Here is a 72089-nt window from a genome sequence, read left to right on the forward strand (position 1 = left end):
TTTCTGGTGCTTTTCAATAGTTTTAGGATCTTCGCAGAGTTTCTCGTTGCTGAAATGGCTGTAATTTGTTACATATGTTTCCCTCATCTTCATTGCTTGATTATTGCGCGCGAGAAATTGTCACTCATAGTCGTTGAATGTCACTCATAATTACACTGAAATTATGAAACTGTCACACATAAGCAATCTGAAACCTTGGCAGCTATGCACTGTGTCACTTTTCTCTCTGGTCTCAGACTGTCAGACCCAGCCTGGTGGTGCAGCCCTGTGCTGCTGTGGCAGTCGAATTGTGGGGCCTGGCCACAGCATGTAGTTGCAAGCACAAATTGAAGTAAGTTCATTTGTAGTAAGAGTAGGAATGAGTGCTATATGATAAGTAAAGCACTCTGAATTAGATATTCTGTATAGTCTTGTTATCTTTCATGTGAACATTTGCTGTTGTAAAGTGTACAGATAACTTTGGATCTAGCTATTGCTATATAATAGTCTCAAATAAACACGTGAAGGTTGCTGTGCTACTGTCTGTGTGTTGCCCGTTCCGTGTGAGGAAGCGCACACTGCTGCTGCCTCCAACACATGGATGTGGCTGTAACGCCACATCCTCTCCCATAGGTGGCACTATTATTCAATTTAGGCAGAAGACTGCACAATTATGTTACGTAATTACCTCTTAAAGTATCCCCCAAACAAAATACAAGTTAAAGGAGTAATTATTTTAACATGGATTTGTCTCTGAATCTCCCTCTTATTTGTTTCCAAATGTTGACAAATATGCTGTGGATGAAATAGAAGTGGAGGTTGTCAGACTCCATTCGGGAAGGAGGGAGGGGGCTTGAGGGCTATGGGGTAAACGGGCGCTTCTAGCCATTACGTTTGGGAGTTGCTTAAAATACAAATTAGAGGGAGCAGTAATTAGCACATTATACTATTTATGCCTTTCTCAATCTCTGTTTTTTCTACTACTGTAGCGTTAACAGTGCCAGTTACAAGTTGCAATGTCACAGTGGTGAGGGGTCATGAAAATGAGTAGCATTAACACAGGTGCCCAGTTAACCCCCTTCCACTATCTGTATATTGAAAAGAATTTAGAATCATCTCTTAAGAGGTTTCTGATTATTATTTCTGCATAATTTGAGAGTTGCGAGTTTGGGCTAGTTTTTGGGCTGAAACTGGTCTGATTGGGCTTATTTTGGGCTTATATTTGAGCGGCTTTGGGCTTGGGACGGGTCTAAAAATCTGGCAACACTGACCACGTGCTGGGGGCACACTCCGACCACTACTTTGACCTATGGTGGTCGGCACTGATTGACTTTACCCTCGCCTGGACTACAGCGAGGACTTCAGCACACCAGAATTGGAAAGACAAAATCTGAGGAATCCTATGTGTATGCTAAACTAGCGCAGCACCCCCGTGGCATACTTGTTTCTCCCTGCCCTTAGAGGAGCGTGGACTTCACTCATGATAGTGGTTTTCTCCTTTTCAGTAACTTTGGACTTCAGGGTGGGCTAATATGGACTCTCCTGTCCCTTGTCTCAAAGCGGAGGGTTTACACTTATTTCTCGAGTCAAGTAAATGTATGACTCGCTTCACTCAGGTCAAGCGTTTTCCTCCTTCCCTCTCTCGTCCCTCAATGTTGAACAGGGACACCACGAAGGCTTTCAGATTGAGGGACATCACGTATAACATGGCTGTTGTCCCGCAGTATTTTAAACGTCACACAACCTTTATGTAGAGGCTAGAACCAGACGGTTGATCACACTTGTTGTGGCCACTATGAGAACATTCCAACAGTGAGTTACATTTGGCATTTCTTTTGCATGTGATATCTAAGCATTTTTGAGAATTCAGAGTATGTGACAGACGGGCACAGTGTTTCACTCCCTGGCAGGCAGAAACGTACCTCAATGCTACATGTAAGCAGCTTTTCTAATAGACACAAGTTGAAGCATCTTACCACTATGCAGATAGTCTTTAAGGATTGCACAAACTGGTGATGGTAAACCTATGCCATCAATGGCTTCACAGAATACATGCCAGGTCCTACTGTTTGTTATGGTTTCTTTTTCAGTGGGGTGCTCCAGGATGTACCTAGTGGTTTGAGGTTGGATACCACTGACTCCTTGAGGAGGTAAGGTATCCATCACACAATATAGATATTTGCTAAGTTGAACTACTGTTTTTGAATAGTTGTATGATATACTGAACATTACAAAATCTCAAGCATATGGAACTGACAATAGTCAAGATCACTATATACATAGTTGTGCACCCCTTTTAAACTGAACAAACATTGTGTGAGCATGAAATGATTTCTTGTTGTTTTCTCTCTTTTTTCTTGTATTTCTTTAGAATGACAGTGGACCACCACATATTTGGGCCACCATCTGGGCCTTTCGATCCTTGATGGGCAAGTACAAATAATAATTTGTTTGCTTTGTATGAGCACATTCAACAGAGTGACTAATAAAACAATGGCCCGCTAATGGGCAGAAACATGTTGACCACCAAGAGGGAAATATTTGTTGAAAACCCCCAGTCCTCTTTTAGTCTCCACTTCTTTTGAACCTACAGAATAAAGAGGTTTGGGCCATCTGGAAGTAGTTGTAACCCACACAACATATTATAATTTCTTATGCACTCTGTCCCTCACTGACTCTACCTCCATCGCTCATCAAAACACCTCTGCTCCTCCCACTTTGAGAGTTGTAGCCACACAATGGACTTTGCAGTCCGGCTGTGCGGAGGGGACCCAATGAAAAAGCATGTCACGCTTGGGTAAGTGAGGGTTCTTGCCCTTAAATAGGATTCCTTCCAGTGAAATAATTTCATCACATTGCACACCAATTTATCATTTCTGACAGGCATATATCTAGGCAGTGTACTAGCCTCTAGTCCTCTGAATATCACTACACCAGACATACCTAAGTGTGATTTTATTTACACAGTCAGAGCCACAGTATTTTTTATCGGATTTCCACAACCCGATTTAGAAATCTTTTGGCAAAAATAACTAACTGCATTTTTTGGTATGTTTAATTTTGCAGTACAGATTCTTCTATTATTATTCTTGTCTGCAATGAGCATGTAAGAGCAAGACACCAACGATGTAAACAGTTTGTGTTAAGGGTGAATGTATAACTATGTATTGTGAGAAACTATCCTCTACAGTACATTAGAAAAATAGTGGAAGCTACCTCAGTGTCCCATGACTTTATAACCTAACTCAAGTTTGGCCTCCTTCCTCTATATCTTCCTTCAACTCCTTGGTGACTTGGGATCTTTATACGGCGGCAGCTGCCTCAGGTAAGTGCGGTGGGGCAGGGCAGGGCACAGCAGCGGGGAAGCCGACAGAAGAGGTATAATTAAATAAATAAAAAATTCAGATTCTGTCATCCCTCGGCTTCCCCTGCCGTGCACTTCCCCGCCTCACTGCGCTTACCTGAGCTGGTCGCCGCTGTGTTTATAATGTAAGACAAGGCATACATTAACCCGTATATATCATCGGTGTATTTGCTCCAATCCATTTGTTCTGCTACTCTTTCTCATTAGGTGTGGGTTTGTGGGTTTTGCTTCTGTGTTATGCCTCTTTTTCAGCTCAGGCTTCTCTGTCATAATGATAACAAACACTTCTCACTTATTATCAGAATTTTTATGAATAATCAATTTGTGACTCATATATTTCCAAATATATTGATGTGGTTTGGACTTTGTCTGGTGGGTAGGGAACATGGATCAACACAAGTGTGATCAAAGTGCTGGGTTGTCTTAGCAGTTCATGCAGATGCCTGACTAATGAATGATAAATACATATTTCCTTGCAAAATTTGAGCTCCTGAAATCATGTGTGGAGAGTAGTGGTAAAATAGCTAAATTAATCACAATAGGTAAAACACTGGCACACAACTCCGGGTATAAATTTGTATTCTACAACAACTCTGAACTCAGTGTGTGTTTGAGGTGGATTCAAAAGTGTTAAACTCTCAAAGTTTATAAAATTCCTGCTCTGGTATTTACATTGTATGAAGTTAAGTTTCTCTCAACAGAATCCTAGTAAAAAAAGGAACAATAAATGTGCAAGGATAAAAAAAAGCGTGCACAGGAAATAGAGAGGTTTTGAGTCAGACATTCTGCTACTTTTAATGAAACATATTATCCTGGCATCCTCCCGATTTAGGAATGGGATTCATTCATATCACCATATGTGAGGAAATGTGGATGTAAATAGAAGACCTTAACTCTCAGATTAATATTGGCGCAATGCTTGTGCACTCATTGCCTTCTATATAAAATCAGCATCAAGTTAAATTGGAAAAATTATAGGTAGGCAGGGTAGACTCAAGGTTGTTAAAGCCTTCTGCCCCTGCAGCTCAAGTCAGGAGGCCAGCCGACTAGACCGTGGAGTCACCCTGGGGTTCTGGGTTCAAGAGATGCAAGTCCAGTCCCTCTCACCCAGGCAGAAGGCAGAAGGTCAGTACAACAAGGCAGCCGCACAGGAAGGCAGTAGTTCCAGCAGAGCAGTAGTCAGTCAGAGTGACAGTCCTTCAGCAGCTCAGTAGGCACTCTTCTAGGAGAGTATCCACAGGCCCAGAAGTGTACTGAAGAATTGGCATCTGCGGTTCAGTATTTATACCCAGGCGTGCCTTTGAAGTGGGGGAGAAGCATCTAAAGATTTCCATTTGAAGTCCCCAAGGCTTCCCTGTCCTGACTACAGAATAACTACAGCAGAATGTAGCCCTTTGTGCAAAAGAAAGATATAGCCTATTCGGGTGTAAGTGGGGCTGCGCCCAGCTCCTTCCTCCCATCCTGCCAATGATGGTCCATCCAAGCGCAAGGACCTATGCTCCCTATTGGTGTGTGGCTCTCTAGGAGGAATACACAAAGACCTACTGTCAGCTACTCCCAGTCAGGTGACTAGAAACAGGCTATAGGCACTAAATGGTTAAGGCAGGGAAATGGCAACTTTCTATAAGTGGCATTTTCGGAATTGTAATTAAAAATCTGATTTCACCATGCTACGATTTTAAATTTGGATTTCATAGACACCAAACATGAACTGGTTACCTACTCCCATTTGTAAATTACACGTATAGAATGTAATAAGGTAACTCCAATGTTTCCTTAAGGAGAGGTAGGCATGAATTTAGGAGTTTTACACTACCAGGACATGTAAAACTTAAAAATACATGACCTACCTTTAAGTAAATTTACCTCACCCTCTGGGCTGTCCAGGACTTACCCTAAGGGTGGCTTTTATTTAGTAAAAAAGGAAGGGTCGGGCCTGGCAAAAGGTTTACTTTGGCAGGTCAGAGTGCCAATTGAAAACTGCAAACACACACAGGCTGAAATGGCAGGCCAGAAACAAATTTAAAGGACTACTTAAGTGCTGCAGGCCCACTAGTAGTATTTGATTAACAGGTTTTTGGCACATGTAGCATCACTTTAATAGGGAAAGTGTAAGATTATGCCACATCCCCAGGTTTACAAGTTGTTGTAAATCTGGGGATGTGTTATAATCCATGGGAGTTGTGTGGGAACCCACATGTAACGCACATGAAATGCCTTCCCAAGAAAGAGTAATGCAATGCAAAGATTTGAGCTGTGCTGCGTTACTGCATGCTTTTTAAGCCACTCAGCGCCACGCAACGTTGTTTTGCGTGCCTTCAAAAATCTGACAGAATTTTTGCATCACTCTTGTAACAGGCAACGTGGTGCAAGATTGACGCAAACTGGGTCATAAATAAGCCCCTACATCTTTTCCTCACTCCTCTCAGATTTGCATCTCCCCATCTGCTATCCATTCACCAAATGTTATGCTCTTTCAAGTGTGCTGTTGGTTTTCTTACCTTGCTGCATCTCATGCCATTCTTTACTTCTCTAAATTATTCAGATTGACATGCATCTTGCTTTCGGTAAGGGACTGAAAACGTATATATGCTCCTTTGCCTACTAATTCCTCTAAGAACTCTGTTGGTCAATATTCAGTGTAGGGATGGGTATGCCATGACATGAGTCCCATCCTCGCTGTGCCACTGGATTCCAACTAGCCTGGCTGATGAGGGGTAATACCCTGAAAAAGGTCCCTGGATGCTTGTACATTCTTGATTCATTCAGCATTCCCTCCATCCCTTGTGGGTATGCTCAGACATGGGTCCCTTGCTCGCTGTGCCAATCAATTCAAGCTATCCTGGCTGGTGAGGGGTGTTACCCCAAACCTTGGTCAGGATGTTTGTATACGGTCCAGGGAGGCCCAGGCATGGCAGTTTCGGCTGGACTGTTCTGAAGAGGAGCAGGGTCAAGACTGATTTACATATGTTTACATATGTCTGGGTCCAAACTGGGGTGGGCTCCCTTGATCTCTGCCACTGGTTTCATGCTAGCCTGGCTGATGAGTGGCATTACCCTGAAATCAGTATCAGGATGCTTGATTCCAGTCCAGAAAGAACCTGGCCTGTCAGTTTGGGCTGCACTTTTCCCATGAGGAGCAGGGTCAAGACTGATTTGCATATGGCTGGGTCCAAACTGGGGTGGCGTAGTGAGCTAAAGTACGATGGATTTAAGCAAGATCTCTTGACGGGGTGAATGTTTGATTCATTCAGCATTCCGTCCATAATTTATTGCTGTAGAACTTTCCAACCAATGTGTGATGGGAATGCCCAGGCGGGGCTACCTTGCTCACTGTGCCACTGGATTCAATCTAGCCTGGCTGATGAGTGGTGTTACCCTGAAAATGGTGTCAGGATTCCCTTTTCCAGTCCAGTGAAGACCAGGCTTGGCAGTTCATGTTGGACTGTTCCCATGAGGAGCTGGGTCCAAAACGATTTGCATATGACTGGGTCCAAACTGGGGTGGCATAGTGAGCAAAAGAATGATGGATTTAATCCCGATCTCTTAACAAGGATGAATGTTTGATTCATCAAGCATTCTTTTCATCCTTTATTGCTGCAGCCCTTATTGCCGTAAGTGGGATGGATATGCCCAGTCATGGCTTCCTTGCTCGCTGTGCTACTGGATTCAAGCTACCCTGACTGCTGAGGGGTGCTACCTCAAATTCGGTCCCAAGAGGGTTTTTTTCCAGTCCAGGGAGGACCCGGCTTGGCAATTTGGACTGGACTGCCCCATGAGGAGCAGGGTCAAGACTGACTTGCATATGGCTGTGTCCAAACTGGGGTGGCGTAGTGAGCTAAAGAATGATGGATTTAACCAAGATCTCTTGACGAGGGTGAATGTTTGATTTATTCAGCATTCCATCCATCATTTGTTGCCATGGCACTTTTCGACCCTGAGTGATGGGAATGCCCAGACAGGGCTCCCTTACTTGCTGTGCCACTGGATTCAAGCTGGCCTGGCTGATGAATGGTGTTACCCTGAAGTCGGAATCAGGATGCTTGTGTCCAGTCCAGAGGAGACTAAGCTTGGCAGTTCAGGCTAGACTGTTCCCATGAGAAGTTGGGTCCAGATCGATTTGCATATGGCTGGTCGAAACTAGGGTAGCATAGTGAGCAAAAGAATGATAGATTTAACCCCGATGTCTTAACAAGGATGAATATATTGGATTCACTCAGAATTCCATCCATCATTTATTGCTGCAGCCCTTTTTGCCCTAAGTGGGATGGATATGCCCAGATGTGACTTCCTTGCTAGCTGTGCCACTGCTTGGCACTTTGGACTTGACTGTTCCCATGAGGAGCAAGGTCAAGACTCATTTGCATATGGTTAGGTCCAAAGTGGAGTGGCGTAGTGGGCAAAAGAACAATGAATTTAACCCAGATCTCTTGACAGGGTGAATGTTTGATTCATTCAGAATTCCAGCCATCATTTGTTACCACAGCACTTTTTGCCCTAAGTGGGATCAGTATGCCCGGACGTGGTTCTGCCCTTTATGGACTCAAAGGTCACAATGTTGACACGTTATGCTAGTTTTGAGGCACTTCTGTGCTGTAAAGTCCTCTAACTCAGCATTTGCAATTTGTCACGCATAATCAATGTTTCATTTATTATTCTTGAGGTTTGCAACACTTTGCAAAAGGCCCCTTTGTGGTGTAAGGGCATTGAGGATCCTTCCACTGAAAAGGGAATGACGGCTACGCTGGTATCAGCGAGATTGTTCAGGATCAGGGCATCACATTTAAGATACAGGGGGGAGATGCCAAACTCAGATGAAGCTTGATGCTGTTGTTCTTGGGCTGCGGCCGATTATATTTGGAATGTGAATAAGCAGCATTGCATGCATATGGATATGGCACATGTTGCTATTCATGGTGTTTGTACGTACAAAAGATATATATAAAAAAATGTAAATAGGGAATGACGGGTCATAAAGCAAGGCAGACTTTGTTTTGCGTCCAGCCTGTTTGGGAATCAGGCACTAAAGGTGTACGTGTGGACAGTTAAGTAGGGAACAGCCAACTTTCTTGATTCTCATAAAAATTGAGTATTGAAAACTGTTAATATCAAATGTATTTGTGTATTAATATATAATATGTGATACCTGTTGCATTCCAGCTCATGTTGGTATTAATGTCATTAGGAATAATTTGGTTAACACAAGTGTGGAAGACAGCTCCCCACCAGGCTCTTTTTAAAGTAATGGCAGGTAAACATGTACTATTTGCCTAGTATTTAAAGCCTTTATTCTCATTAAGATGGTTGGATTTACCACCTCAGGATCCACATCTGCTGGAAACTATCAATTCAATTAATATGGGATAGAATTCAAAGTTTAACCTGAACAAGAGACGGAGGTAATGATCAATCAAAGTGGTCTACCTTTTAATACTGCCAATGGTGCTTTATAGTTGTTCATGCAGTCATATGTTACCTTTTGGAACTGGTTGTAAAGAGGAGTTGGAAATACATCCTAATCATTCTCTAATAATTGATCTAAATGTTTAAAAATGAGACCAACTAATGAAGAGACAACTGCAAACGTTGACTGCAAGGTTGTTGTGCAAAAGAGACCAGTTCAGTATCAGTGGTCCAGATGACTGTGAGCTGCGTAACCAAGTAATGACAAATTTGCGAAAAATGTAATACAAATGAAAGGGACTTGGTTTGAAAAATTGGAACAATCACAACCTCCCAAGTGCTGGGGTCTATCTGATCCTTAAGCCACACGGTTGTTTTTTTCTTATTCTTTAGGCTCAATATGTTTTGGAAATGTAGGACTCTTCATGCTAGATGAAATGTGTCTCATATTGAAAGAGGTGGGTTTGGTTGTGACAGTGTGCCAACCATCCAGTTATGGGACAGGATCAAAGTTTCACGGGGCTCTGTGTATTTTCATATACTTGGGAGTAGTGGGGTCCCTTAAACACAATCTCATGTTAAACAGTAACAGATAATTGGTATATATGCAGAAGAGATGTTGATAGCCCTCACATGGAACACTGGTTGGTGAAGAGAAGCCCAAAAAGAGAAGCAAAACAGCCCATTTGTCCAATTAGACCACATAAATAGACGAGTTAGATCAATCCATTTAGTTTGACTATTTACTCCTATGTAGCATTGCCCATTCTCTGCATATCTTAAGGACATCTGGTTTCTAGCCATGGGATTTCACTTAATAACCTGATACCTTCTTTGTGTTGCTATCTTTATCTGCTTCAACTGAACCCTTTGTACTAACACATTGTTTGCTCCAAGGGTAAGCACAGCATGGTTCACTCTAAGAGTAAGCACAGAATGGTTCACTACAAGAGTATGCACAGCATGGTTCACTCCAAGAGTAAGCACAGCATGGCTCACTCCAAGAGTAAGCACAGCATGGCTCACTCCAAGAGTAAGCACAGCATGGTCCACTCCAAGAGTACGCACAGCATGTTTAACTCCAAGAGTAAACACAGCATGGTTCACTCTAAGAGTAAGCACAGAATGGTTCACTACAAGAGTATGCACAGCATGGTTCACTCCAAGAGTAAGCACAGCATGGCTCACTCCAAGAGTAAGCACAGCATGGTCCACTCCAAGAGTAAGCACAGCATGTTTAACTCCAAGAGTAAACACAGCATGGTTCACTCCAAAAGTACGCACAGCATGGTTCACTCCTAGAGTAAGCACAGCATGGTTCCGTCCAACAGTAAGCACAACATGGTTCATTCCAAGGGTATGCGTAGCACGGTTCACTCCAAGAGTAAGCACTGCATGGATCACTGCAAAAGCAAGCACAGCATTGTCCACTCCAAGAGTATGCACAGCATAGTTCACTCCAAGAGTACACACAGCATGGTTTTCTCCAAGAGTAAGAACAGAATGGTTCTCTCCAAGAGTAAGCACAGCATGGTTCACTCCAAGAGTAAGTACAGCATGGTTCACTCCAAGAGTAAGCACAGCATGGTTCACTCCAAAAGCAAGCACAGCATGGTCCACTCCAAGAGTATGCACATCATAGTTCACTCCAAGAGTGCGCACAGCATGGTTCGCTCCAAGAGTAAGCACAGAATGATTCTCTCCAAGAGTAAGCACAGCATGGTTCACTCCAAGAGTAAGCGCAGCATGATTCCCTCCAAGAGTAAGCACAATATGGTTCACTCCAAGAGTAAGCACAGCATGATTCCCTCCAAGAGTAAGCACAATATGGTTCACTCCAAGAGTAAGCACAGCAAGGTTCACTCCAAGAGTAAGCACAGCATGATTCTCTCCAAGAGTAAGCACAATATGGTTCACTCCAAAAGTTTGCACATTATAGTTCACTCCAAGAGTACGCACAGCATGGTTCGCCTCAAGAGTAAGCACACAATGGTTCTCTCCAAGAGTAAGCCCAGCATGGTTCACTTCAAGAGTAAGTACAGCAGGGTTCACTCCAAGAGTAAGCACAGCATGGTTCACTCCAAGAGTAAGCACAGCATGATTCCTTCCAAGCGTATGCACAGCATAGTTCACTCCAAGAGTACACACAGCATGGTTTTCTCCAAGAGTAAGAACAGAATGGTTCTCTCCAAGAGTAAGCACAGCATGGTTCACTCCAAGAGTAAGTACAGCATGGTTCACTCCAAGAGTAAGCACAGCATGGTTGACTCCAAAAGCAAGCACAGCATGGTCCACTCCAAGAGTATGCACATCATAGTTCACTCCAAGAGTGCGCACAGCATGGTTCACTCCAAGAGTAAGCACAGAATGATTCTCTCCAAGAGTAAGCACAGCATGGTTCACTCCAAGAGTAAGCACAGCATGATTCCCTCCAAGAGTAAGCACAATATGGTTCACTCCAAGAGTAAGCACAGCATGATTCCTTCCAAGAGTATGCACAGCATAGTTCACTCCAAGAGTACACACAGCATGGTTTTCTCCAAGAGTAAGCACAATATGGTTCACTCCAAGAGTAAGCACAGCATGGTTCACACCAAGAGTAAGCACAGCATGATTCTCTCCAAGAGTAAGCACAATATGGTTCACTCCAAAAGTATGCACATTATAGTTCACTCCAAGAGTACGCACAGCATGGTTCGCCTCAAGAGTAAGCACACAATGGTTCTCTCCAAGAGTAAGCCCAGCATGGTTCACTTCAAGAGTAAGTACAGCAGGGTTCACTCCAAGAGTAAGCCCAGCATGGTTCACTTCAAGAGTAAGTACAGCAGGATTCACTCCAAGAGTAAGCACAGCATGGTTCACTCCAAGAGTAAGCACAGCATGATTCTCTCCAAGAGTAAGCACAATATGGTTCACTCCAAAAGTATGCACATTATAGTTCACTCCAAGAGTACACAGAGCATGGTTTGCCTCAAGAGTAAGCACACAATGGTTCTCTCCAAGAGTAAGCCCAGCATGGTTCACTTCAAGAGTAAGTACAGCAGGGTTCACTCCAAGAGTAAGCACAGCATGGTTCACTCCAAGAGTAAGCACAGCATGATTCCTTCCAAGAGTAAGCACAGCATGGTTCACTCCAAGAGTAAGCACAGCATGATTCTCTCCAAGAGTAAGCACAATATGGTTCACTCCAAAAGTATGCACATTATAGTTCACTCCAAGAGTACGCACAGCATGGTTCGCCTCAATAGTAAGCACAGCATGATTCTCTCCAAGAGTAAGCACAATATGGTTCACTCCAAAAGTATGCACATTATAGTTCACTCCAAGAGTACGCACAGCATGGTTCGCCTCAAGAGTAAGCACACAATGGTTCTCTCCAAGAGTAAGCCCAGCATGGTTCACTTCAAGAGTAAGTACAGCATGGTTCTCTCCAAGAGTAAGCACAGCATGAGTCCCTCCAAGGGTAAGTAAGACTCAACAATATGCTTTCACCCCTCCATACCTCACAAAAAATTTGACAATGATTTTCGGATAGGCCATGTTATCAACCCTCACTGCACCAACCGAGCAAAATGACCGTTGCAGCCTCTTTTTCGTACACCTGTGAGCAGTTTGGATCCTAGTGAGGAGTAGGGGGCGCTATGCAAATTACACTACAACCCAATCCAATCTGCATTCTTTTAAATGTACTGCTTAAATGATTTGCCACACCAGGGCTGTTGGTGTGGCTGGCTAATTTGCATGACACAGAACACCAGTATGTTTTGTGGAAGTGTAGTTGGAGTAGCACGTGCCTGTCCAGATCCACATGCTGTGTTAATAACAAATGGTATTGCGCAGTCAGAAAGCGGCTATGGTGTGTACGGTTTTGCCCCAAACTCTACGCGTCATGTGTTCCATTATTCTCATCCAAATTATAAGAGGCTAAACTATTACTTCCCACGCTATTCATTAAGTGGAATATCGACACGGCTCATTTACTTAGTGTTACATATTTGATGCTGCTTTTCAACATTAAAACATATTACTGGTATGCTGATCATTGCCCAATGCCTGTATCTTTTAGCATTATTCTAACATGTTTCATTGAAAGGAATCAGTGCCACTTAGTGCTTCATTATATGTAACTGTTTTTGCAATAACTTGCTAATGTGGGGCCGGTGCGCATCGTTATGTTGATTGGGCAAAGGCTGCCTTGCTAATGGCCTGGATCAGCTGGCTGTCATTGACAGCAAGCTGTGCGCTTGGGCTCTGTGACAGTGTGTGCTTGCTCTGAAACCAGTTTGGCAGGACTTGTGATGATGCAGAGCTGTGCGGGCCCCACAGTGCAGCGGTGACTTTCTGAGCACAACCTTGGAATTAAAGAGCCATTATTTGAGTACACATTCGTTCTGAATCCAGGAACAGACTCCTGCCAACGCTGCAGGACCTCCAAGCCCTTTCCTGCTGTTTACAAAACAGAAGTCAGTTTATAGCGTGCAGGTCAGTGATACAATGTTCCCACTTCTGTTTAAAAAATGCAAGGGCAAATATGGTCTGATTCCATAATCCTCAAGCTGGCAGTGACACGTGCCCTTTTAATGCTACCTCAGCTGCACTTTTGTGAGTCTGCCCTTTCCCAATGACTTTTTCATTACCTTGTTTCATTATGCATGGAATGGAATGTGGCAAAGAGAACGCCAGGGCAGGGGTGGGAAACTAAAAGCAGACCTAGAAAAAGTGCCCAAACCAAGCCAGCTCCCTTCCTGACCTCGCTCCTTGTCCCTCTTTCCATCAATTCAATCTCTATCCCTCTTTCTCTGCTCTGAAATGAAAGTTCTGTCCGGCCGTGGTGAGCACATCTGCGTTTCTTCCTTACATTTTTTTTTACATGAGTGAATTGATACCTATAAATGTAAAAATAGAAAAGTTCATAAAATGGGCTCAGTTTTTCAAAAACGTCGTTGAACAATTAAGTTTTCTCGTGCTTGTTAATATGCATGCTTGTCATGTGGTGGCACGCCCTTGACTTCACCCCACTTATTTGCAGTTTAAAAACGTAGTCTAACCCACACTCTTCATCAGCAGGGACCAGCAAGTTGGGTAATGGCTGCAGAATTTACATGCCTGCAAAACAGCTGAAACGGCAGTAAAAAGTACCATATAAAAACTCGTACTTTTGTGATGGCAAGTTCGATATTTTTAATAACAAGATTTTTTTGCCTTGCCCGGTTTATTTGTAAATATGTTTCAAATGGCAACCACCTGGTCAGAAGAAACACATTTAAGTCAAGGATGCTGAAGTGCATCCCATGACAATTATAGGTCAGCTTCATAAAAGTATAGTGGCAAAGAAGGTCAAGGTGGCTGGCCCTTCTTACATAGTGAACTTGCAAGTGGTTGATAATGTTGATCTGCTTGCGCCACTGAGCCCTACTGCCAAGATCCTGCTGATGTCAGCATCCCCTGATCTCTTCACACGTGGAGGTGAGGATAGTTCTCTGGACCAGCAAGAATATAATATTTCTATCCCAAATGAAGGAAAAGAAATAAAATGTTTCTTGCAGGGAGCCCTGATGGTCTCACTGCAAGCAGTAGGCAGATTAGTCCCCTGTAGTCACTGAGTTTTCTTCTGTAGCTGAATGGTCCATATCATGGATTAGGTCAAGCTGAGCTGTTGCATTGTGGTATCACCAAATGTGTGCCATCCTCAGACCTCATCTTGTCCTGATGACGCGAGCAAGGGGTATGGTGCCAGAATATCATAGCAAACACAATAAGATGATGGACGGAGTGCTGAAACTTTTGGGAGACTCACCCACAGTTACTTTTAGATCTGGGTTGAACCATCATCATTCTTTTACTCACTTCGCCACCCCAGTTCCAACTCCAGCCATATGCAAATCAGTCATTACCTTGTTCCTCATGGGAACAGTCCAGCCCAACCTACCAAGCCATGTTTTCCAAGGACCAGAAACAAGCATTCTGGCACCGGTTTTGGGGTAACACCCCTCATCAGCCAGGCTAACTTGAATCCATTGGCACACCATTCTTTTAAAATGCAAGATAAAACCATGCATTTGAAGGTAATTAAGACAGCACCAATTCTGTAAAAGATAAATGCAATAAAACTGTTGCAGGATTTTGCAGAAACAGTAAGTGTGGTAAAAGTATGCATGGTAGTGGAATGTGTGGTGAAGGTGTTTCTAATGTGAGTAAATGTAAATGTGTGGTATTGGTATACGTTGTAAAATCTGCAATGTAATGATGTGCTTGACGAAGGAAAGCGTGGTAATGTCGTACTACCAGTATCTATTCAGGAGGCCAATCTACAAGCCCTTTGAGTCTCTTGGGGTCCTGGGTTCAACAGGTGCAGGTTCAGTACTTCTCACCCAGGCAAGAGGGCAGCAGACAGCAGATCAGAAGAGCAAGGCAGCAGGCTTGCGAGGTAGTAGTTCAGCAGAGCAGCTGTCCAGCAGAGTGGCAGCCCTTTCAGTAACACAGCACAACAATCTTTGTTCCAGGCAGAGTATCCACAGGTCTAGAAGTGTACTGAATAGTTGGGGTCTGAGGTCCAATATTTATACCCAGCTCTGCATTTGAAGTGGGAGAAGCTTCTAGAAGTTTCACTTTGATGCCCTAGACATCTTGCCTTCCCTGTTCTGGCTCCTGACTATTCACAGGGGGTATGCAGCCCTTTGCGTGGAGTCAGAAGACAGCCTATTCAAGTGCAAGTCGGGCTGTGACCATCTCCGCTCCTCCATTCTGCAGATGATGGCTCCTCCATTGTGTGTGGTTGTCTAAGAGGAATACATAAAGCCCAACTGTCAGCTACACCAGTATGTGACCCAGAGGCAGGCTACAGTAACTAAATGGTTAAGGCAGGAACACACCAACTTTCTTAAAAGTAATAAGTACAATTGATAGACAGAATGTTGAACAATGTCAAACATTCACCCCCAGTAGAGATCTGAGCCTGAAACCATTGTTTTTTTGTCCACCGTGCCATTCCAGTTTAAACACAGCCATATGCAAATCTGTCTTGACCCTGCTCCTCATGGGAACAACCCAGCCCAAACTGCCAGGCCAGGTCCTCAGTGGACCAGAAGCAAGCATCATGGGGCTGGTTTCTGTGCATCAGCATCATCACCAGGCTAACTCAAATCCAGTGGCATGGTGAGCACGGGACCCACATCTGGGCATACCCTTCTAACTCTGAATGACAAATGCAAAAAGAAAAATTGAAGGATGGAATGCTGAATAATGTAAAAAATGCATCCGCAGTACAGAGCTCTGGGCCTAGAGTCATCATCTCTTCGCCCACCATGCCATTCCAGTCAAAGCCCAGTCATATGCAAATCCTTTTTGACACTGCTCCCCAAGAGAACAATCCAGCCCAAACTGCCATGCCGGGTCCTCCCTGGACCAGAAGCAAGCATCCTGGGACTGGTTTCGGGGTATCACCCCTCATCAACAGGGCTAGCTTGAATCAAGTGGCATGGTGAGGATGGGACCAATGTCTGAGCATACCCGTCGAGCGGCAAATGCAAAAAAATACAATTGATGGATGCAATGCTGAACAATGTCAAACATTCACCCCAGTACAGAGATTAGGGCCTAAATCAATCCCTATTTTACCCACCATGCAATTCCAGTTGAAACCCAGCCATATGTAAATCAGTTTTGACCCTGCTCCCCATGGGAACAGTCCAGTCCGAACTGCCAGGCCAGTTCCTCCTGGACCAGAAACCAGCATAATGGGACTGATTTTGGGGTATCACCCGTCATCAGACAGGTTGGCTAGCTTCAATCCAGTGGCACAGTAAGCAAGGGACCGATGCCTGGGCATTCACAGGAAGGTTTGGACCTGGCAAAAGGTTTATTTTCGTAGGTCTAAATGGCAGTTGAAAACTGCACACACAGGCTGCAAAGGCAGGCCTGGGACATGTTTAAAGGGACATCTAAAGGGGTTGCACAATAAGTGCGGCAGTCTCTCTTGTAGCATTTAACTTACAGGCACCAGGTACATGTAGTACCACTTTACTATGGACTTATAAGTCTATTTAATATACCAATTGGGTATAAGCCAATTCCATGTTTAGAGGAGAGAGAACACGCACTTTAGCACCAGTTAGCAGTGGCAATGTGTATGGAGTCCTAAGCCCAACAAAAATTATTTCAGCAAAAATAGTAGTAGTGAAAATTTGGGGGTGACCCTTCAAAGAGAGACAGTTCCAACAAACACACTTTAAAAAAGAAACAGACAAAGAAAATGTCGACGATGGAGCAGTTGATGAAACTCCTGTAAAGGATAGGAGGCAATCAATTAAAATAAAAGCATTCTTCTTGATGCTTTTGTCACACAGGTGAAAGTAAAATTCCAAGGATTATAGAAATACTACACACTAATTCTACGAGTTTGATTCTAAAAAAAAGTTGAAAATAGAAATGATTTATTAACAGAGTTATGCGCAAAGTTTTCCCAATTCTTGTGTAAGTAGTGCTGCTGCCGAAAGAAGTTTTAGTAGCCTGACACTGATGATCAAAAGCTAGTTAAGGGCATCCATGTGCGCGGATGGAATTTCAAATCTTGCACTTCTTAACACTGAAAGAGAGTTGGCTGGTAGACTAGACTTTGATAAAGTCATGCATACATTTTCCACCATGAAACCTCATAGAAAATCTTTGTAGTTTACTTCTTTGCATATTCTTACTTTCTTTCAACTAGGAATCTGCATGTCATTTACAGCTTCTTAATTCTATTTTTTACATGTTCACACGTGTATTACTGAAGGCGGCAAAGTAGTGATGACATCTTTTTTGTACTAAGTGTGTTTAATAAGATTACCTTTAAATGGAGTATGTACATTTTAAAAGCACAACCATGGTGATTGTAGAATACAGTGTTTTCCTTTTGACATTGAAATGATGTTCTATTTGCCTTGTTTATTTTGAAATGTTTAGTGCTCAAGTCATAGATTTAGGAACTTTTTTCAATTTTGAAAGCAGGAAATTATTAGGGGTCAGCATAATTTTAATTATGCTGGCATTATTGGCATAATTTGGATATTTTTGTATTTGGAAATGTACGCATTATTACCAAGTTTACACCATAACGTCATCGCGTAACAAGACACCCACCCATTCGGGGAAAAATCATACCGTGAGATGAAGAGAAACAACTGGTCATGAGCGGAAGCGGCATTTTCCCAACTCAACCGACACATGATAACAAAGGCAATCAACACAATCATTTCATATACATTTCTTACCCAAGCAGATGGTTCAGGTAACTTTTGAGCAGTAAACTACAAATCCAAACGCAAGTGGCATCAATCCAAATCTCTGTGGCATTCGGTCAACACATTTTTCAGATAGATTTTTTTACTTGTTTGAGTAATTTTTGAGCAGCAAACTATAAGCAGCAGCGTTTGAATGGGAGCGACTGGCAAATCAACTTGAATTTACATTTTCAAGTTGATCTTTTACCCATGTGGTCCATTCGGGTAATATTTGAGTTTGAAAAGATATTTTTTAAAACAGGAATACAGTGCCATATAGACTGAGATGGTACTGTATATAAAGTAGAAACTTCCTCTATCTATGATGAAGGTTCCTTCCTCTTCTTTGTTCAGCCCTTGGTCATTTTGAATTTTGATTTTGGGAGGAAAGCATCACTCTCTTTTTGTCTGTGATCTGTGCTACATCCAGACACTTAGAATGTTCAATTTTTAGGAAAAAGCATGTGAGGTCATTGCAGCACTTTGAAAAAAGTTTGTTGTTTTGTGGTAATGCAGCACAACTTTTTTTGTTCTGTTTTTTTGAGGAGGTTTATTTTTTCTATATCGTTGTTGATGGGATGGGCCCCATGTGTGATTCATGTTTTTTAAGCGGAATGTTTTCACATTTTTTGAATGGTGGACACCTGTGGTTAATATACTTTTTCTCCTTGCTTGTATGTTTATTTGCGAATTTTGGGCTGATTTGCGTATTTTTTACTGCAACGTTGTTATTTTTACTGTTTGGGACCCAGTGTGCCCTGCACTAAGTCTCTGGGAGTGTTTTTTTTTTTAAGTATGTTTATTTCGGAATCATAGATCCTTATAACATGCACAAATAGAAATAATCACAATCCAACACTGGACAATAAGCTCAAGTTGAAAATAAAATGCAAAAGCCAACAACAGAATTCAATCAATAAATCAGCTTAAGGATTACAAAATTCCATTAGATAGCAAGAATACACAACTGATAGAGCGTCATGTTATTCTGAAATTGTAGGGGTGCATCATAATCACCGATAGTCAGCACCCGCATATCTAGAGAAAGGTATTAACGTGTAGTCATTAGGATTGTAGTACTAAAAACAGCAAATATTAGTGTGAATAGAAATTTAATTGTGTCTTTCATGCAGGTCAATGTTGTGTTTAATCAAAAATGTGTTTTAGAAGCTGCATAATGAATTAGTTCACCTATAGAGTAATGCATTAGACTAAAGCGTGCACCATATTAAAGTTTGCACATGTAGTTTTGCTTATTATGTATGCAGAGTAAAAAAATTAAATGATTAATGAGTGATTTTAGGAATGTATGTGTAAACGTTTAAAGGCATCGTTGATTTCCTATGCTTTGCAATGAGAAGGCCTGTTGGTAATTTCTTACGTTAGCTAAATATTTTAGCCCTGTAATGCATTTTCCTTGGGAAAGGGTTCTCAAATCGAAGTTAGTTAGCAGATTTTGTGTGCATGGAAGGTTGCTACGCTCACATGCTTTTTGTTGCAGGTGCAAGGACATACATCTTGTTAGGCAGAATAACCCTTTGTTTTAGGAGTTAGGATGGTTGGAGAAGCCGCCATGGGAGTGTATAGGACTGCAGATATGATACTTTCAGCGGAGAAGGGGCCTGGAACCCAAGTACATCCAAACAGTTGTTGGACGAAGTCAGAGTTCGATGGAAAAGTACGCAAAGAAGACACTCCAAAGGGGCATGAACAGGGCGTGTTCTACTGTTTCGTGATTTTGTATTAGTGATAGTGCCCAGAGGGAGGAGAGGCAGAACAGAGGAGAGGGTGACTGAGAGGAGAGGCAGAACAGGGGTAGGAGCATCTTAGAATGAGCTCTGTAGCTTTGGCTACATACCTATGCAAGTGAGTGAACTTCTAATGAAGCCCTCAGTACTGACACCTTTTTCTCTCTTGCCTGGGAATAATGTGAAGTAGGGATGTCACTTTAGCGATAGTGTAGGGACAAATTAATCACTTTTTATTTTAGGTCAATGAGTATGAGATTACAGATTGGAGCTGTGATTGTGTGTCTAATGCTTTTGGAGCTAATCATTCTTTTGATTCTGAGTCGGACGAGACTCTTGCGTAGGATTATGTTTGTTTTAGATCCCATTTATTTTCTTAACCTCATGCTGAGGTGCTTGTATGTTCAGTTATTTTTGGCTTTGTAATACATTTTAACATTTTATTTCGTAGTCAGTGGTCCTTTGATATTGAATCATATTGGTCATTTGGAAATTCACAAATGCAATGGTGTTTCCCCTTTACACTTCTTAGCAGATAGAAAGGTTTAGTCGGCCTAGGATTATTATAACTTGGAATGATTAGATAAACAGATAAGGTCAAAATTTGGCGTTATCACAACAACAGGACAGCTGTTGAAATTGTAATGCATTGTGGATGCCAATAGTAAGATTAAATTATAATAAAAACTGTTACACGAATCATAAAGATAACATTAATATTGCACATGAATTGTAAAGTGCTGCAAGGTAAATTACAATAAAGTGCACGTAGCAATTTAGTACCACTAGATGCAGATCGCATTAGGTGGATAGACAACATTAACTTCTAGAATATTCTTGCGTATAATCCAGGCGCCAAACAAATATTTAGCAACACTAATAGAGATCATTTCATTTGTATCAGTCCTCAGGATATTCACTGCAATTACATGATATCTGATTTCTTAGAGAAGGCAAGCAGGATAAATCCACTTCCTATGATGAATTCTATAAGCAGTGCAGAAAAAGAAGAAATGCTGCAAGGTTTCAGACTCTTGATGACATGACGGGCATAAAGTGCACAATAATTATCTCCCCAGCAAATGCAAAAACTATTAATCGGACAAATTCCATGTCTAAACTTTATATGCAGCTGTTTAGCTAAGGGACATAGAATTTAATCAAGAAATGGTTCAAATGATGTAGCAGCTTTGAAGTCTAAAAAACTGGTTGTCAAGCTGCCCAACTGACAATTACATAATTCCTCATCCCATAGGATGGCCTTAAGTCTTTATTTAATCACTGACCTAGACACAAGGGCAGAATCAACAGGAGGTTCCCCGAGAGCTGCAAGGTCAAGCCTAAATTAAAGTTCCTTAACATACACTAGCCAGGAAAGTTTCTGAAAGCCATTTGAGTGCAGATAAACGCTGTCTCCTCTGCCTTCTTCCTCACCATCCGCATGTTCCGGAAAATATTCAAATAGCTCCCCATCAACACCAGACAAACTGTCACCCAAGTCCTCATCACCAGCCGCCTGGACTACGGAAACTCCCTCTATATAGGAATCTACTCAAACTACTGAGCAGACTGCAAACCATCCAAAATGCTACAGCCAGGTTCAATCTCGACCTCCGAAGAACAGCCCACATCACCACTCCACCTCAAAGCGCTCCACTGGCTCCTCGTCCAAAAAAGGTGCCACTTCAAACTGCTGACACATGCCTACAAGGCCATGCACAACAAAGGACTAGCCTATCTCAACCAAAGACTGAACTTCCACCAACCTGGCAGACAACTACGCTTTGCCTCCCTCTCCCTCGCCCACATGCCCGCTTCCACAAAAGCAGAAGCGGCATCCGCACCTTCTCCTATCCGGCTGCCAACACCTGAAATGGCCACTCGCTCCACCTCCGAACATCACTCACCCTACAGAACTTCAGAGATCGCCTAAAAACCTCAATGTTTGACTGACAACTCCCAGCAGCAGCCACCCCCCACCCCCCCAGCACCTGGATACTCTCATGGGTGATAAGCAGTGCTCTACAAATCATTGAAGATTTCCATAAGGGGCAACCTGTGCAGAGCCATTTCGTAATTAGACCATAATCTGTGCTAATACAATAAAAGTCTACGGGAGGGACATATTTAAGGGAATAGTGGGCAGGGCGGTGCATTAAGTTACCTTGCTGTGCATTCCCTGCATCTCAGGTAAAGGGCCGGATTGTGCTGTATTTATACCATGTGGTTATTCCTGTACTTTCCCTCTACAATGGTGCCGTTTGGCATCTTAGCACCATGCGGGCACCCTTCCACCATGGTGCAGGGGTGCCTGTGTTGTAGGCAGGATTGCTTTGTGCAGGAAGGGACACTTTCCTGCACAAAAACAATCCACAGAGGAGTTTTCCTCTTTCTATACGTGTTGCATTCTGCAGCACACATAGAAAGAGGACAAAAATAGGAGAAATAAAGACATTTCTCCTCGTTATGCCTCACCTGGGGAGACCTATCTTTTTGACACATTACCAGGTTTACCATGGTAGACCATCTGTGTAAAAAAACATGGGATTTTCGTGGGAACACTTACGGCAATGCCCATGGAATGCCTCCCTTGGGCAGAGTAATGATAACTTATTAGTCAGTCTAAAACCAAGGTAGGAAAAATCTTGGACTTACTCAAGCAGTACATTGTGTGCTCTAATACACCTCTTCTTGAATCTATAAGGACTAAAGGCCATAAATGTATCATTTTCAATATTCACTTTTAACCCCCTCTCGGAACAAACAAAGTATAAAACGATCCAATAGGATTGCAGACCAGCAGGGGTTTTAGAGATAAGAAGCATGCCATTCGCTAACAACAGTGCTGGAATTTTAAAAGCCCCTACCTTTGTAGCACTATTGTCAGGAAAATCCAAGTAATAGAACTAGCCCATTTATATACAATGTAAAAAGGGCTGGGGCCAAAATGCAACCCTGGTGAATACACCTCTAATTTTTAAAGCAACTGAACTTCTTGCCACTTTTCCCACACCTAATACGAGCATAGTTTGTTTCATGTAATGATATAAAAATTGATAATATATTGCCTAGAAACCCCATATTTCCCAAAAGATTCCAAAGCTTCAGGCACAGAATTTAATCAAAAGCTGATTTTAAATCCACAATACCACATATAAATGGCCCTTCTCTACTATCACTGTTTTCCAGTATATGGTACAAAAGCAAAACATGTGATACATTGTACTGATCTTCTTCCAGAAGCCTGCTTGGAGGTCTGAAAGAATATTATTATCTATAACCCAATCTGTAACTCTTCCCACAGCAGAAGAGTTTGTGTAACCCATAAACCAAACATATATGGGCCTGTAATTACAGGAATCATCATGACTACCCTTCTTATAGATGAGAACAATCTCCGCATAGTGTCAGGAGTTAGGGAGAGATCCACCCACCAAAAGTGAGTTTGTGAGTAAGTTCAGATAGGACCCCATATTGTCAGATCTGCAGCAAGCAAGTTGCACGGAATGCTATTGTGCCTAGGTGCCTTCCCAGGAACTATAGCAGACTGAGTTTTATTAGATTTGTTGACTGTCATTTCCTGGGGGCATAGAAGTTCAATGGAACTAGCTAAACCTGGATTTAGTGGGTCACCTCGGATCATTCTAGAATCGGAGTATAACCCTTTGAAATGCTTAACACATGTTGTTGGCTGGAGGTGGTAATCAACCTGAGTTGTAGCAAATCGACTTCCATAGGCAAGCATGTTACAGAAGGATTTGTTATCACATGCTCCTAATGAGGAAACAAGATCGCCTCACATTTCTTTGTCCCAATTAGATCTTGCTTGTTTCAAATTAAACCTTAGTCTGTCTAGCAAGCCTGCTCATAATTATTAGTTTTAATAGACTGGATTAGAGCAACCTTGGAGAGTCCACACTTTTTGTTGTACCATTGGTTTTTCTATGTTTTTTTGAATGAGTTTTATACTCCCTAAAGAAAAGTTTGCATAAGCAAATGAATAAGTCATTGTGATGTTTAAGAAGGAGATTTGCACCTTCCCCAGGAGGCCCTATATTGGCCATCCACTCAAGAGCTCCTACTACTCATAGATTTGACCCATAAGACCAGTCTGGCCAGAGACAAACACCATTTTAGGGGCTGCTTGTTATATGAAAGGTGTAATTCCCCCTGGTAGCCAGAATGATGTGTATTACTAATAGGTGGAAAACATTCTTTCGTTATTAAATTTAGTGCATTATGATCGCTATCACTTCTTTACAGAATCTTCATGTCCACCACAAATGGCCTTGGTTGGAGGGACAACATTATATAAAGGATTCTACAGGTTTAAAAGTATGGGCACCTATTGGACCTAAGGGAAATCTACCATTACATGCTCTAAGGCATGGGTACTCACAAACATTTGCCATGGGGCCACAAAGTATGGTTTGTGGTGTGCCAAGGGCCGCACTGATTCCAGCAGGGTGGCGGGAGGGGGTCTGGGTGGGCCATAGATAGTGTAAGAGGTTTTAACACATGTTAAATAAACGGGAAAGCATTTATTAGCAGGTTAAAAAGTGCTTCCCCATTTATTTAACATCTTTTTCTAAATATCAGTGCTTGCAAATAAACAGCAGCTGGTGCTGCTGCTCACCAAGGGGGCTGCATTTGAAGGTCAAACGTGCCGCAAGCTGCCCCAGGCCGTACTTTGAGTAGTACTGCTCTAAGGCCAAGGTTCAGTGTTAACCCCAATATCTGACTGGCTAGAGCAGACTGCCTTTTCACAGGCATAAGGTCTATTTGTGGAATTGTTGAATTCCCCAAGCAGCATCTGCCTCCTCAGTAATACCTAAAGGCCTGATTACGAGTTCAGCTGTCGATCGGACCTCCAAACCCATGGCGGAGGTGCGGTGGTTGTCGGGACCACCACACCAGTGATCTGACCGCCGTATTATGAGTACGGCAGTCGGACCATTTTTGGACTGCCGCAACTGCCAGGGATCTGCAATCCCTGGCAATGGCGAGACTGTGTGAGACTCAGATATGATTGTTGATGCTGCTGCGGCACTGCCAAGCATATTACAAGTTTCCTCACTATGATACTATCCACGGTGGTGTGCCCACTATGAAAAGGGTGGCAGTGAGGAAACTCTGGGGGCCCTTACAGGATACCCTGGTGCCTCTGTTCAGGAGTGCATGCTGTATGTGTGCACCCCCAGTTCCGTGAAGGAACGATCTTTGGCGCTCCCATTGCGGTGCCTTTTTGAAAGGCACTGCTGTGGGAACACCAAAGAACTGCCTGCCGGACCATGAGAAAACTTGCTGCCCTGTTTGGCAGGGTGGTAGTGGGGCGGTGGCATGGCAGCCTGCTCCCACACCACCAAACTTGTAATTGGGCACTTAGTCAGAATTGTCAAGTGACTCAAATGAAACGTTAAAGTCACCACCAACTATAACAGGCCCCCTGGGTAATATAAAAATCAATAAATTGTTCAGGACTATTAAGGATATATGACTCCTGGTTCCGACTACCTGGCATGTTACAAACATTTAAGATATCAAGGTATTTGCCAGTTGCAGAAATCAATAAACTAATTATATCAGAAGAGTCGAGAGTTAACCTTTTAATGATAAACTTGAGAGTTGTTTTTACCTATACTAGAAGACCATTGGCAGGATGCCCTTTCTCTTAGGGTATTGCCTCAAATGAAAAATTTGAAAACCCTGATCTATAGACCGGATTCACATTCCACGTATCTTGGATTATAAAAATATCAAGGGAGTCAACAAAAGACCCCCAAGCTGGGTCCCCCAATTTTTTATTAAGTCCAGCAATATTTTAAGAAAGAACATTTGACTTGCTGGTAGGCATTGATGCTTTGGAAATACATTGAATATCACCATCCTTAATAAGTCAGTTTCCACTGATAGCACCATGGAGGAACATCTTCTGGAGATTCAGGGAAATATTAGAAGCAGTTTGGAAGCAATCCACCTCAACTATGGGAGATTTATACCATAGAGTAATATAGGAAGGCATCATACATATAGTCCAAACCTCCAATCAATTAACTTATCAACCAACTCCTGAGATGCCAGCACAATTTCCCCATAATCAAAATTGTCTCCAGTTGCCTGACAACAAGAGACGTTCACGATATCTAAGCAAATTATTGAGAAGCAGTTCCATACATTTTAAAACCAGTGAATATTTTTTTTAGTCAAGAAATAAGGAATCAATGCCTTCTTGTGCATCTAGAGAGAGTCTAGGCACCTTTGGCAAATATACAACGCCCTCCCCAAAGCCATTTTCAAAACTCCTGGAAACATTAGAAGATTTTCTAAAAGTAGAGAGGGGTAGGTGTTTGAATAGGTAAAATGCTCATTTGATGGGGTTATCCGAGGGACCAAACAAGGCAGTCAAAGTTATAGGCACCTGTGTCTCTTGCCAAGTGGGGCAGAACTAGTGCACATGTTAGGCAAACAGGTTCTAGATAGGTTCAACTAGTTTATGATCTCAGACGCTCCTCTATTTAAAGGAACAGAAGATTATGTAATACTTTAGGAGACAAAGTGATTGCTTCCCTCCAAAGGTAAAATGCTGTGCTCAGATGAGGGGCGCAAAAAGAACAATTATTGGACAGAATGCAGGCCAGTGTCATACATTCACCCCAGTACAGAGATCTGGGCCTAAATCCATTGTTTTTTTTGCTCCCCATGCCATTCCAATTTAAATCCAGCCATATGCAAATCAGTCCTGACCCTGCACCCAATGGGAACAGTCCAGCCCAAACTGCCATCCCAGGTCCTCCCTGGACTGGAAACAAGCATCCTATGACCAGTTTTGGGGTTTCATCCCTCATCAGCCAGGAGGATAGCTTGACTCCAGTGGCATGGAGAGCATGGGACCCACGTCTGGGCTCGCCCGTCCCACTCGGGTGATAAATGCAGAAAGAACAATTAATAGACAGAATGCAGAACAATGTTATACATTCACCCCAGAACAAAGAGTCCTAGGATGCTTGTTTCCTGTCCAGGGAGGTCCTGGCTTGGCAGTTCAGGCTGGACTGTTCCCATGAGGCACAGGGTCAAGACTGATTTGCAGGTGGCCAGGTCTAAACAGGGGTGGCATGGTGAGCAAAAGAATGATGGATTTTACCCAGATCTCTTGACTGAGGGTGAATGATTTGGTTTGTTCTGTATTCCGTCCATCAATTGTGTTTCTTTTGCTTCCTCGTACTAAGTGCGCAGAGTTTGCCCAGACATGGGTCCTGGACTCCCTGTGCCACTGGATTTAAACTGTCCTGGCTGATGTGGGAAGAAACCCTTACACCGGTCTTAGGATGCTTGTTTCCGGGCCAGAGAGGACCTGGATTGGCAATTCAGTCTGGAGTGTTCCCATAGACACAGGGTCAAGACAGATTTGCATATGGTCAGGGATAAACTGGGGTGGCATGGTGAGCAAAAGAATGATGAATTTAACCCAGATCTCTTGACTGGGGGTGAATATTTTGATTTAATTTGAATAGCAAAATTAAATGGTGCTGGATCCTGATCACCTTCGACTGATAAAATAGAATGCAAGGGCATCTTTATAATGAATTGTAGATCCCTAGATAGTGATTGTGATTTAAAATATGTAAATTGGTGATCTTTTATTTACCGAGATAGCATATTCGACAATAGTTATGTGGTAGTTTAATATTATTTTTAATTAATTGCATTTTAAAAAGTATGAAATGTTATTTATGTGTCTTATATTGTAAATATTGGATGTGTATGTTACACTTTTATGACTTAATTGTCGAATAAAGTTTATGAATTGAATTGATTTGTTCTGAATTCCGTCCATCAATAGTGTGTCTTGTGCTCAGCTGAGGCAGCGCAGGTTTCACAATGCAGGGAACTCTTAAAATGGGGGATTTTCTAACTTAAATTTTGCAGTTGAGGGCTTATTGATCCAGACTGAGAAGGTAATTACCTCACTTGTTCCCTAAGATCCACAATTTCAGTGTTGAGCGTTCATCATCTGTGGCATATATCCCAGTTCAAAGAAGCTTGCTTGATGAAACTGACCAACGTTGAGGGGGGATGATCAAGACCATAAGGAATAGTCAGTTCCTGTTCAAATAGGACAAATAATATAATTTCTCACATGCAACTGAAACTTCATATGCCATTGGCACAGGGACTGGTTCACAATTTGTCACTATCTGCGGGAACTCAAACAAAACACAACAATTATTGACAGCAGTATTTGATTAGCCTTGGGTCCAGAAGTCTTGCATGGCATAGTAAGTTTCTTAGTAAAAGATTTTGCCACAGGTTTCCCTTTAGCTGTAGCTTAGAAGATGATACAATGGAAGGGGATGATGGCATGAGTATTGACTGCACTTCATCAATGAGTTTATTGATTTATTTCAGAGTATTAGTATCAGATGGGTGATTTGCTGATTTTGTAGGAAGGGACACCCCAAAGGAATCTCTTGTGCCTTCCTTTCCCCCATTTTAAAACACAAATAAAAAGAACAGAGGAAGAGATCTGTCTAAAAGTCAGCTGGAAATTGTCAAATCACATACCTTGCAAGTTAGATAGGACAGCATGGGGCAAGGAAGAGTGATACTTGAAGTCTCCCTGCGACCAGTTTCCAGTGCGTACCATGCAGCAGTGTTGAATGCGTGCTATATGCACTCCTTAAGTCCCTCCTCTAAGCAGCATGTGGCAAGACAGTCTGGTATCTGTAGTCCGCGGGGAACATCCTTTACAACGCGGATTTTACTCCGCAAGGCTTTCACAACGCGTCCGTTACAACGCAAGTCGTAACCACGACTTGCGCTGGAGGGCGCTAGAGGATTAAGAATAGTATATTTACTATTCCAACACCTTCTCTAGTGTCCACGGGGACTGGTGTTAGAATAGTAAATTATACTATTCTCAATCCGCGCCCCCAACGCAAGTCGTGGTAACGACTTGCGTTGTAAGGGACGCGTTGTGAAAGCACGCATTGTAATGGAATGCGTCGTAACGTCGTACATCCGTAGTCCGCAAGCAACCATTTTTTCAATCTATTTTTCACCTACTCATATATTTTTTTTAATATTTCGGGGCTTGTGGATGGCCTTGTATTAAATGCTAAATGTAGTTTATTTTTTGTCTGCATGTGCTAGTTGGTGGATAGTGTTGGGGTGGCTCCCAGGGTCCAGGTCGATGTAGCCAGACACCTTCCTTTGTTCATCTACCTTCTTCCACATGTACTTGCCCACCGTTTTTTGTTGAGTTTGTGCATGTGTGACACTGTTGATGTATTGTGTTTTACGTTTTCTGACAACATGTATAATGTATTTATTTGATGCTGGTGGATAAGGGCAGTTTCATATTTTTATCCCAGACACTTATTGGATGAATATTAAATGTCTTAGCAATCCTTTCCTGTGCAATGCTATAAAACATTTTCTGGGGAGAAGGTTCTAAAGGCAGGACAGGGTAACTGTGTTCTTTGTTCTCTATCTATCCTTCTTTTGTGGCCATGGTGTGGTGGGCATTTTGTGTAGCCAGTTTGTGTGTTTCACACATACAGCCATGTATTCTTTGTCCTCCATGCCTCCTTCTTTGCTTGCATACCGATGTATGTGTATTTATAATGACAGATCAAACAACATTATCATTCAACACATACATCATTTAAATCTTCTAGTCACAGACACTTTATAATAATTAAGAAACTTACATGTAATAACAACAAAGGTAACAGCAAAACTTTTCTAACACTCTACTTTAATCTAAAATCTAACAGACCTAACCTAATTATCCAACTAATTCTAAATCATAATCTAATACCAATTTATTCTAAAAACAATTTAATATCACACTACATGTTCTCCCTCCACCCACCCCTATAACATTAGGCATGGGAAGAATATTTTAGCGTTACTCTTGAAATGCAGAATTACTTATACATTTCACTGCTCGGCTGGTGGAACAATATTGCAGTGGTTGTTGTTTTAAACACAGGGCTGGAAGAGGGAGCATTCCCTCTATGATTACATTTTAAGCTGCAGCTGCTTTTAGACATAGAGGGACTGCTCCCTCTTGTGGCCCAGTTTATAACCAAACCACTGCAGTGCAACTGCATACCATCAGGTACCCTTTAATACTCTGCAGTAATCTACAGAGCATGTAACAGTGCTAAAGGGTATGCTCTGCAGATTACTGCAGAGTATGTAAGGCCGCGAAAGGTTATGCATGGCAGTGATCTCTAAACAGTCCCTCTAAGTTAAAAACTACTCCCTCTATTCACCTTGTTTAGAGATCACTGCAGAGCATTCCCCTTCGAGCCCTTACATTCTCTGCAGTAATCACTGCAGAGTATGTATGGGTGCCGAGAGGTATGCACTTCAGAGTGATATGAAGTGTTTTTTAAAGTTTAGAAACCACTGCATACCAGTTGGCAACGATGCCCTTACTTACTCTCCAGTAAATATCAGAGTATGCAAGGCACCAATGGTGTTTAACTGTGCTATTTTCTTAGGTCAAAATGCATCGTCACACTATTTTTGGATGCAAGGATGCTAGAAGATAGGGCCAGATGCCCACTCCTCTGTATTGCAGAATTCCGCAGAATCTCGCAGAATCAAACTCTGCCGATTCTGACCACCCTAACCTATTATCTGCGGAATTCTCGTCCTAAATATGCATGCTAAGACCTAAACATATTTACACTATTTAAACATTTACTCACACATATAGGTAAATACCAAACATACACCAACCCCTCGCCCTCTTTTTTTAAATACAATAACTCTAAACCTACTTTAACTTACAATTAATACTATGCTAAGTTAAAACTATTTAACTAAGATATCAATTATACATTGGCAAAATTAATCTAAACCTACTCTAACTTAAATTAAAACTAGGCTAAGTTAAAACTATCTAATTAAAATATAAATTCTTCATTGGCAAAATGAAAAATGTACCTTAATTTGAACACTGAATAACAGATTCGCAACACATTTAGGGACCTATATATGAGGCCGTTTCCATTGCTCCTGCACCATGCAATGTAGACATCGTCCATATCCCGCATTTTAAAAACCCCCACCCTGCCCCTCCTCTGCCTGATGTCACCGCCCAGTGTAACACCCTGCACGAGCCGTGGCTGGTATAGGTTTTCATTCCTTTGATGTTGGGGATGATGATCTGCTTGGTCCTTCCATGGTTGTGACTTCATGTTTTTGAAAGGCTCTGGCAGAACGTTATTCAGCCTTGATTTGTACACACTATTTGCCCACTTTCCTGAATGCAAAGCAATCTTTTCTAGTCTCTGGAAACGTCCCTTCCTCATCTAGAAATGCTTCTTTAGTTGTTCATTCATCTCGGTTACAAAATGTAAAAAATTAAGGAATGTAACTTTACACTTCAAAGCTTAATGTTTCCATAAGATACTGATTATATACATCTTCAGAAAGAATTTTAACTAGTTAGCTCAACGCAGCACAAAAAGACAACTTGCTTTGCTGTGAAAAAATGAAGAGAGTTGAGCAGTGCCATATTTACTAACGTGTACTGCAGTTCAGCTCCCTCCTTGTGCTGGCACACTTTGTGCAGTCTAGTGCCAACACAGGCACCCTTGTGTTATGGTGCAAGGGTGCATTTTAGTTTTTAGGTAGGTAGGGATATCTTATTGCCTAAAAACAAACCTAAGAGCCATATTCCTCTTCCTATGTGTGCTGCAGAATGCGGTATTCAACAAAATAGGAAGTAACAAGAATAAATAAAGATATTTCTCCATGGTATGGCAGCCTCGGGTAGATGTACCATTTTGGCACAACTCGCTTTACTGACTTTAGAAAAGCTGGTTTTGAGTCAAAATACATGGCTGGATGCATGGTAACAGCCATGCACTACACATGCGGTGGCTATCCAATGCAGTGTAAGGCAGCTTAAGTTGCTATTTATTTTCGTTTTTTACCAAGCTAAGCAAGGCCATGCAAATTGAGCCTTACGTGTCATTGTAAATCACAAATAAGCCATTGTGTCACATTTTGCGATGCAAGAGCAAACCAAAGTCTTAGTAAATCTGGGCCACAGTAAGCTATGAGGATTAGAATAGTCTTTGGAGCACAAATTAAATCCGGTTTTACTTTTCCTCTGCACCAGCTTTGCATGGACAATGCTAAATGTGCTAAGCACTGATGTACAAATACTGTAAATAAAATTTTTTTTTACTCCTTAGCTTTGTAGGTCAAAACATTGATGTACACATTTTTAGTTTAAATGTACAGGAATTTATATAGCGCAAATCACCAAGCGGTCTCTAAGCGCTTGCTTAGGGAACCCGTCCTGGTATTCCCCTGTGAGATAACCCTGGCAGGGTATCCGCAAGGTGAAAGCCAGGCATCCCGCTGCGAGGGGCCGTTGTGGAGATTAAGCAAGCTATGTGGAGATTAAGCAAGCTATTTAAGGAATAAATACTTTCTGAGTGGCTCCCAATTCCCAAATAACTCATGAATTTTACTGAGTTTTTTTAGCAAATTGCAACCTACAAGGAATCACAGCCATCATTGGGTTGATGACCTTCAGTAGTCAGAAAAACATCCTGTCTGTGATTGTTTTTCACAAAAGCTAGTTACTATTTTTAAAGCCAGCACCTTTCCATTAAAGAAAAACAGGGTATGTTTTTAATACAAGTATATGTGTGTAAGTTAACTATTCGAGTAGGAGGCACAAGGGATCCAGGTCGCAAGATGGCTGCCACTGAGTAAGGCTTTGCCCGCCTGGTGCATCATACATTTTTTTTCCAGCTACCAGGCTAAAATCCAGATACATTTTCTCTAGGACCTGCCCTGTCAAGTAGCTGTGTGGTGATAGAGGTGTCAAATGGCCTCAGAGAAGCATTTCTGGGGGGGCGTGGCGCAGGGGACTGATTCCCCTAGGCCTACTATGGCTGCGAATTGCATCAGCTCGAAGAAGCAGATGAGCGGGACACTGACATGGCTTGAGCAGTGGCCTAGTCTGCCGTACCGCTTCTGGTGCAGCTGGGCGTGGGGCAGTGGGGCAGGGCTGGCCTAAGGCATGTGCAAGCTGTGCACCTGCATAGGGCCGCCAAACCCCAGGCGCCGCCACGCCAATATATATCCTTAGATACATATTTGCGTGGCGGCCCCTGGCAGGGATTTGGTGGCCCCGGGCCCCCTACCAACACTCCCTGCTCAGGGCCTCCGTGAGCCTAGAGCCGGCCCTGAGTGGGGGAAGAGAGTGGCCCCTCTCACAGACTTAGCTGTTGCTGCAATGAAGAAACACATTGGCTGAGCGAGCACCCTGATGGTGCTCCCTCTTTATCATTGACAGCACACAGCGGCAGCTGGTGATGAGGGGGCCGAAGATGCTTGCTTGCTGGGGTCTTTGCATTCTGCTCCTGCCTGAGTTCTGAGAAGAGGCTGGACCACCAACTACTTCACACTGCCAAGCAGCTCAATAACTTTTCACTTCTTCTACACCAACTGCCGCTCTGTTTTTATTATTGACAGTGCATAACCATTCTGTCGGTGAAACGGCGGTGCTTGAGAGCCGGGATCTTTGCTTTCTGAGATGCCTGGTAGTTGCTTTTTGGCTACACCACCTACTAATTGAGGAACTGACTTCCTGGACTGTGTCCTGCTCATCCCCCGCCGGGGTTTTCAGATGAGACGGGCCCACCAATTGCTTCACACTGCCAAACAGCTCAGTAACCCTGCGCCCCTAGACCACTGGCTTCTCGTCACCCATTGCCCTGACATCACACTGCTTGCCCAACAATGGGGAAGACTGACAAGCACAAGGCCAAATTGGCGTTTGATAAGAAGCAGTCTCCAAAAGTTGCTAATGATAGTGCCTGCTTTGGGCATACTGCTGATGGGTGCCAGAGTGGCCCACCTGCAGACATGGACTTCAAGGATCTACTTTCAAATGTATGCAACAGCCTTATAAGCATAGACTCAAAGATTGATAAACGCATTAATCTGTTAGATCGCATAAGTAATCGCCTTGAAAAACATGACGACAGACCCAATTGGAGAAATGGATGTCGAACTCGGAGGATAGGTACACAGTGTGCAAGGAACAGCTTCAGCAGATGGGGAAAGTCCTGACATTCATCAAAAGAACAAGAAGTTAGAGGTATGCTCCAGATGGTATAACGTTAGAGTGGTGGGCTTGCGGAATCAGCAGCCATGACCACAGTTGAAAACTATATGGAAACTCTTCACTGGGTCCTCTTCAGAGACTATCTGTCTGTCTTGTTCTCTCGGAAGCATGCAAACCAATCTCTGGGCCCACACCCTGCACTGCGGCAGCCCTGACGCAACATATTATTGAACGGATCACTGAAAGAATATCGACTACCAAAATATCGACTACCCAAAATATCGAGGAAAAAATATGTACAGCAAAAATATCGAGTTTGTATGTACAAACAGGTAAGTACAAAAATATCGAGTACAAAATATCGTTTACAAAAATATAGTTGTAAAAAATATCGTATTTACTAAAAACAGTGTTAAATTAAATTAATATTAATAATTAATTACTAAAATATACTTAAAATTACTTAAATGAACTTATAATAATTAAATAATTAATGAAAGTTAAATAAATATGTTTTTATTTCATATTTATTAATCATATATATATAGCAATAAAATATAATAAAATAATACCCAAAAACTGAAAACTGACCCTGAACCCTAAAAATACCCCTTTACCCAAAAACTGAAAACTGACCCTGAACCCTAAAAATACCCCTTTACCCAAAAACTGAAAACTGACCCTGAACCCTAAAACTACCCCTTTACCCAAAAACTGAAAACTGACCCTGAACCCTAAAAATACCCCTTTACCCAAAAACTGAAAACTGACCCTGAACCCTAAAAATACCCCTTTACCCAAAAACCCAAAACTGACCCTGAACCCTAAAAATACCCCTTTACCCAAAAACCCAAAACTGACCCTGAACCCTAAAAATACCCCTTTACCCAAAAACCCCAAACAGACCCTGAACCCTAAAAATAAAAACGATATTACTTCACTTACCTTAAAAACGATATTACTTCACTTACCTTAAAAAGGATATTTTGGCTGTCGATATTCTGTCCAGTCGATATTTTCTCCAAACGATATTTTGGAGTCGATATTATGTCCAAACGATATTTTGGAGTCGATATTATGTCTGTGTACCTATTGAACAACTGCTGCACTACAGAGATCGGGATACGATCCTGTAACTCACATGAGAAAAAGTAGTAACCCACTTTCTGGACAGCAGTCTTTCAATAAACCCAGACTTTAATCTAGCTGTGCAAGCTGCCCATAGGGAATTACTCTGTGCTAAATGGTTGCTGATGAAGTGAAGCCTCTCCTAAGATTTTGTTGTAGGCACACCCACAAGATGCCAGAGCCTGGATCCCAGGACAACAGCAATACAGGCAACCACCTAAGCGACAATGATTAATATTCTCCCAAACAGCCCCTAATATACTGACACCGGGTGACCTGTAACTACCTTGGGACAAGGAAACTACTTGGCTGACTAAGACTCCTGGGGGATGTTTCCTGCTTGGTTTTCTCCTTTCATTCTTTTCAATGTATTGGCGTTATTGAAATGGATGCAGGGAAGAATAGTTTGAGCAAGTATTCAGCGCAATGCCAGGCAGAATATAATCATTGTGACCTTGCAGCGCTTTGGAAGATTTTCGGTGATAGCTAGTCCCCCAAGTCAATCACCCATGCCCCGGCACTTCAAATTAAGTAATGAAGAGAGTCACTTTGAAAGCTGGAAGTTCACTGTTTACTTTGTTTGTTGTATGTTGTATTGCAATCAACAAAATACTAGAAAACTCAAAAATAATTCCGGGTAGGCATTGATCTGTGGGATCACAGACTACTCGGAAAAAAATGAGGTTCGACATTCACAAAACAAAACATTCACTAAACAAAAAATGAAATATCCTAAACTTAAACAAAACTGCAAACAATTGCAGTACAAAACAACACACAGCACAATGACAGCAACAACCCATGCGTAGTGACAATTTGCATAGTACTGCGTGTTTCATTCCTGTTGGAAAAGGCCCTTTCTACAGGCCCTTTCTACAGGATCACCTCCTAACCTTTTCCTTTCTCTTCACTTTTTTATGCTGAATTTGTTGTGTTGGCCTTAGGACTCTGTGCACTTTACCACTGCTAACCAGTTCTAATGTGCTCATGCTCACTCTCCTAAACATGGTTTGATTACCTTTTCCACAATTGGCATATTTAATTTACTAATAGTTCCCTAGTAAAGTGCACTACATTTGCCCAGGGCCTGCAAATTAAATGCTACTGGTGGGCCTACAGCACTATTGTGCCACCCACTTAAGTAGCCCTTTAATCATGTCCCAGGCCTGCCACTGCAGAGCCTATGTACAGCTACACTGCCATAGTGACTTAGCATTTAAAACCCTCTGCCAAGCCTTAAACTCCCCTTCTATTACACATAGGAAACCCTTATGATAGGTCCTAGGTAACCCATAGAGCAGGGTACTTTGTAAGTAAAAGTCAGGACATATAATTTTAAGTTTTACATGTCCTGGTGGTGAGAAACTCCCAAATTCGGTTTTTCACTACTTTGAGACCTACCCCTTCCATAGGTTAACTTTGGGGATTCCTTGTTACAAATGTAATTCCCAATTGGAAGGTGGCATATCGGTCATGTTTGGTACCTAATATTAAATCCTCCTTTTTTTTTTGCCAAACAATTTTTATTGACATTACATCTTCAAATACATACTTTCAACAAGAGAATAGGTATTATGTGCAGTGGCAATCTTCAAGGCAATTATATTGTCATATAGTACGGTCATCTCCAGAATAGTTCCTTTGCGGTAAACATTTTCAGCCTCACCAACAGAAGAATCCAGTATGAAAACAGGATCAAAACCCCCATTCACACCTCCTCTCACACCCCCCACCTCCCTGCAACCTTCCCCAACTGGACCCCCAACTCAACCCCCCTACTTCCCGCCTCCCCCCCCCGGCCGTGCCATAGAGTGTCTTCCTCAGAGTGGAAAGATGCTTGAATTTGCGGTCTTATGTAGCAATTGGACCAAGACATTTCATGTGAAGTAGACGTCCCGCTGTACAGGAAGGGGTAGCTGATTAACCATTCAAGCAAATAATTAGGTGTCTACAACCCCCGTGACATACTACAGTGGGTATTCTTCAAGGTAAACAAGGTAGAACGTCCCACAAATCGCCAAGTTAAGACTCGCCTAGGGGAAACCATCCTCATCTCCGCCGAAGACAATCCCTCGAGAAGGCCAGATGCTCGGGCAACAAGTAACAACCGAGTTTGGACCCCAGTGGCATGGGGATGTCAGTGCCATTGGAACATGGATGTCTGGGCAGGTCCCTAATTAAGCCGCTTCCCCCCTCTGATAACAAGGCAACCCCAGCAACTTCTACATCTTAGTGTGGACTTACCCCAGCCCCATTCTCAAAACCCTCCTCCTCCTCATCCACCGGGAGTGAGAGCTCCGTGACCCGTCGCTCCCATGTCTTGCCCTTTCTAACGCCTGCTCGCCACCCGTACGGTGTGCAATTTGAAGCCGGATCCCTCCCTCACACTCGGCCCATTTAATAAATTCAGCCTTCCATTTAACTAATCTAGGACCTTTCTTTGCCTTCCATTGGGAGGTTATGGACCTTTTAGCTAGAAGGTACCCCAGAACTATAAATTTACTTGTGATTTTATTCTTTGAAGTGTGAGGAAACCAATGGAGAATGCACTGTGCCATGGAGGGTTGTAGGTCTCTTTCAGTGATTTCCCTCAGCACGGTCGTCACTCCCTGCCATAAGGGCTCCGACTCAAGCAGCGGGCAGTCCCATAGCATATGCTTAAAATTGGCCTCATCCTTGGAACATCTAGGGCAGGACGCCAACTGGTTTGGGAAATATTTATGAAGGTGGACAGTCGTGAGGTAAGCCCTATGCAGGATGTAAAAATGCACCAACTGGAACCGTGCATTACGCGTACCCTTCCAAGCTCTCTCCACTATTCCACTCCATGCCGCATCTGGAATGTCTTCCCCCAAATCCTCCTCCCACTTTGTTTTTAAGGCCGTTAAGGGGATCAAAGCCTCTAGGGTCATCCGCCTATACAAACACGTTACTGCCTTAACTGTGCCTGCCGCAACTACAATATACTGACACCCCATAGACATAGTCGGCTCTGCCATCCCTGACCTCCAGTGTTTCCGCACTGCCGCCCTGAGCGCCGCATGTAACAGAAAGTAACCCCCCGGCAACTCAAAGCAGTCCTGAAGAACATCAAATGGGATCAGGGCCCCTTCCTCATACAGGTCACCCATCTTCGACAAACCCTGCTGCTCCCAGATCTCTTGCCTCTGCCACGTTCTTCCGTGCGGCAGCGCCCTGCACATCTTCAGTGGAATATCTGGCGCATAAGGGGTCAATATATTCCCTCGTCGGAGGTACCTGTTCCAACACTTCCGGGCTGTGTCAAATTCCTGAGTAAGATGCATATCCCCAATTGGAAGGCGCAAGACAATGTGGGACAAAACCAGCAGTGGCCCCGTTAGTTCTCCTGACTCTTCTACTCCCCTAGTAGCCCTCGCAACCCACTGCGTGAGCCACTGAAGGTGAGCTGCTAAGTAGTACATCTCGTAGTCTGGGACCGCCAAACCTCCTTCCGCCCGAGGCCTCTTGAGTGTAGTGAGCGCTACCCTACTCCTACCCGCGCCTCACAGGAACGTGGTAATCATCGACTTCAACCTCTGAAAATAACTCGCTGGTATCCATATCGGGAGGGTCCGAAAAAAATATAACAACCGCGGAAGGGTCACCATCTTAAGCAGAGCCACTCTCCCTGCCACTGACAATGGTAGGGTACTCCAAAACTCAAAGTTAGCTTTGGTTCCTCTGATCACCTTCCCCACGTTCCCATCCAGAATGTCCACCTGCTCATGGTAAATCACTGTGCCCAAATATGCAAGCCGCCGCTCCTCCCAGTTCACCCCGTCAATATACCTAGGGCGAGTCCTACCTCCTCGCACCGGGAACAGACATGACTTCGCCCAGTTGACTTTCAGCCATGCCACCGCACTAAGGGCTCGGAACAGCGACTTCGCACCTTCCAGATGCCCATCTGTATTCGCCAGGAACATTAAGAAGTCATCAGCATACAGGGCTATATGATGGACCTGCCCGTATACGTCCAGGCCCCGATACGCCCGCCCCAATCGAGCATGCGCCGCAAGGGGTTCAATCGCTAAGGCAAACAATAATGGGGAGAGAGGACATCCCTGACACGTGCCTCGACCCACCCTACAGGTTTCTGATATTACTCTCCCTGTCCTAACTCTGGCCGTAGAATCCGCGTATAGCAAAGCCATCTAATCCACAAAATCTGGACCCAGCCCCATCCACCGCATTACATGAAGCAAGTAATCCCGCTCCAAACTGTTGAAAGCTTTTTCGATATCTACGGAAAAGATCACAGCAGTATCTGCCTCGTAGGAATCCGCTTCCAAAACATGCAGGAGCCGTCGTATATTAAGCGCTGTGTTGCGGGTAGGAATGAACCCAGACTGATCAGCGTGTATCAACGTGGTCAAATGGGGGAGCAGCCTAGTTGCTAAAATTTTGCTCAGGATTTTATAATCTAGGTTAAGCATGGACAGCGGACGGTAAGCCGCTCTATCCCAGGGTTGTTTGCCTGGTTTCAATAAAGGAATGATGATCAGCTCTCTGGTGGATTCCGGCAGCCTACCCAAGTACTTGGCTTCATTACATAACCTCGCAAGGCGAGGGGCAAGGAGATCAATATAAGTAAGGTAAAATTCTACCGGGAAGCCATCGGAACCGGGAGTTTTACTACGGGCCATATCTTTGATGGTTACCCTCACCTCTCGCACCTCCACGGCCCGACCCAGCAACTTCGCGCCCTCATCCTCCAATTCTGGCAAGTTCAGACCCATCGTGAATTCCTGCAACCCTTCAGTAGAAGGAAGCACACGGCTACGGTACAACTCCATGTAGTAGTCATAAAACAATTTGTTAATCCCATGTTTGACATATTGGGCCTTCCCTCCTTGGTCTCTCAACTCCAGGATGACCGAGCCGCGACGAGCTAGATTAGCCAGCCAGGCCAAGAGCGCCCCCGACTTATCTCTCTCCGAATGCGCCCGTGTGATATCATTTCTATAATCAAAGCAACATAATCGTTTCACATTCGCCGCCACTGCCTCCTTTACCTCTAACAATTCAGCTTGTCTATCCAGACATTCAGGATGCTCCCTCTCTAATACCCTCAAACGTTCATCATCTCTCCTTATGTCCTGCAGTAGAGCTTTCCGGGTCCCTGCCACTGCCGCAATACAGCGGCCACGTACAATCATACAGGCATCCCATTTAATGGTTATCGAACCCGCAGGCGCCTCATTAATTCGAAAATAATCCTCAATGGCCACGGCTATAGTAGTGCAGAATACCTGGTCCTCGAGCGCCTCCGGGCGCAAACGCCATATAGGGATTCTAGGGTGCAGTCGCGACCATTCCAGCTGTACCAGCAGAGGGTTATGGTCAAAAATGGTTCGAGTGAGATATTCACTCCGGGAAATCTCCCCATGCACATCCGGGGAACAGAGAAAAGCGTTGAGACGGACATGTAACTCGTGGAGGGCAGAGAAAAAGGAGTAGTCTCGGACTAAGGGATGTTGAACCCTCCAGGTATCCAGTAACCCCCAGGTCTGCTGCCATGTAGATCTCACCATTGCTAGTTTGCTAGTTGGTGCATTCGGAAGGTGGGGGTGAGACCGATCTAGGTCAATATCCATTACACAATTAAAATCCCCTCCAAGTAATAGTGACCCTACCAATACCGACGCCAGTGTGTGGGATAGGAGAGAGAAAAAGGCAGGCTGTTCCACATTAGGTGCATAGACACATCCCAGCGTTAAGTCTTTACCGTCTAATTTGCCCTGTACCACCACATACTGGCCCTCAGGATCTATCAGTTGAGAGGTGTACTGGAAGGGAACCCCCGCTCTTACCCAGATTAAGACCCCCCTTGCGTATGCGGAGAATGTAGTGTAAAAGACTTAACCTCTCTAACGGTGCTGCAGAGCTTTCCCTTCTTTAGCGATGAGGTGGGTTTCCTGAAGGAAGGCAATATGTATACCCCTGCGTAGTAGAAAAGAGTGTATCTTGTGGCGCCTATTCATAGTATGCATACCCCGCACATTCCATGTGAGACAAGTGTAACCTAATGCGGGTCCCATTGCTGTGTATGATGTAGGCAAAGATCCTCTCCACTCTCCCCCCTGACACGCCCGGGTCCCCCCACCTAATCCCCCAACAGAACACAATCCCAACTCCCTTACCCCAGGACAGGCATCCAACACGGCATCCCCATCCAAACTAAAACTAAACTAAGAAAATCTATTCAGGTTAGGCTCCCAGACTATTGACTCCCATTGCAGGCCCCCCTCTAGGTGTTCATTCCGCTCTTTAATATCCCATCTCCCCAATCCAGAGTAAGACTCCACACCCACTAGGCAGTAAAGTTGCCCCTGATAGTCAGGTACAGTGTCCGCGTTGCGTCTTCAGCCAAAAACCCCATCCGCCGTCTGTTGGGTCACGTCCGGAAGGTCGGTTTCCGAAAGACCTTGGGTGCTGCTAGAACCGGGGCTCCCCTCTCTATTTTTCGTACGCTCCTATATATTGCTGGCCAGACTAAGTTCTCCATGACTGATGGCCACCACCACCAGCAGCGCCTTGTCTCGTTCCTGGCGCCAAACCAAGGGCGACACGGGTCATTGCACTGATCGTTCAGTCGGGGAGCGAGTTCTAGGTGGTACATCGGATTGCCATTGCTCAGTCGAGTGCCCTCAAGCTTCCAACCAGTCCAAGGCCGCTTGTGGAGCCGGGCCGGGAACAACATGGTATAGGGAAGGTGTAACTGCCGTAACTTCCGTTTCACCGCTAAGAAAGAGGCTCGGTGGTGCTGGACTTCTCGAGTGTAATCCGGGAAGATCATGATTTTACTATTGCCCATACTCAGGTTCTGTAGCTCCCTGGCAGATCGCAGGATATGTTCCTGGTCTCGGTAATGCAGGAGACGTACCACTATCGGGTGCGGCAGGGCCCCAGGTCTCGGGGGCCGGGCCGGCACCCTGTGGGCTCTTTCCAGCGCGTAAAAGGGAGAAAGTCCCTCCGGCGCCACTTCAGTCTTCAGCCATGTCTCCAGGAATCGTAGTACATCAGGTCCCTCTTCCCGTTCCGGCACTCCCACCACACGTAGGTTATTGCGTCTGGAGCGCCCTTCATTGTCCTCTGCGCGGAGCTCTAGTATTGCACTCTCTGTACCACCTCCTTCAGTGTTTTCTGCAGGGTGTCAACTGTGTCGGGGATGCCCTTCATAGTGGTCTCGTTGGCCGCCACTCGCTCTTTAAGTTTGCGATGGTCATCCTTCAAGGAAAGGTCTGACTCAATGGAGTCCCTCCTTTTCTCCAGTGCCTCACGCGAGGCTATTATGGCCTGCATAATGTCTCCCAGTGAGGGATCTCATGGTTGCTCAGGAGCGCCCCCCCCCCCCCCCAGCCGCAGAGTCCTCTTCCTCCATGGCATGCCCTGGGTCGTACTGCCGAAGGACCTAAAACCCCTTCTTTTTAGCATTCACTCTGCCCATCCTGAAAAGCGTGGTCTCTCGTCGCCCCCTGTGTATACTCAGTCGTGGGAGGATCACCTGAAATCTCTTCCCTCAGCTCCAGCCAGCTGCAGACCACTCTCACTATCGGGCCCCCTCCGCTAGCGACTGGCTCAAGCCTTCAGGAGCCCTCCAGGGAACAACCAGGCCGCCGGCCCGCGGGCTCACGTGGCGAATGTGTACCTGTAGTTCAGTGTCGCATCCGTAGCCTCAGACTCTGCCTCCTCAAGGTACCGGTAAACTGGAATCTTCGTTCCTCCGCTACATCAGGCGCTCTAGGACGCGGAAAGCCTCATCAGGCCACCACCTTTCCACAGCCCACCTCTTCTCTGCTCGATGCTGCTCCAGTAAGACGTCTCCGGGTCTCACGTGTCTGCTCTCACGTCCGGCCAGGCATTCAGGTGGCGCTCTTCGCCACTAGTTACTCCTCATCTCCCTCGCTTCAGGGGCCACTCTGCCTGCTCCTCAACACAGACGAGGCGAGTTCAGAACCCCCCTCGAGGCGCCGCCATCTTGGAGTCAGGCACCGCGCAGCGAGGCTACTCACGACAGCTCTGCCGGGCACAGGGAGCCGCTCTCTGCCTCTGCCAAGCCTGTGCAAACAGTTCGCCCCAAAGCACAGCCCTCCGGTCGACAGTAGCCGCTGCTCCTCACCAGCGCTAGCTCCAGACGCAGGGGAAAGGTTCTTCCACTCTGTTTATAGGGCACCGCGGCTCGCTCCGCGGCAGTCCCCAGGTGCACCAGCCCTTCCGATGCACATTCCAGGGTCGGGGGGCCGAAAGTAGCATCAGGATAAGTGCTGGAGAAGGGCGGCCGTGGAGGAGCTCCTCTGCCGCTCACATCGGCGCCCAAACCACGTCCCCATAATAAATCCTCCTTAATGGCAAAGTTTGCTTTAATAATACAATTTTAAAAATGACACTTTAAAAAAATTGGCATTTTTCTCTTCTCAGCCCTGTGTGCCTGCTGCCTATCTCCAATACACATCTGAGCTGGGTGATAACTGGGTGTTCTGCAATCCCTCTAGACCAGAGGTCTTCAAACATTTTGATGCTGAGACCCCCCTGTCAAAAACATCTAGAAAATGTCTAGAACTTGGTCCTCTTCATCATTGCCAACTATCTACAACTATAAATGCCCCCAATTCTCACAGCAACTCATTTTTACATTGGAGAAATAAATTAAACAGTGTTTAGCAAACCAAAGGTGTGGGTAAAACAAAGGGCCTTATTTAGGGGAACCTTCCTGGAAAAAAAAAATGTTGAGAGGGGTTCTTCTCCTTCTATATGTGCTAAAGAATACAGCACACATAGAAAGAGGAAAAGCGAGTAGAAATGAGAACATTTCTCCTCGTTACGCCTGCTGTGAGGAGGCGTAAGGTTTTGGCGCTGCCCCAGGTTTACATGGTTTTACAAATCTGGGCCAGCACCAAAATCCATGAATGTTGCATGGGAACAACTACTGTAATGCCTACGGAACGCCTACCTGACAGTGTAAGGCAACACAGCGACTTGAGCTGCTTTGTCTTTCTCCATATCTATGAGGGCTTGCAAAGCCACGCAGAATGACTTTGCATCCCCTCATAGATATGATTGAGACGCTTGTGCCCCCAAAGCATTAAAAAAGTGATGCTCCGACAACCAAGCCTCTCATAAATCAGCCCCAAAATATTTTGTTAGTTTTTTGGGTCTTTCACCATCAGGTAGCTGCATATAAAATAATGGGTATCCTAAATGAAAATTACATTTACTCAATGGGAAATGCACTGTAGTACATTATGAAACCTCTATTATATAATCCACTGCAGAGGTCTGTGTGTAACCAGAGAGACACAGAATTAAATTTGGTTGGCGCAGGGGAGAATAGTGACTTGTGTATTTTTAGCGCTATGAGGTCACAGCCTGTGACAAAAAGCACAGTGAATGTGTAAGTCATTATTTTATACTTTCATTACACACATTATAATATAGACTGCTACAAACTGTTCAAATAGTTTTAGGATAAAATGGAGCTTCCAAAATGTAGATTTGAGTAATATAGGACCATAAGTACTGCTTTTTTTTTTTGAATACCTGTCCCTTCAACATCTCCCCAGGGATACTAAACACTGTGTAAATACAGTTATGGTAAAGAGCATGCACTTCGCAGCTGAGTTGTTAACTCTTTGCACCACCATGCAAAAAAAAACACACATCTTTGCCATCACAATGCTTTGAGTGATTCAAGCAATTAAAGCCAGAACCACTCCCAAGCACCCTGTACATTTGCAGTTTAACTCCTAGCGCACATTCAGGCAAGCAGGCACCCTGGCATGAAGACTTGTTTGAAGGATTGTTTTACCAGGCATCTTCATTTTACTGCATGAGACTCAATTAAATTCAGCAAAAGCATTTTAACGATTGGAATGAAGGGTCCGGTCCTTTGTCTTTGTCCAAAAGGAAAAGCACGTTTTCTATTCCAGGCCAAAGTTAGGCCCGGAAATGCGCGACCCCCTTCCTAGGACTCCATGGATCCCTGGGGGTCACGGCCCACAGATTGAAGACCGCAGCTCTAGACAGCCACACACAATGCCAGCTTAGGTGTGACTTGATGGGCCAAATTGAGCAATAAACTGGTATCATGGAGGGCGGGGTTGTATGATTAAACAACTACCTCTTAAATCACACCTGCCTGAATCACAAAGGCTAAACCACTATCAAACTTAAACCACTATGAAACAAAGGATGACAAAATGTATTAATAAATGAATACAGAATTAAAAAAATGAACAATGCCACTAATACGATTTTTTACAAACTAGGAAATTAAACCAATTATAAAAAAGATGTTCTCACAGTAAATAAACTTTGAAAAAATATGGGTTCTAAAACATATTTTCTTCAAAAAAACCTATAAACTATACTATAACATATAAAGAACGGCCATCCACTGGCATCGTTCGTAGCTGAGCAACACAGCAGTCACAAACTATCCAAGTGAGCCATCTACTGGCCTCCGATGGTACATTTCAACTATATACATTAGTACAAGTCCTTAAATACAGGTAGAAAATGTAAAACAATAAATTATTTTTACACATTTTTACAGTCTATGAAGAAAAACAAATCAGACAGACTTAACTACTAACTATAACATTAGAATAAAACAATAACTTAAATGTAAATTAATCCCAATTATTTCATTTTTATTAAAACAACTAATCTCTTCAAGCAGGTCATTGTTTAGACAGGTTGTTGTTTAGACTAGACAGTTGTAGACCGAATCGTTGTTGAGGAATCGTGGTTCAGGGTCCACGTTGTTAAGGGGGAGTGGTCAAGGTCATTTCACGGGGTGCGGAGCTGAGCACTGCCTCACTAACACCTTAATGGGCAAGCTCCTGCCCCACATAAGGGCTGCATACCCCCCTGAAGTGAGGTTGGAGCCTGGGCAGGAAGGGAAGGGACTCTATGCACTTCAAAGGCCTCTCTTTTAAGTCTTCCCCACTTCAAAGGCATAACTGGTGTAGCAGGGATTCCGTTCTCCTACAGAACTGTGCATAGAGATTTGGAACCTCAGTGAATTAGGGTGGCCCAAAACTCACCTCAGTACCCAAAATCCCCATACCGAGCAAGCTACAGTGTCTGATTGGTCTCAACAAACTCCCAATGCTTAGACAAACCAGAACATGAACTTACAATACCTCAGGTCACGTGGAACACATGAGCACTCTTTCGTTATACAATCATTTCAAACCAGAACGTGGAGTAAATGAGGACACGTGCACATTTGAAATATTTATTTACTAATGCCGTTTTCTCAAACACAGTATCTTAGATAATACAAGGAAACATATTATCAGAAGCAAAGTTATCAGCATAGTTACTAGTCCATAGAAAGCAAAAGGTGACAGCATGCTAAGATGCTGTAATGAATAAGCGTTAACAACACCTAATTCTCACCCTCCCTAACTAGCATATTATATTAATATCTAAGAAGGTCTCTTTGGGTTTTAGCAGGGCGGGCCCATACCTCAAGATCCTAGTATGAAGGGATCACATCAGCTTCCACCAGCTCTCTGCATGCGAACAGCATCAAGTGTATGTGTGCTCTAAACAAAGCAATATAAAACCCGCCTAAAGTCAGAATTTAGCAAGAGCTGCACTTATATTATGTCTGTGAAGGTGCGGAGATCATACCTCACAACAATTCTGTGCAGAGTTATCCTTGAAGCTTCAGCACTCACTGTACAGACAGTGTACCAAGCAAAGCTGGTATCAGAGTAATAACATATTATTCTCATGTAAATCACAACGCTCTTCTAGGCTGAAAGCTAAATCAACATTTATGTGTCGTGGGCAGAAGCAGCAAAAGGAAAAATGGCGTTTAAACATTTAATAAGCTCATGCTAACTTAACACTGTTTATAGATAAGCAGTAACTATATGACACCCCCCATGATCCGAGCACGGATAAGATAGGATAAGATAAGGGCCTCCTCATGAAAGCAGAGTTCAAGAACGATGAGCAATGTTATAATCTAAAAATTGATGGAAAAAAGTTCCATAAACCAATTCAAAAAAATCCAAAATGGCAATACAGTGTTCACTTGTACTCAAGCCAATAGTTCTGGGAGGTGAAAAAATCAAGCAAAAGTAGCCAAAAAGTTAAGTCAGTAGAAAACAAAGGACCGTGATCTGAAACTGGGAAAGATTTCAGGGCAAGACCGAGTATGCAAAATATGCAGCAACAGCCTCCAAAACGAAATCACCGTCTTCATCTGAAAACAGTTCAGCCATCCAATTTAATAGTGGGAAAGAACATACGTGCTCTTCTAGTACCGGAGCCTCTATCACCATCAGAGGACAACTCGGTGGGTTCTCAAGAAAGCTCTGTGCCAAGAAATCTTGCCCTGCTGCGAGTATGTTTCAATGACCCATTAGTCCATGCATCGCTGCCAAGGCCATAATCCTTTCGCCAGAACAAACCAACTTGTGAGTAACGACGGGACTCATCAGCTGATTAAAATCGACGTCAGGAGAAACCGTCTGGCCCAGTCAAAATCGCAGCTGAGGCAATGAAACACGGGCCGGACACATGTAAAATAGGAAAATCGAAACGATAATCCATATGCCGTGCTTAAAGTCGCAAGCGGCAGAGTGCCATAATATTCAAGCATCTTGTTGCGAAACAGTGCCAGGAGGGGCTGCGCGGCTTCTTGCACACGAAGGGCATCCATGTTTAATAAAGCAAAATATCACCAGAACGGCTGCCGCCAGTGCCAGCAAAACCAGGAATCCACCAAATAAACTTGAAAAAATAGAATGGAAGAAAGCAGGAATAACCCAAATATCTTCTCAAATAAAGTCCCGAGACCGCTGCTAACTATTTTAAAAAAGTACGCGAGCCCAGTCGTGGAGGACGCGTTAAAGATTGAATGAACCAGTTCGCTGAAATGCAACGGCAAATCAGTATTTAAATGGGCCTGAACCTCTGTGCGGGTGTTAGCTATGTGAAGCACAAATGTTTCCTCGAGCCGAACTCAAGGCCACTTCTTTTTGGGACAAAAGAGCTCTTATTCTACTCTTGCCATTGAACTCCGCCGTCAAGGTTGGGATGCGCGGCGAGATGGAAACATCCCCTTTCCCATGCGGGGGTGGGTAAAGTACATTTTTGCAGCAAACCACACGTTCAGATACGGTCACCACATAAGCAACACCTTTAATTAACCCACAACAATCTTCAATATTTAAAAGTAAATAACTGCCGTTTGCCAGTAAAGTAAAAGTGGGGATGATTGCGGGAACTGGTGTTCCTTTCAAAACACAGGCTAAATTTGGCCGGTCCTGGTTACAAGAACCGTGCAATTGAATGTGTCTACACATTAAGGAGTGATCTGGTGTCTCTGTACACTCATCCCCATTCAGATAAACCTCTTGTCCGTCTTTTAAACATCTGTAAGTAAATGGGAGGGACCAGACTTCATGGAGAAACGCATAACCTAATGGTTCATATCGACCTATGGCAACATATTGCATACAATTAGTAAACTTACACAAAGCAAATGGTAATGTTATCAAACCGTGGATAAGCCACGTTGCAGCAGTGGTCTCTGCCACAGAGAAAGGCAAGGAATCCAATCTTTCAATATGTAACATTGAAAAAGACGCATCGCGCATGGAAAGCAAGCGCTGCTTGTCAGTCAAATTAAAAGGGGCAAAGAGAGAGGACACATTCATGTAGGTCCATGGCACCTTGCCAGCCTTCAGCGTCTGCAGGGTCCACGCAAATTGCATGATAGAACGCAATTGATTTTGACCATGGTACAATACAGATACTTCGTCCTGCACTATATCCACTACAGAGGACACAATGTTATCTAACGTGTAAATGCGGGAAGAAAACATGTTAATACTATTATCCACATCTGCAAGCACCTTTTCTAGATTAGCTTGATCAATAGCTCTAAGGCGAGTCGCCACCTCAATCTGTGATGTCTTCCAGATTTCATTGTAAATAGCATATATCCATCTTTTTGATCTACCACTTGTTGGGCCTTTTATGAAATCATTCAAGTCTACCTCTTCATTCAGCTTTGATAGATGTAATTTAACCGCAGCCAATGTAGAAAGTTTCAGCCAATTTTGACATAATTTGCCTACTGAGTAAGTCGTGACAGAATGGTCAGTTTCAAAACGTGGATCAGGTTTCACCTGTTTAAAGCCATCAGATAAACCCAGAAAACGGTGCTGGCATGAATCAGCACTTCTGTGCCACATCAGCCAACCTTTTGGATCCATACTGGATATGTTAAAGGATGAATTTAGCAAAAGGGTCTGCAAGTCCCTAATGGAAAAATTACTCCAGCCAGAATATTCTTCCAATTCACGGATGGTAGGAGTATTTAATTTTTTAGAAGTAGCCAATCCAAAGCATGTTGTTTGTGAAATAGAAGAATTCAAAAACAACATATGATTCAGGATGAGACAAGCTCAGTGCAAAGCCTCAGTGCCTTGTACCTGCCAGTATTTAGATCCCCAAACAGATTTAAGGTCAATAGTTTCCTTCCAAAATTCGTAGCCGCCAACAGCCAGCTGATCAAGAAAGGACTTCGAGTACAATAATTTGGTATCAGTAAGTCTAACCTTGGACATAGGCTTCTGTGTCATTTTAAAATAAAAGGACTCAGGATTAGACTGATTGAAGTCGGTAAAATAAGTGTACTTTTTCAAAAAAGTACTTGAACTGCCTTGTTTAGGAGCTGGGCAATGCTCCCATTGCGTATAATAAACAGTATTCCTTCTGGAAGAAGTTTTATGTAAGAAGTGATTGCCAAAATGTTGAAAGCAAAACAAATCACCATAATTAGCAGATTCCAAGTACAAATCTTCAGCATCAAAGGCAGCATAGTATTTCAAATCAGAAAACAAAGTCTCTACGGCCTGAACATCCCAATCATCAGAACGTATGTTTTGTTTCACTACATCCCCCATGTTAACTCTAAGCACATTAGGGACATTAACAACCTCTGTAGGGCCATGAATTTGAAATCTAACGGCATCGCACACAATCCCATCTAGGACAGGCCAAGCAGTGATATTAACAAATGTCAAGTCTCTTTTCAGTCTGTGTGCAGAATGTGATGAGGAAAGTGGGGCCAAAGTTCCATTGAGATGTCGAATGCATGTCCTTTCCTCGACATAGTGTCCATTGACAAGTCGAAAAAAATAAAACACAAACCCCAAGGTAAATTAAAAAAAGCACCAGCCAAATATATGTCCATGGGGGAATCAAAAAATGTTTTTTAAATAAACTGGCATAAACCGCAAACCGTGAGGGCTTCTTTGAGGCATTGGAAACAGTGTCAAAAGAAAATCTGGATTCTGTGGCCAAACGTGTTTGCAGGTCAGGCATAGATAAGTCAGTGGGGTAAGTGTAATCAATGTCATCATTGTCTGTACCAGGCAAAGTACTTAATAAAGGACTGGAAATTGCAGGCAATTCGATGGCCACTTCAGGTTCAGGATTAGAAGCAGTGGCCAAAACAGAATTTCTCACAATGGAAGGACAGGAGACCGCCGGTGTCATGCTAAGAAGAATCGGCCACTCTGTGTATCTTGACATTGTCAATTGAGATAAACCTGTCCTTACGACCTGGAAGCGGTGGTAAAATGACTGTTCTTGTGCCCTTCACTCCAAGGACTGGAACCGGAGCTCGATAGGAAGGACCAAATTCTTTCTTGTTATCGATCTTCTCTAGAACCAGTTCTCCAACTTGGGGTAGCCAGCCAACTACCGGGATCTGCAGCGCAACATCCGATGTGGAGGGCAAATGTTCCTTTGCAAGACTGTCTCTGGTCTTTTGTAGATCCTGTAAAACATTGCAATGTTCATTTACGTCAAAGGTTGTGGCGGAAGCCACGCAGTCTAGACCATCTTGATCCCAAAGAGCATTTCGTATGGGGTCAGCCCACCCAGAGACCTTCTAGGGAGATTATTAAGAGCACGCTGCATGCCATTGAGGTGGGCCAGCCAGTTTCTGCCAGTGCCTATAACTCGAGCTGTCAATGATTGCTTTAAGTCACGGTTCATTCGCTCCACTACACTATTACCCTCAGGTCTGTAGAGAGACGAAAACTTGACTTGGACCCCCATCCAAGTCATGGCATCCTTGTACGCCTTAGAGGCGAAAGCCGAACCCTGATCCGAATGGAAGGTACCACAGGCAAAAATCCCTACAAAGACACGCAAATCTCTTATGACAGTCCATGAATCAGCGCTGCGATGGGGCCATACCCACACAAAGTGTGTGCATGAATCAACTGCTACTAAGATGTACTTATACGCAGTATCAGAGGAAAAAGGACCGCAGTGATCTAAATGAACACAACCTAGTGGTTTATTAGATATGTACAACTGTGTCTGTGGCGGACGCGCCGCAGTCGATGGGTTTAATCTGCTGGCAAATGTCACATTGAAGGACATAATCTCGCGTCTGTTTGTACAGTCCCCGCCACCAGAAACGTTGTTGTAATTGAGCTACAGTGGCCGAGACGCCCGCATGCGCAGACGCCACTCCTTCATGTGCCACTGTAATCAAGCTGGCTCTACGATCCAAGTTGGGAATCAAACGTTCACCAACTTCAGAAATTTTCACAAAAGGAACCTTTTTGGGACTTAAGTGGTATGTGTACTTCGAAGGGAACCCCGTAGGATGTTTACCTCCCTTCTCAGTGGCAGCAACAGCCGCCAAGATGATATCATCAATCTTACTTTTGAACCGTGTAACTGCTGCAACTAGATACGTAGACACCGCTGATTTCGCCGCTTCATCAGCAAGCGAGTTACCGACAGCGTGAACTCCCACACGCTGATGGCCGAGAGTATGAATTACAAAAACGAGTGGCAAGGTAGCCTTAAGCTCAGCCACTCGAACCCAGATCATCTTGTGTTTTATTGTGCTACCCTTGGAAATACGAAAATCATTCTGAATCCAAAAGAAAAAGTTTTCATTGTAAGACTAGACACAGTAGTAAGAATCACTCACAATAAGAGTAGTCACACTAGGATCAACGTACTCCAACGCTAGTAAGAGAGCACGAAGCTCTGCTAATTGTGTGGTGCAGTCCCCTAGAGTCTGCGTGTGCACAACTCTGGACTTGAACTCATCGTTCACCATGGCACCGAACACAATGGTGCATGCGGAAACGTAGGTGTGTTTAGAGCCATGCGCAACCTGCGTGTTAATGTTGCAATAGAAGTCCTCCAAAGGCCGCATAGCTAGAGGAGCAGGATGAACGAATTCATACTGCTTGTACTCCTGCGACCGTAATGAGGTGTCAAAAATGAACGTGACATCCGTGGACGTCAAGGAAGCAGCCCATTGAATCCACCGAGGGTGCAAAGCTTTAGAATTTGGTACACTGGCTTTCGTAACTGCCTCCAAATGAGGACAGGGTGTAACAACCAACATGCGTTTCCCCTGTGACAGAGCACGTTCCTTAAGAATTGCCATCTGCACAGCCGTTAAAACTTTCTCCACAGTGGGAAAGCGCATTTCAGCCGAAGTGTACAAGTGTGACTTGTAAGCAATAGGTACTGTGTCGACTTCATTAAAAGTGAGGTAAGTGAAACCCACCGTCCCAAGAATGATTCATATCACCAGGTTAGTGTGGTTATCACGAGAATTTAGAAGCGAGCAGATCAGCCTGCAAGGATTGCAAAATGGCTGAGTGCACAGGCAGCCAGCATGATTTTGAAAAAGTTGGTTGTATCAAAGCATACAAAGGCTTGATACGCTGGGCATATTCCGGAATGTAAGTTCTTCCGAAATTCAAAAAACCCAGTAAAGACTGTGTTATTTTCAGTGTTGTAGGAGCGCGCAATTGAGCGCATTTCTCCAAGAAGTGAGGAGCCAAACCTCTACCTTCATTGTTGAGCTCATAGCCCAGGAACAACACTGTGTACTCTGCAATGTGCGATTTCACAAAGTTAAATTTGTAACCCATGTATGCAAAGTTACAAAATATGCTGTTGACTCCACACAGATGCTCCCAAATTTCGTCGTCTGTGAGATATATGTCATCCACATACAAGCATGTTTCTGGGTTGATTCTCTCTAAGAGAGAGACTATGCGGGCGGTGAAAATCCCAGGACTATTCTTATAGCCCATTGGGAGACGTCGAAAATGTTTTTGGACCCTGGCGCAAGTAAAGCTGGTCCATTGGGAGCTAAGACTATCCAATCTATGGGTATAAAAACCGGTAGAAATGTAAAGCGTGGTCTTAAAATGCTTACGCACTAGACTATCCACCAGGGCAGAGCCGTGAGTATTCTGTACTGCACAGTTACGGCAATGCGAGTTTAAATGCCGGTAATCCAATACCAAACGATATGATTCGTCCGGCATGTTCACAGTAAAAAGGGGGTTATTCATTGGAGACACACACGTTTCAATTACACCCTGATATTCCAATTGTTCAAGGACTGCCGCGACGGAAGCCTTGGCTTCACGCCGTATGGGATATTGAGGTTGAGGCTGTGGCTGAGACCGTAAGGGTATCTCATGGTTTGGGGACAATGTATCCCAACCACACTGATTGCGGTACAGAGCCGGCGCTAGAGCCTTAGCCCACTCTTCTGCAAAATGCAGCGCATGCTCTTTCGAGACAGTGTTCGCGAAACCGGGGAGGATTACCTCTTCCCCTCGCGGCGCTGCGAGAACAAAAGGTGGGGGCCAGTCAGCCTCCGAAAGCAAAATGTCATACGAGACGAAAGATTTTCCCAAAACACCCCTTTTACAGTACGTTGTATGTCTCCTTCGATTAACAGGACAATTTCATAAAGTCTATCAGGTGGAGCAACTCTAGTATCCGCTGTTTCTATCACAACATAAATATAAGTCGCTGTCACCTTCAGTAGTGGACGCAGGTCCTCTCTCACAATGGTAATCTCCACCGCGCTGTCCAGCAAGGTCAGAGCACAAGTCAGATTCCGAAGCCGCATTCTCACTATCTGTGGCATATCGATGCGCTGTCAAAGCCACGACTTTCTTCTTGGCAAACTGCGGTCTCTTCGGCATAGAGCCGTCCTGTCTTCCTTCACCGTCTGTCTGGCGGGGCTGGTCACGTCCTTGCTGACCACCCCTACCTCTTCCGCCTCCTCCACCACCGCTTTTCGGGCCGATGAGTCTTGAAAGGAACGAGGAGAGCGTTGATCAGAAACCTGAAAACGATCAGGTGATTTAATCGTTGCGCGATCGCGCAAGTCATAAACACGTTCTGTTTGCGCAGGCATCGGAGATGCAGGGCGAGATTCTTGTGTCTGCTGTTGTTGTTGTTGCTTACCCTGTTTCTGTTTTTTAGGCCAATTTTGTTTCTTGGACTTGGGCTGAACTTCTGTTTCCGAAGTCTGCCCCTGGGGTTGCTTCTTCTCTTTGATAGAAAAAGGCTTTAGACCCTTGCTAAGGTGACCCACTGCTTTATAAGCTGCCACAATAATCCTCGCTAACTGCCGGGGTTTATCGGCATCGGGAATCGCCTCCAAATGATTAGCTACCTGAAAATTCACTGCATCCCCCTTGACATTAGCAAGAATGAGATCGCAAACAATATCAAAGGAGCCGCACAGGCGCATACTCAATTCAACCGCTGCCTCCGGTTCGTGATCATCTTGAACACGTTTAATGATCGTAGGCAGGACAGCCATAGACGGAGTGCCATAACACCTCGCATAGACCGCCGCAAATGTTTTTCCCCAGGTCTCGCAGTCAACGAGTTTGGGGGCCAAATCCTTCGGCAAACTAATCGTTAAGATCCTATGTTTATCTCCAGGAGTTGTATTAGGAAATACTGCTTCCAGCTGGTCAAATTTCTCGGCAAGCCAGAAAGGAAAATCATCCTTTTCCTGGGGACGCTTACCAAATACAGCATTGACCATTACCGGACTGAGCTTCAAACCGCCCTGTCCCGTTGGAAGAGCCGGACCCCCCGGGGGCCCACCCGGGAGATGACGACCTATGTATTGCACCAATGCACGAATCACGGCAATAGAAACCACATGTAGTCTACGAACCTCCGCCAAGGTACAATTGCTGTGTTGAGGATGAGGAGTAAATCCAGCCAAAACCGGCCAATTTGCGCCTGGAATGGACAAAGGACCTAACCTCGGAGCGGTTAAAGAATGGGGAGGGCGCCACCAAACCAAACGCGATGCTGCCAATGATCAATGGGTACTTCCAGTGCCCTGTACGGAGTATATTCATTCGGCACAGGTGAGGGAGTGTAAGTGTGGAACACACCAGAATTAGCGTCCACAGCCGGAAATGTCACCCACGAATAAAAGAGTTCGTACGGGTAAGCCGCTTCCGCACTCACCACCAAAATCACAGCCAAGCCATCAACGGGGACATTGTAAGTCTGCAAATGATTGCGCACCGCAATGCGACTATGCTGCGGAATGTCCACGGCATTGGCCATGACAGCACAGGAACGTAGAAAAAAACAAAGTAAACTTTGTAGCACAACTGGGTAGTAAGTCAAGGAAACCGTTTTAGAAAGATTTAAGCTTGAAAAGACCTATTTCAAAAATAGGTAGGTTTTGTCCAACACCACCGTTTTCCGGAAACGACAGTGAAGGGGTTAAGGTTTGAATGATATACTACTCGAGTGTCATGATATAAGACCACCAACGGTTGGGCGCCATGTAGCAGGGATTCCGTTCTCCTACAGAACTGTGCATAGAGATTTGCAACCTCAGTGAATTAGGGTGGCCCAAAACTCACCTCAGTACCCAAAATCCCATTACCGAGCTAGCTACAGTGTCTCATTGGTCTCAACAAACTCCCAATGCTTAGACAAACCAGAACATGAACTTACAATACCGCAGGTCACGTGGAACACATGAGCACTCTTTTGTTATACAATCATTTCAAACCAGAACGTGGAGTAAATGAGGACACGTGCACATTTGAAATATTCATTTACTAATGCCGTTTCCTAAAAACGCAGTATCTTAGATAATACAAGGAAACATATTATCAGAAGCAAAGTTATCAGCATAGTTACTAGTCCATAGAAAGCAAAAGGTGACAGCATGCTAAGATGCTGTAATGAATAAGCGTTAACAACACCTAATTCTCACCCTCCCTAACTAGCATATTATATTAATATCTAAGAAGGTCTCTTTGGGTTTTAGCAGGGCGGGCCCATACCTCAAGATCCTAGTATGAAGGGATCACATCAGCTTCCACCAGCTCTCTGCATGCGAACAGCATCAAGTGTGTATGTGTGCTCTAAACAAAGCAATATAAAACCCGCCTAAAGCCAGAATTTGGCAGGAGCTGCACTTATGTTATGTCTATGAAGGTGCGGAGATCAGACCTCACAACAATTCTGTGTCGAGTTAACCTTGAAGCTTCAGCACTCACTGTACAGACAGCTTACCAAGCAAAGCTGATATCAGAGTAATAACATATTATTCTCATGTAAATCACAACGCTCTTCTAGGCTGAAAGCTAAATCAACAATTATGTGTCGTGGGCAGAAGCAGCAAAAGGAAAAATGGCATTTAAACATTTAATAAGCTAATGCTAACTTAACACGGTTTATAGATAAGCAGTAACTATATGACACTGGGTGTAAGTACTTTACCTCAGACACCATCAACTCAGTACGCTTCAGGAACTGTGGATTCTCTGCCAGGAAGAAGGACTGCTGTGCTGCTAAAGGACTGCCACTCTGCTGGACTGCTGCTCTGGAAGAACTGATTTTCTGCTGTGCTGCCCTGCCTGCTGCTTGCTACCCTCCTTGCCTTGGTGAGAAGGAGTGGGCCTCCACCACTTGAAACTAGAGACACTCCAAGGGCTTTCCTGCTTGCCTCATGTTCTGAAGTTCTGGGACATCAAATACTTCCAACAACTCTGCTACAGAATCTGGGTTCTGAACTCTGTGAGTCTTGCCCTGAAAGGTGGTACCAACCAAGCCATGGGCCCTTGGAAGTGGGTACAAAGTGCTGCTAAAACAGAAATCCCTGCACCAGTTGGTACCACACATCTCCATCTATGAATCGCCACTGTTGCAAGGGCCTAAAACATCGCATTGCCAAATTTGCAGAGCATCACCTCCACTATTGACGCATCTGCGACTTGAGTGGCTCGATGATGACGCATCGCCTACAGCATGGGTTCGATGATGAAGACTTATGCAGATCAGTACTGATGCATCGCCTAAATCCGAAGGGAGTGATGATGACACATCACCTTCTCCACTCCTCGCATCTTGTCCTTGATGCAAACACAAACCAATGTACTGTTTCAGCTGGCTCAGTCTGGTCCCTGTATCCATCCAGTGCTCCATCGCGGTTGGCCTGTTCTTTTGGGGTTGCTCAACCATATAGCCCCAGCTAGCACTTTCTGCTTTTAAGAACAACATTTCAAGATATTCATTGAAAATTCATAAACCCGATTCTACTTTTCGGATTGTTGTTAAATTGGTTTATTCAATACATTAAGGTCTTTTTTTTCTTACTAGGTGTGCTATATTTTCGTGTGGTGTTGTTTTCACTGTTTTCCTGTATTAAGTTACTGTATTAAGTTTTGCACAAATACTTTAGACATTGCCTGTTAAGTCAAACCTGCGTGCTCTGAACAAAGCTACCAAAAAGTGAGCACAGGTTCATTTATGTCCCTTGTCTGACTTACCTCATTTAGGATTGTGGTTCCTACTTGGACAGGGCACATACCTCTGCCAAACAGAAACCCCAATTTCTAAAAATTCCACACAACCCCTTACAATCAGTAGATGGGTGTCGAGGCATTGTGCTAAGCTTTGCGGATCGCTGCCTTAATATCGATGCACATACAATTGAAATTAAATATTAACAAAAATATCAACGTATAACATATATCTTGAGAAAAATGTCCTTGCTAAAAATATTGATTTTAACTAAAAAATATAGACAATAACAATATATTGTTACCCTTAAATAAAAAATATAACATAAAAAATATTTATTTGCACAATATTGATTACAATAATAAACTCAAAATAATTATATAATCATTAATAAATATACCAATTTTCTTTTTACAGAAAACAATTACTTCAAATAAACCCAAAACGTTTTATACACATATATTACATCAGCTAAATCTTTTGTACTTGTATGTGTTTTAGAGGCTCATAGTAAGTGCTGCTTTGCTTATTTGATACTACAGCATATATAAAAGGGATATTTGTGTTCTGATAAACACCATGGATGGTAAATATCTGATTGAATGGTTTAGTACACATGTTGATATCCATCATCTGTGTGTCACATAGTCTCATTTTTAGTAGGTTATCCACTGAAGAGAATATTTGGCTTTGTTTTTTTATTTAGGTTGTCATGTAAGAAGACGTTCTTCATTATGTTGCAAAAAACACAGTTGATGGACAGAATGTAGAACAATGTCATACATTCACCCCAGTACAGAGATCTGGGCCCAAATCCATCATTTTTTTGCACTCCACACCACCCTGGGTTAGACACTGGCTATATGCAAATCAGCTCTGACCCTGTGCCTCATGGGAACAGTCCAGTCCGAACTACCAAGCCATGTCTTTCCCAGACCGGAATCAAGCATCCAAGGACCGGTTTCTGGCTATCAGCCTTCATCAGCCTGGATAGCTTGACTCCAGTGGTGTGGAGAGACTGGGACTCACGTCTGAGCATACCCAGCACACTCAGGGTGAAAATTGCAAAAAACACAGTTGATGGACAGAATGTAGAACAATGTCATACATTCACCCCAGTACAGAGATCTGGGCCTAAATCCATCGTTTTTTTGCACTCCACACCACCCTGGGTTAGACACTGGCTATATGCAAATCAGCTCTGACCCTGTGCCTCATGGGAACAGTCCAGTCCGAACTACCAAGCCATGTCTTTCCCAGACCAGAATCAAGCATCCAAGGACCGGTTTCTGGCTATCAGCCTTCATCAGCCTGGCTAGCTTGACTCCAGTGGTGTGGAGAGCCTGGGACTCACGTCTGAGCATACCCAGCACACTCAGGGTGAAAATTGCAAAAAACACAGTTGATGGACAGAATGTAGAACAATGTCATACATTCACCCCAGTACAGAGATCTGGGCCTAAATCCATCGTTTTTTTGCACTCCACACCACCCTGGGTTAGACACTGGCTATATGCAAATCAGCTCTGACCCTGTGCCTCATGGGAACAGTCCAGTCCGAACTACCAAGCCATGTCTTTCCCAGACCGGAATCAAGCATCCAAGGACCGGTTTCTGGCTATCAGCCTTCATCAGCCTGGATAGCTTGACTCCAGTGGTGTGGAGAGCCTGGGACTCACGTCTGAGCATACCCAGCACACTCAGGGTGAAAATTGCAAAAAACACAGTTGATGGACAGAATGTAGAACAATGTCATACATTCACCCCAGTACAGAGATCTGGGCCTAAATCCATCGTTTTTTTGCACTCCACACCACCCTGGGTTAGACACTGGCTATATGCAAATCAGCTCTGACCCTGTGCCTCATGGGAACAGTCCAGTCCGAACTACCAAGCCATGTCTTTCCCAGACCGGAATCAAGCATCCAAGGACCGGTTTCTGGCTATCAGCCTTCATCAGCCTGGATAGCTTGACTCCAGTGGTGTGGAGAGCCTGGGACTCACGTCTGAGCATACCCAGCACACTCAGGGTGAAAATTGCAAAAAACACAGTTGATGGACAGAATGTAGAACAATGTCATACATTCACCCCAGTACAGAGATCTGGGCCTAAATCCATCGTTTTTTTGCACTCCACACCACCCTGGGTTAGACACTGGCTATATGCAAATCAGCTCTGACCCTGTGCCTCATGGGAACAGTCCAGTCCGAACTACCAAGCCATGTCTTTCCCAGACCGGAATCAAGCATCCAAGGACCGGTTTCTGGCTATCAGCCTTCATCAGCCTGGATAGCTTGACTCCAGTGGTGTGGAGAGCCTGGGACTCACGTCTGAGCATACCCAGCACACTCAGGGTGAAAATTGCAAAAAACACAGTTGATGGACAGAATGTAGAACAATGTCATACATTCACCCCAGTACAGAGATCTGGGCCTAAATCCATCGTTTTTTTGCACTCCACACCACCCTGGGTTAGACACTGGCTATATGCAAATCAGCTCTGACCCTGTGCCTCATGGGAACAGTCCAGTCCGAACTACCAAGCCATGTCTTTCCCAGACCGGAATCAAGCATCCAAGGACCGGTTTCTGGCTATCAGCCTTCATCAGCCTGGATAGCTTGACTCCAGTGGTGTGGAGAGCCTGGGACTCACGTCTGAGCATACCCAGCACACTCAGGGTGAAAATTGCAAAAAACACAGTTGATGGACAGAATGTAGAACAATGTCATACATTCACCCCAGTACAGAGATCTGGGCCTAAATCCATCGTTTTTTTGCACTCCACACCACCCTGGGTTAGACACTGGCTATATGCAAATCAGCTCTGACCCTGTGCCTCATGGGAACAGTCCAGTCCGAACTACCAAGCCATGTCTTTCCCAGACTGGAATCAAGCATCCAAGGACCGGTTTCTGGCTATCAGCCTTCATCAGCCTGGATAGCTTGACTCCAGTGGTGTGGAGAGCCTGGGACTCACGTCTGAGCATACCCAGCACACTCAGGGTGAAAATTGCAAAAAACACAGTTGATGGACAGAATGTAGAACAATGTCATACATTCACCCCAGTACAGAGATCTGGGCCTAAATCCATCGTTTTTTTGCACTCCACACCACCCTGGGTTAGACACTGGCTATATGCAAATCAGCTCTGACCCTGTGCCTCATGGGAACAGTCCAGTCCGAACTACCAAGCCATGTCTTTCCCAGACCGGAATCAAGCATCCAAGGACCGGTTTCTGGCTATCAGCCTTCATCAGCCTGGATAGCTTGACTCCAGTGGTGTGGAGAGCCTGGGACTCACGTCTGAGCATACCCAGCACACTCAGGGTGAAAATTGCAAAAAACACAGTTGATGGACAGAATGTAGAACAATGTCATACATTCACCCCAGGACAGAGATCTGGGCCTAAATCCATCGTTTTTTTGCACTCCACACCACCCTGGGTTAGACACTGGCTATATGCAAATCAGCTCTGACCCTGTGCCTCATGGGAACAGTCCAGTCCGAACTACCAAGCCATGTCTTTCCCAGACCGGAATCAAGCATCCAAGGACCGGTTTCTGGCTATCAGCCTTCATCAGCCTGGATAGCTTGACTCCAGTGGTGTGGAGAGCCTGGGACTCACGTCTGAGCATACCCAGCACACTCAGGGTGAAAATTGCAAAAAACACAGTTGATGGACAGAATGTAGAACAATGTCATACATTCACCCCAGTACAGAGATCTGGGCCTAAATCCATCGTTTTTTTGCACTCCACACCACCCTGGGTTAGACACTGGCTATATGCAAATCAGCTCTGACCCTGTGCCTCATGGGAACAGTCCAGTCCGAACTACCAAGCCATGTCTTTCCCAGACCGGAATCAAGCATCCAAGTACCGGTTTCTGGCTATCAGCCTTCATCAGCCTGGATAGCTTGACTCCAGTGGTGTGGAGAGCCTGGGACTCACGTCTGAGCATACCCAGCACACTCAGGGTGAAAATTGCAAAAAACACAGTTGATGGACAGAATGTAGAACAATGTCATACATTCACCCCAGTACAGAGATCTGGGCCTAAATCCATCGTTTTCTTGCACTCCACACCACCCTGGGTTAGACACTGGCTATATGCAAATCAGCTCTGACCCTGTGCCTCATGGGAACAGTCCAGTTCTTCATTATGTGTCATTGTTAAGAATTCAGGTAGGTGTATGTCTATATCTTCTAGGGCAGGTGAGGGTATAGCTGGTAGCTCTTTTAGTTTGTGCAATTAAACATTTTAAATTGGGAATAGATGGTAGTTGGCCAGTTATGTGTTCGTGGACTATAGGTGTTATATCTGTAAGGATTTTAATTGGGGGTTCCTGGGACCTAATGCTTGCCTTCATTATATCTTGCAATATTCCTTTTACATCTATTTCTGTTACAGTTCGGGAGTGGTTGTGCTTTTTCACATGCATTATAGCATATCAATTGTAGTTATCCTCTCATAGCAAACAATAAAATAATATTTAGTACATTTCCAGTTTGTAGTTTCTTTTGATGCAGTCTCTTGTCTGTAACTGTAGCCCATGTAATTCAGTACCTGCTTTCGTTTTTGCGAAGTGATGTATTTTGCAGCTTCTCTCATTGTATCTGAAAATAGTGTAATAGAATAAATATATAGAATATTTCAGCAATTGTATATCTATTATTTACTTTTAATATTATGCATTCACTTCTATTTTGCATATTTAGATGTATGTTGAGTATATATGTTTTTCACAATTTTGCAGCTTTTCCGTTGGGGTGTCTTATGAGGGCTGATGGTTTGTTTTCTGTTGGAAGAAAACAAATTAAAGTTTCACTTTAAATGTTAATTTGTTGTTAGTTTCTTGATATTGAGTTTGTTAGGTGTTTTAACTCGCTATTTGGATGAGTTTTTACTTTTATATTAAGGTATGTATACTTACTTTCTTATATCTTTTTGATGGTTTTTGATAGTTGCTATTTTCAGGCAATGTATCACTGTTTCCAGGTGTGGGGATTTCTTGTGGGAAGTCCATGTAAAAAAAAGAAGTTGGACAGTATTTTATAAATTATTTCAGTTTTAAGATTTTTAAGAGTAATAACAATTACTTTTTCCTGTGAATATAAGTTTTACTTACTTGGTTAAGTAGTTATTGTAATAATAACATCTTTTTTTTCTATAATGGTTTGTTGAAAAAATCGGGCACGGTTTCCTCAATGTGCAATGTTTGATGTTTTTGAAGCAGTTAAACTAAGATTTTATGCAGTGTTTGCATCACATAACTGATGCAAATCGGCGCAAAATCTTCTTTTCCAATTTACTTTGCATTGCTAAACTTGTTTAGTGCTGGAAATAATGTGAAAGTAAACCAAAGCAGCGCTTAGGTCTGCTTTGCATTACTTAGCGCAATGTGTAGACAGAATATTGAGTAAAAAATATCGAGTTGCACAAATATTGAATAATAAATATTGTGATTCAAAAATAATGACAGCAAGAATATCGTGATCAAGAATATCGACTTAAGGTAAGTAATATTGATTTTAAAAATATCAAAGTTTTTAATATCATTTGCAAAAACATAGTTGTTAAAAATATAGTTTTTTAATTAATGTTAAGTATTTTAGTGTACATTTTATATGTATGTGATGTTTTTGTTTTGTATAAGAATTGTTTGTATTTTGAATATTTGTGTTAAATTTGTATTATTTTATTTGGTTTTTTATTAGCGGGTTGTGGGTTTATAGGGGACTAGGGTGAGAAGTAATTTAGTTATATTAAATGAATTGATTATCTTTTACTTATTAATATTTGTTTAATTGAGATAAATACTTTTAAATGTGTAAAGTAATTTATTAATATTTAGTTGTTAATTAATTTTAAATAATTAATTGATAATTAATTATGGTAATTGTGTAATACATTTTAGATGTGTGTAGTGGTGTTTATAGGTGTAAAGGGTGGATAGTAATTTATTTGTAATTGATGAATTAATAATTGGCTGTTAATTAATTTTAAATAATTAATTAGTAATTATTTATGGTATTTTTGTAATTCATATTCGGGTTATGTTTCGGGGTGTTTAGGGGTAAAGGGTGTTAATTTGTTTAAATTTTTTTCTATTATTACATTTTTGTTTATTGATATTAATTAAATTAATTAAAATTGTATCATGGTAATTGTGTAATTAATTTTAGGTGTGTGTTGTGGTGTTAATAGGAGTAAAGGGTGGGAAATAATTTGTGTTTAATTAACTAATATATAGTTGTGAATGTTAATTATTTGATATTTATTTCGGGTAATTGTTTATTTTTGTGTGTGTTATTTTTACTTTTAAATGGGTAGAGTGAGTATTAAATACATTTTAATTACTTTATTATTAGTTGTTGATAGTCATATTTTTTAATTTAAAAATAAGTTTTAATTGTACTTTATTATTTTATAGTTTAATTTATAATGTGTGTTGTGGATATTATAGTATTAAAGTGTGTGTAGTCAATTAATGTTTATTCATTTTGTATTAATAATATTTTAATTGATTATTAATTATTCTAATTATGGAAGTACATTTAATTTAAAATGTTGAAGTGTTTTGATTTTGGTGTGGTGGCATAGGGTAGGAAATAAAACAAATACACTAATTTATTAATTAATATTTTGGTTTGTCAACATTTTCTAGTTTAATAAAAGTATTTCTAATGTATTTATTATATATAATATTTGTAGGTTTTTGTTATATGTAATTATTATTATAATGGGGCCGATTCTGATCCTGGATTTTTATTTTCCATACAAATAGGATTTGTATTTTTTTCCATACAAATTGTAAAAGTCCCTTCCAACCCGTGTAGTACGATTCGTACGGGAAAAATACACACAGATCGGCCCGATCCTTACAAATCGGATCGGGAAAAGCTGTACGACACGGACTTGTAAAAAAGACCATACAATTTGTAAAAAGGCTGTCCAACCCGTCAAGTACGATTCGTACCGGGTTGTCAGCATACGATTTGTATGGAAAATGGCCTGTATAAGGGGAATGACTCGTACCGGGCAATGAAGCGAACCCCTATACGCCTCGTACCCTGGTATGACTCGTTCTGGGGGTACGACTCATACCGGGGTACGGGTCGTATAGGGGTATGAGGCGTACAGGGGTCCCGCCACATGCGAGGCGTGTGTATGGTGTGTACCCCAACATCGCGCATGTAAGCAAAGTACGTACGCGATTTTTGGGGTACGGTGAGTACATACGTGATTTTGGGGTACTGGTCGTGTACGCACCGTACCCCAAAATCGCGTATGTACGCACCGTACCCCAAAATCGCATACGTATGCACCGTACTCCAAAATCGTGTATGTACGCACCGTACCCCAAAATCGCGTATGTACGCACTGTAGCCCAAAATCACGTTTTTGGGGTACGGTGCGTACGTATGCGATTTTGGGGTACGGTGCATACATACGCGATTTTGGGGTACGGTGCGTACATACGCGATTTTGGGGTACGGTGCGTACATACGTGATTTTGGGGTACAGTGCCTACGTACGTGTTTTTGGGGTACGGTGCGTACATACGCGATTTTGGGGTACGGTGCTTGTACGGTGCGTACACGACCAGTACCCCAAAATCACGTATGTACGCACCGTACCCCACTTTCCGTGCCATCCGTACGCACCGTACAAACGCACCGTACCCCTGTATTCAAGGGGTGTACGACGCGTACATGAGGGGGTCTGTCTCGTACTGTTTTCGGGGCGTACAAGGTTTTTCCGGCACTTTTTGGCTCTTGTAAAAAAAGAGCTGTATGGAGTGCCGTTTGTACGAATCGTAATTGCCAGGTTGTAAACTGCTGCCGGGAATACATGGGAACGTTGTGTACAGAGCAATCCGAATCGGAATCGCTTGTATATACGAGTTGTATGGTCTTTTTTACAATTTGTATGGAGTGCGTCTATTTGTACGGATCGTACTTCCTAGGTTGTAGGGGCCTCCTTACAAGTACGAGTTGTATGGGGAAAACGCTCCATACCACGATTTGTACAGCATTTTTCCAGGATCGGAATCGGCCCCAATATGCTTTCTTTTTATATATTTATTATATTTGATTTTTCAGAGGTGTGGCGCCGCAGCTAGGGCGACTGACTCCGGAATCTGGGGATCACGGTTAGATCCCCGGCACCGGCGGCAGATTAGCCCAGCACCATGTGACTCTGGGCAATAGCTTGCTTAATCTTCCCGACGGCCCCCAGCGCCTAGAGACCCTTACGGGTGATTGTGCGCTTTACAAATGTGGATTATTATTATTATTATTATTTTAAAAATATTGTTTATTTATATTTATGATTTTAAATAGTTGTATAACTGTGAGTGTGAATAGGAATTTCTGTCTCTGTGCTATCCAACACTTTCCCTAATTTGCACTCACTGGAGTGGGATTAGTAATTTTTACCTCTCCGCTATTCAGCACTTTCCCTACTGTTGCACTGACTGGAGTGGGAATAGTAAACATTACCCCTCCACTATCCAACACTTATCCTACAGTTTCACTCAGTGTAGTGTGAATAGTCATTTTCGCCCTTCTGCTAGTCAAAACTTTCCAAATTGTTACACTTTTTGCAGTGGGAATAGTAATGTTTACCCCTCCACTATCCAACACTTTCCGTACTGTTGCACTCACTGGACTTGGAATAGTACATTTAACTTCTCCACTGTCCAACACGTACCCTACTATTGCAGTCACTGGAGTGGGGATAGTTATTTTTACCCCTGTGCAATCCATCACTTTCCCTACTGTTGCACTGATTGTATTATGAAATTTAAGTTCAAATATTTTTTAATAGTTTAATGTTTTAATTTATTATAGATTTTGTTTGTTTTATATTTTAAGTCATTAATATAGATTTTTATTTTTTATATTATTTTGAACTTTTTACATAAATGAAAAATAATAGTTTTGAAGTAAATATGTATGTATAAATTATTATGTTTGAGTTTGTTTTTTTATTAAGTTCATTTGTTAATTATTTATTTTATTAGATTGTATATTAAATATATTTTTTGTCAAAATTGTACTTAATATATGATATATTTAATATATATTATTTTATATCTATATAAAAGTCAATATTTTATACATCTATATTTTTTACATCGATATTTTTTAGTCATTATTTTTGTGCTTACCTGTTTAAGTATAGGAGTCAATATTTTTGTTCCCTATATTTTTTACTCAATATTTTTAACATTGATATTTTTTACATCGAAGTTGTGTCAGTGAACCACTTAGTGCCAAGGAGGCATACCATGCTTGAAGCATGGGCATTCACATGCAACCACACAAGGTTTCTGATGCTAAACCTAAAATTTACTAAAAACCATAGACAGCTATAGAGGAAAAATGCTTTTTTCTCCTTTGTTTTCCAAATTTGCATGTGTGCTGTGCTGTACAGCACACATACAAATTAGGAAAAGGTTTAAAATTAGTCTAAGGATAGTATTTTCTACTAGAAGGGTATCCTTCTAGTACAAATCTATGCTTGACTCACAGGGACACCCATGCACTATGGTGCAAAGGTGTCTATGTGGTGCAAAGCTGCTGCTTTTAGCACTGGCGCTAGGGAAATCTATGTATATGGTTCTCTCCTGCTCTCTCCTTGTCATGCAACACAGCACAACATTTGCGGCTGTTGCACTACGTTGCATGAGATACTGGTAATTCTGATCCAGGGTTGTTTAAATTCGCATGCCTTTTATATTGTTGATTTAAATGTTTGATTTTATTGATAAAGTTGTTTATAGTTGTATGTTATTAGTTGGTTTAGTTTTATTTGAGTTTTATTTTTTGTTTGTTTGATCCTTCTATGGTAAACACTAATATGGTAAACACTAAGGGCCGATTATGATCGCGGATAATCCGCATCCTCCAGGCCGGCGAAAGCCACCGCCAGCCCGGAGGATGCGGATTAGCCGCTGCGGACTGAAAAAATACCCCCGTCAGATTAGGATAGCTGGGGGATATTTTTTCCGTCCGCAGCTTTTCCGCCGCGGTCGCCTTCTGACCGCGGCGGAAAAACTCTAACATGGCTGGCGGTGTCTATCAGACACCGCCAGGCATATTAGGATGGTGGCGGTCCTATGCCTTTCCACGGCGGCATTTCCGCTGTGGAAAGGCATACGGTCTTTACTTTGGGGGCCAATTGCGGGCCCCCAGGGGTGAAGGGGGGTGGGGGTTGCACATGGGGGGTACCCCCCCCTGCCTTTGCGTGCACGAAGCGGCAGGCACCACGCGGTGCCTGCCGCTTTGTGCATGCAAAGGTCAACATGCACTTTTTAACCTTGCGGCGGGTGCTGCTTGGAGCAGCATCCGCCGCAATGTTAAATGTAGGGGATGTGACCGCCAGGGTGGCGGTCACATCCTAATTTCCATGGAGGGATCGCTGCTGCCCATGCAGACGGTCCCTCTTCCTCGGGGGTGGCGGACGGACGCAGGTCCGTCCACCATCCTAGTAGGGCCCTAATTTAGGTATTTTTTTGTTCTATAATATATACTTTGATACTTTTTAATATAAGTTAACATATATATATACATATATACGTGTGTATATATATATATTTATATTTAAATGTATATATATATATATATATATGCCTCTAGAGTGATGATGAAGGCGTGCTACCTGAACGTCAGTGGTGCCATTTGTTTCAGTGCCTCTCAAGTCACGCTTTTATGTATTCATGTCTCACCCTCCAAATTCAAATACAAAAGCGGCACCCCAGGCGGAGTTGTCACGTAGCCATTATAGATAATGGGGTAGCCCCTACAGTCAACCCGGACTTGGGCGCAATACGGGAATGAAAACAGTGGTCCGTGGCCAACAATAGACACGTTAACAGTTTACGTTGCATGAAACATTACAACTTGGTTATCGAATAACCTGTATGAGATAATAATGCATGTACACAATACCTATTTCTGCATCTAAACAAGTTAATAGACCACACATGAAACAAGCGCCACACTATGTAATCAATTCCACGATATTTATTTTAGAACAAATCAAAAATTGCTTTTGCAATGACCATAGGTTGCGCGCAAAAGAAGAGGTGAAAGGATAAGGGAATAGTGGTGTTGGGTAGTGAGAGTGTGAATCAAAGAGTAAAGAGTAGACAATATATTTATAAATACTGATAACAAAGACCAGTTACAGCAAGCCTGTCCATAAAGGATTTACAAGTAATCTGTAAATTTCAGTATGCACTTAATGCAGATTCCAATGGTATGCTAAAGTAAGTTGTAGGTACAGGTCTTGATCAATAGGAGAGCGTTGACGTTTTGAATGACTTGTGCAGTGAGGAATTCAAACCTTTCTTGCGAGTCTTCATCAGGACTGTGTGTTACATCACTGCACACGGGATGCCAGCATCCGGTGTGAGCGGGAGACTGAGAAGCAGAGGCCTCCTGAATAAGAAAGGGGCCGTTTCTCTGATCCTTGAAGAAATATACACCTGGTGATGTAATTGCAGCACACCAGAACATTCGTACCTTCGCGACATTGAGCCTTTCGGCACGTTTATGAAATCATACCTGTGCAGCCAGGCTTGGCTCCAGGTCTAGGTTGCAACACACAGTCCTGATGAAGACTCGTAGCAAAGGTTTGAATCCCTCACAGTGGAGGGCGGACCGGCAGAGCGAGACACGCCCCCCTGACGCCAGATTCCCAAACTGCACATAAGGGATGTAGCCTCAGAGACACGCGACTGAAATTATCTGCGAATCACTTTACTGCAGGCTGCGCTCTGCATTGTGTGTTGTTTCCTGCACTTTTAAAAATTATCATTTCATCTCTTGGAAGCTTTTTTAACCAGGGCACCTACCGATCTAAATCACTCCTGTGATACTCACTGCGCCGCACGCCTTCTGCTCCGACCCTGATCCTGTTGACTGTTTGAGTGGAGGGCGGACCGGCAGAGCGAGACACGCCCCCCTGACGCTAGCCTACGCTCGGTATAAAATTGGACCAATGTCAGGGACGCGTAGCGAAGGTGCGCCAAAGGCAAGCCCGTCCAAGCCCTTCCGGGCCCAGGGGCCACGGATCATGGCCAAATTACAAGTTACTCATCCAGAAAACTAAGATGACTAAGATCATTAGCACAATACCGTTCCCCCTTGGACCCCACTACTTACAGTCGCATATCAACTAACGGTATCCTACTACCTCAGCCAGAACACGCCCTCCCTACCGCGCCTAGTCCCTACTCCCACGCAGTCACCAACCCCACAACAACTAAGCAAACTGTTCTCTGCTTCCTCTACCTCAATACACGCTCCCTGGTAAAGCACCAACTCGACATCTTCTTGCTACTTACCTCTGATAAACCTGATGTCCTCCTAATCACCGAAACCTAGTTAACCCAGGACTCCTTGCCCGACATTCTAGCAGCACTCCCCTCCGACTACTACATCCTGTCGGCCAAGCAGACCCCTGGGAAACTGGGAGGTGGGGTCGCCGCCATAATCCACAAAAATCACGAGTTCACCACTATGACTTCCCTCATCCTCCCGGAGTTTGCGAACATGGTCCTCAAACTCGACACGGACACTGGGTCCTTGGTGCTGGTGCTCATCTACCAACACCCTCAAGCAATTCCCACTTTCCCTATCTCCCTAAGTGAACAATATGCCACCCTAGTGGTAAATCATCCTAAGGTTCTCCTCATCCGAGACCTGAACTATTGGTTCAATGATGTCTCGGGTGGACCCCATACGGCCGACCTCTCCGAGCTTCTATCCAACTTGAACCTGGCCCAGCATCTACACACCCCCACTCACGAAAAGGGACACACTGTAGACAAAATTTGGTCCCATCATCTCTCACTCTCGATGCCCATAATCACTCCATGCATCTGGTCAGACCACCACGTGATACAGTTCACAACCACTATCAGTGGCTATAATAATCCCATTCCCTCGGCGGGATGTGTAACAAGGAAATGGAAATCCCTAAACAAATCGGATTTCGTCAACACCTTGACGAGCTCTCTACCCACCTTCAGCCCTGATGTCAATTCCATGGAAGAGAAGATCTCTGAGTGGCTATAATCGGCAAGCAACACTCATGTCCAGCTCCCCAAATTTTCCCGCGCCCACCACTCAGACGCCCACAAATGGTTCACCGCCGATCTCAAAAACTTGAGCTGCGCCAAATAGAGAGAAAATGGAGATTAGGATACTCTACTGAAGACAGGGAGCAATTCTCTAAAGCCCGCAGACAGTATAAAAAAGCCATCCTGTCCACTGAAGTGGCTTACTTCTCTTCCAGAATACTAAATGGCTACAATAAATCCAAAGAAATCTTCAAGATAGTGAACGACTTGGGCAATGACGAGAGAACTTCGCCTACTCAGACCCCCACTCAAGAGCTCTGCAACTCCCTGAATAACTTTTTTCTGGACAAAATCTCCTCCAGCAAAACCAGCCTCCTTGACACTACTAGCTGGGAACCACTGGATGATATATCTAGTAACCAATCCACACTAGATGCCCTTCAACCTATCTGTCCCAAAATACTGGTAGAGCTAATGACCCGTGTTAAATCCAGTTCACCTAACGACAGTTGTCCACCTCATTTCTTAAAAGACATCTTTTCCATCATGCCTCAGAGTGTTCTCTCCTTCCTCAATGAGTCACTCTCCCAAGGCAAGGTCCCTAGTGCATTCAAGAATGCGACAGTTGTTCCCCTTATTAAAAACCCAGGGCCTGACCTCACAAACCCCTCTAATTACCGCCCCATCTCTCTTCTCCCCTTCCTGTCCAAAATACTGGAGGCCCATGTGGCTAGGTGTCTATCAAGCTTCATTGAATGTTCTGACTACTTAGAGCCAAATCAAGCTGACTTCCGACCAGCTCACTCAGCTGAGGCTGTGATCCTTGCAGTCCTTGACACTCTCAGAGCAAACGCAGACAGGGGTGACCACCAGGTCCTGGTGCTCCTGGACTTGATAGCCGCGTTCGACACGGTCGACCACAATGTCCTGTTGAACCGTGTCGAGCAGGCTGGCCTGCGAGAATCCGCACTCTGCTGGATCGAATCTTTCCTTGCTAACCGCACTCAAGGAGTAAGGCTCTAAATTTTCACCGCCCCCAAGCTCACCTCCACTTGTCGGGTTCCACAAGGCTCCTCTCTGTCCCCGCTACTGTTTAATCTATATCTCATACCCCTGATTTATTTGTTAAAAAACAGAGAGATCACCATTTTTAACTACACTGATGATCTTCAGCTTATATTCCCACTAGGCTCCCCTGACTCCGCGGCTGAGTTCCAGGCTACCATGCTTCACATCAGCATTGGATGGACATGAACCACCTGAAACTCAATCCAGGCAAGACGGAACGAGATTAGCTGGGGCCCGCATTACTGGCCAGCGCAACTGGGGCCTCCTCCCACTCACTTCCCCTCGGTGAAAAGC

The sequence above is a fragment of the Lissotriton helveticus genome, chromosome 11, assembly GCF_964261635.1.
Source record: "Lissotriton helveticus chromosome 11, aLisHel1.1, whole genome shotgun sequence".
Taxonomy (NCBI): domain Eukaryota; kingdom Metazoa; phylum Chordata; class Amphibia; order Caudata; family Salamandridae; genus Lissotriton; species Lissotriton helveticus.